Below are 60,948 nucleotides of genomic sequence, written 5' to 3'. Positions count from 1 at the left end.
CTAAAGATCTTTCTAAGATTTATTTTATTGAAGTATAGTTTATTTACAATGTTGTGTGAATTTCTGCTGTACAGCAAAGTGATTCAGTTATACACATATATACATTCTTTTTCATATTTTTTCCATTATGGTTTATCACAGGATATTGGGTATAGTTCCCTGTGCTATATAGTAGGACCTTGTTGTTTATCCTTTCTATATAAATAATGGTTTACATCTGCTAAACCCTAACTTCCAATCCACCCCATCCCCCCGAACTTGGCAACTACAAGTCTATGTTCTCCACGTCTGTGAGTCTGTTTCTGTCTCATAGATAAGTTCATTTGTGTTGTATTTTAGACTCCACCTATGTGATATCATATGGTATTTGTCTTTCTCTTTCTGACTTACTTCACTGCTATGAACATTGGGGTGCATGTATCTTTTTCAATTAGAGTTTTGTCCAGATCTATGCCCAGGAGTGGGATTGCTGGATCACATGGCAACTCTATTTTTAGTGTTTTGAGGAACCTCCATACTGTTTTCCATAATGGCTGCACCAACTTACATTCCCACCAACAGTGTAGATGGGTTCCCTTCCCTCTACACTTTCTCCAGCACTTGTTATGTGTCGATTTTTTTTAATGATGGCCATTCTGACCAGTTTAAGGTAGTACCTCATTGTAGTTTTGATTTGCATTTCTCTAATAATTAGCGATGTTAAGCATCTATTCATGTGCCCGTTGGCCATTTGTATGTCTTCTTTGGAGAAATGTCTATTTAGGCCTTCTGCCCATTTTTCAATTGGGTTGTTATTTTTGTTGAGTTGTATGAGCTGTTTGTATATTTTGGAAATTAAGCCCTTGTCAGTCGCATCATTTGCAAATATTTTCTCCCAGTTCGTAGGTTGTCTTTTCATTTTATGGCTTCCTTTGCTGCACAAAAACTTGTAAGTTTGATTAGGTTTCATTTGTTTATTTTTGCTTTTATTTCTATTGCCTTGGGAGATTAACCTAAGAAAACATTGGTATGATTTATGTCAGAGAATGTTTTGTCTACGCTCTCTTTTAGGAGTCTGATGGTGTCATGTCTTATATCTAGGTCTCATTTTCCTAAAGATCTTTTAAAGTAAGAGCCCGTGAACTGGTGGACCACAATATACGTTCTGAGAAACTCTGTGCTAGGCATTCTCATTGTACAGGATGACTCTAACCTCTGAGCCTCTGCTAGAGTTAGCACCGACAGGGCTGGGAGGAAGCCAGTACAAATTATTGGGGCCCGGAGGTCCAGAAGCAGACCATGGGCCAGTCAACACTGCCTATCAATACCAATTCCATATAACAATTTTTAGCCTGTCTGCCTTTGCTGGGAAATCTGTAGTCACTCTCAACAGCTGTGAACCTAACACCCATAGAGAGTTTAATTGCTCTCATTTTCATTTACTTGACACCACAGACCAGAGTGTTCTTTGCCATAATCAGGGAATGGCAACACTCCCTTTACTATGTGGATATTACAATGTTAGAAATTAGAAGAGTTACCGTAACCGTAAAGAACCACTACAATGTAGCAACTGACGTTTTCATATTGTATTTTGCAGCTCTAAAACATTTGACCATTTTTAGGAGGATTTCATGATTTCAAGGGAAATTAGCATTTAAAACAGAATTAGGCATTCGTCCACACTCACTGAACTATACATGTTTACAGAGGGTAAACTTTACAGTTTATAACTCATACCTCAATAAACCTGTCTTTAAAACAATTAGGGAACTCTACATTTTAGTATATTCTCATGAGGAAGGTACTTGCTTGAAGACTTGTGAAATTCTTGGCCAGTTCTGGGTGATGAGGTTATCACTGCAGACAACCATGGTTCAAATCAAATGAAGCCCTCTGGGAGATGATGTGAAACCTAACTGTTTTCCTATGAGATTAGGAAGCCGGTGTGGTAGACGTGAAATCATGCCTTAGATTTTCTACAACAATCTGGTTGTACAGGCCATGCTCCCCAAGAACTGCTGTCCACCAATTACTGAGCATGGTGGGGTCCAAAGGCAGGCCAACTCCTGGAGACATGAAGCTCCTCAGAATCGTAACTTTGTATTGAGGGCCCTGTCAGTCTTGCTGGAACTTTCTTCGAACTGCATTGATGTCTGACACCTTCTTTAATTCCTTCCCTGCCTCACGACCTCTCAGCACTAAGGCTCTCCCAGCCTCCTCCCGCCTCCTCTCCTTTGCCCCTCATTGTCATTCCCTGCCCCAAATCTCTTGTATCAATATACCTAACACCATCTCAGAGACTGCTCCCCAGATGACCTGAACTAACGCACTGGGGGATTTATCGTCCCCCCTCCCTACTTTGGCTGAGGGTTGCTCCCAGGGACATTAGGCAGTGGACACTCCAGCCCGTAGCACAGGCCAAGAGAAAGCCCTCAGGCAGAGCTGCAGGTCTATGCGGGATACCATGGCATCAATAAGGATATGGGTCACCATCCTCACCTGGTAAAACAGCAGTTACAGTTCCTTATGCCTATGGTTTACGTTGTCTCAATAAAATAACTTTCCTTTTCAAAAATCTTCCTCGTCTATTTTGGAAGTATTTTGGAAGGCTGTGCCAAAAGAAAAAACTGCAAAGACAAAACCTCAGCTTTATTAAAATGTCACCCTCTGAATTTATCTTTTGACAATTTCCTTCCTAAGAAAGAATGTCCTTTAGCTATTTCAGGAATAAAAAACTTTGGGTTGTGAAACGAAAACCACTTGTTTTATGCACAGTTCTATGCTAAATTCACCTGACATCAAGGTCCTAGTGTGGTGTTCAAACTCATTCCTAAAACAGCCTGATGGATGTCACATGATGAAAAATCTGAGTTTACTTCAAGAGTCCTTAAATGCAGATATAGGAAAAGTAATCGGTTCAATGCATTTGGAAACACAAATTTAAGGAACAAATGATGTGCATGTCATATATATATATGCGAGTTTATATGTTCTAGTCCGTTTAAGTTGAGAATAAGTGTTCTATTTTAATTCTATTTAGTAGGCCACTTTCTCCAGAATGAATTCATCCAGAATGAATCTGTAGGGATAAGCAATGATCCTACAATAAAGATAAAATTGACAGAGCAATTAGAGTGCATGACACTGTTCTAAATATTATTTGACTTGACCAAGGGTACACATGCTAATAGTCTCAATTAGTCATTTGAAATGCTCCAACTAAAATTAGTCGCCAGCCAAATATGACAAAGGTTCTATTTAAAAATTAATTTAATGCTTGGCTAAAGCTTAATTACATATATAATTATCAAACAATAGTCCTTAATTTCCAAAAAGTTCCTCTTTTGAAAATCACAGAATCAGAAAGCATAAACTTTAAAACAAGTTCTCTGAGTATTTACAACATGGTATAAACATTACAGAAGACCATGGATATTAAACTGCTTGGGTGTAGCTGATCAGCAAGGCGTGTTCTTTATTGCATATCATAACTCACATATGTGAGATTTAAAATATAATGCTAGATTACTAAAATCCAAATGCATGTATTTTTTTAAGCTGGTCAGGGAGTAAAATCATGAATGAGACAGGAGAGTCAGCCCCAAACCATGCATTAGGTTGTGGATCTATTATTTCCAAAAATGAAACTTCTATGTTCTTTTCAAAAACCTATGTTGCATATATTTATTTAGAGCTCACATTAAACGTACAGTTGACTGTAATGTTAATTCAAGGAAGAAAAGTTCACCATTCACCAATGACTAAGTCCACACTCAACTCTCAATTTTAAGGCAGCACAGCTACGGTGATAGCAACTGCTAACCAAAAGGTGACGAATACTTAGTCACTTGCCAGCCCTTTTGTTGCAACAGTGTAGTAATTTCCCTAAGACAATTTGCTACTGAATAATTTTCTGCTGTTAAAAGGCTTACTCTGTAGAAAAACACCACAAATTTCCAGTGTGAAAGTAACTCCATGGTGGTATAAATATATATATATATATATGCATAATTATACAATATACACTGCACACATTGTTTACAGAGAACAATTAGCTGAGAGGGTTAATTTAAATGACCATATAAAATACTTCTGTAAACAAAGTATGACAGGCAGTAAGGAAACCATTCACAGACTTCCTAGAAATAATCTGAATTCATTTCATTCTGAAGAAATCGCATTTAAAGACACAGTATTGAATATTAATAATGTTCTTTGTATTAAAACAAGAGTCAATATTTTACAGTTTAAGAAACTTTACATATATACAAAATTTTTACATTGGGAATGGTATTAGAACAAATAGGCTTCTTTTCAGTCTCACAGATCTATTTTCCTTCGATCAAAGACTTAAATTCTTTCACATTGTGGTCACTTGCAACAGACATAGCGTGATCCAGAGCTCGAACACTTGCAAGGAGTTTTACTATCTGTTTTATGTTTTCCCTAAAGGAGAAAAAAGGAAACCACGGATCAGCAGGTTACAGCATGTGGAAAAAAAAATTGTCCATATTAAAAAAAAAAACCTGCCCATGTTTAAATACCCAGAAACAGAGGACCCATTTTCAAAACTAAAAACACCCCAAAGTCTCATTCAGATCCATGATTTTCATTAATACCGAGAAAGGAGAGAAAGCACTCTATTGCCTAACTTAACTACTTCAGAGCTCTGCCTTCCATTCCTTCCCAAACCAGAGTCCTAGCTCTCCTAGAGTACACCTGGAACACAAATTATATTCGTGGGTATTCATGACCAATCCATCAAGATCCAGAGTAATTTCCACTCCTCCAAAATTCACTAATAAAGTATAACCTGGCTTTTTTTTTTTTTTTTTTGCGGTACGCGGGCCTCTCACTGTTGTGGCCTCTCCCACTGCGGAGCACAGGCTCCGGACGCGCAGGCTCAGCGGCCATGGCTCACGGGCCTGGTCGCTCCGTGGTGCGTGGGATCCTCCCGGACCGGGGCACGAACCCGTGTGCCCTGCATCGACAGGCGGACTCTCAACCACTGCGCCACCAGGGAAGCCCAACCTGGCTTCTTTTATCACCCAGCTAGAAGTCATTCTCAGTAATCCTCAAATTTTAGCATACATCAGGCTTACCTAGAAGAGTGCTAAAACACAGATCACCAGGCCCCACCTTCAGAATTCTGTTCAGTAGGTCTGGAGCGGGGCCTGAGAATTTGCATTTCTAACAAAGCTCCCAGGAACTACTTTTAACATTTACAATAGTTTGAACCACTTGTGAGAAACAACATACAATGTGACATTATTAGCTGTCTCTTCTCTACAAAATTGTAGTAAGCACCTTTCAGGGAAGGATTATAATTTTTAAGATTTTGTGACTCACACTCATAAAGTGGAACCTGCTTTATTTATGTGCACTGCACACAGCAGGTGCTTAAACAGCTGCTGAAATTCTTTTCCCTAGAAAAGTAAATAGTGTTTGTTGATATTTACTCCCAAACAAAAACACTGTTACATACATAAATCAAATTTTAAAGTGAAGTGAATAGGATTTATCTCGTAAAAAACAACACATTGAGAAGAAATATTAGTGCCAATAAATAACAACCAACAGCAAAATGACATGTTAAGGATGAAATAAAAATATAAACCAGGGAATTCCCTGGTGGTCCAGAGGTTAGCACTCCAAGCTCTCACTGCCAAGGGCCTGGGTTCGATCACTGGTCGGGGAACTAAACCCCACAAGCCACACAGTGTGGCCACAAAAAAAACCCCCAAAATCACCTGGCAAAGATTTTTTTTAACCACTGAAGTATTTACTATCTACTTTGCCTTTAATTTTATTATAAAAGATAGCAAATTTTCTCTCAAGAAAATAAGGTTCTTTTTCCTGGAAGGGGAACAGGGGAAAAGAAAAAGATTTTGTTAGGGGGTATGACTAATGGTGTGATCAAAATGAAAAGAAAACTCTGACATTAGGAAGAATATATGAATTGAAACTTTAAAAAATAAAATTCGTCTTTGGGAATTCCTTGGTGGTCCAGTGGTTAGGACTCGGCGCTTTCACTGTGGTGGGCCTGGGTTCAATCCCTGGTCTGGGAACTAAGATCCCACAAGCCATGCAGTGTGGCCAAAAAAAAACCACGAAAAACAAAATAAAAATTCTTCCAAATGGTGGTACTAGTTGTTATTATTACTATTACTTACTTTTTATGCTAGAGATCTACCCCCAAATTCCATGAACACCCAAGACAATGTACTGAAAAAGGGGTAATGGTTTGTTTGTTCATTCCTTCCTTGAAACCTTGATAAAAAATATGTATAAGCTGCTTCCCATAAATCATAAGTGATGACTTAGTCTATGATATGGATATAGAAAAACTCAACATAGAGCACAAACATCTCAAAATTGAGATATAACCTTCAATATACTTTGGGTTTCAGTGGCTATCTTTTCTAGGGTTTATATCTGTAAAATGAACCTCCAAAGACCAAGATCCATGACATTCTAAGAGCCTGAGATTTCCCCAATTATTCAAGGGAGGAGACAGAAAAAGCAGTGATTCACTTACCAGAAATCTTCCCTTAATATCTTCATAAATAAAATATTGAAAAAAGATTAGGTAAAAGTTGCAAAAATGAAAAAAATAATGTGTATTTTTGGTAGGTTTATCAATACTAAGTCAATGTTTACAATTTAAAGTAAAATATAGGGCTTCCCTGGTGGCACAGTGATTAAGAGTCTGCCTGCCAACGCAGGGGACATGGGTTCAAGCCCTGGTCCGGGAAGATCCCACAGGCCGCAGAGCAACTAAGGCTGTGCGTGCGCCGCCACTACTAAGCCTACGCTCTAGAGCCTGCGAGCCACAACTACTGAAGCCCATGTGCCTCGAGCCTGTGCTCTGCAACAAGGGAAGCCACCACAATGAGAAGACTGCGCACCGCCACGAAGAGTAGCTGCCGCTCTCTGCAACTAGAGAAAGGCCACGCAACAACAAAGACCCAGAGCAGCCAAAACTAAATAAATTAATTTAAAAAAAAAGAAAGAAAAGAATCAAAATAAAAATTAAAGTAAAATATAACCATGTCTCTACTGAAAACATTTTAATAATACTAAACCTAACAACTAAAGACTCTAGATCACTGTTTCATTCAATAATTACAAATAATTACCTTGCATTTCTTTTTTCCACATCAGAGCACCCGATACTGTTTCTGTAAATTGTATCTGCTAAGTGTACAAGGTATCGACAGAAGTTTTCTAACTGAGAAATAGTTCTTTCTCCTTTCAGATTCATGAACCACTGCTTGGGGAAACAACTGATCACCTATGAAGAAGAAAGATGTAAACAGTTAAAACAAAAATAAATTAAAGCATCTAAAAGCTGAGTCTAGATAATGCGTATAACGTATTTAACTAGAAGACTTGCTATTGAGCAACATATAACTAATTACTCAGAAGGGATATTCTTTTAAACCTGATTTTCTACATAAACTACACAAATACACCTAGATATACCCTAATTTTAAACTTCAATATATAGACACTCAAAGCAAAAGATAATTTCTCCAATATTTAAGTAAATTAGGGACATAAAATTGATAACCAATTGCTTCATTTTCCAGTCTTCCAGAAAGCCCTAAATGAACTGAACTGTCCTTTGATCAGCAGCTTTTGATGTAAAAACATGTATAGCATAAGTACCAAACTGCAGCCTCTCCCCATGCCAAACAGTTCAGTAAGTAGGCATCCTTGCTGGCAGTAGGAGCCGTGCTGGCCCAGAGGAGTGAAGAGAGCATCACACCGGAGGGGCAGCCTAGGGCAAGAGCCCAAGCAGGACGTGAACAGGGCATGGTGGCAACCTGGCATGGGGTACCAAAACCCGAGCAAGGGGAGACTGTTTCCCACCCGGGAGAAAGCAGCCAGTGGGTAGAGACAGCTCCCCACCAAAGAACCCAGGGATGCTTGGAGAAACAACTGGTTCCAGAGCTGGGCCAAGCAGGTACAAGATAAGCCTGGAACGTCGTGTGCCAGAAAGCAAGAAAGTGCTCCCCCCAAATTAGAGGACATGCCACAAGGTCACAGAGGTCAACTTGAAGGGACTCACACTAATGAAGTCTAGGACAATTCCTGACAAAGATGCAAAATCTGAATCTCTTCATGAGAGAATATCAGACAAACCCAAATTGAGGGACATTCTACAAAATAACTGGCTTATCATCTTCAGAAGGTATGAAGGTCAAGGAATCAAGCACTCTTCCAGATTAAAGGAGACTAAAGAGACATGACAATTAAATGCAAAGGATGATCTGGGAATGTCTTTTGCCAGTTCCTTTGGATATTATTGAGATAGCTGATAAAACGTGAAAAGGGGCCTAAGGATTAGGTGACAGTAATATATAAATGTTAATTTCCTGATGTTGATGGTCATATTGTAACCGTGTACAAGAAAATCCATGTGTATAGGAAACAGACACAAAACTATTTGAGGGTGAGGGAGTATCATGTCAGAGAATTACTCTGATGTGGTTAGGTCGAAAAACTGTACTGTACTTGCACATTTTCTTTAATCATATGACTGTTTAAAAAATAGTTTAAAAAATTATCAAAAGTGTATAACTCACGTATATGAAGTAAAAAAAAATTAACTAAAATTATTTCTTAAATGAGAGAAGAGACCATTTCTTTAGTAACACTTAAAATAGCATTCATTCAACTGTTAAAAAATTATCCCCCAATTAAAACTTTTATTAATACCTATAAAAATATCGATATAGATAGATGGATAGAAGGACAAATATACACATATATAACAGTACAACTTTTTATGTAAAAAATGCTAAGGGGAGATTGTCAACATTACACCAACTTTGATAATCAAAGGGGTTTTCATGAAATTCTCAAATCTCTTCAAACAAGGAAAACTTAATCCATCTTAACTCGTGTGCTTTAAAAACTACCATATGTGTCATTTAACTCACATTTTGGGCTTTTTTGATGCTGTCATCGCCATATTCTGAATTCTGAAAAGCCATGAGAATGTATCTATTTAATAAACCGTCTATTGATAATTCCTGAAGAGTTTTGTTTGAGAAAATGCCATACCATTGAAGAAAATTCCCTAAGAGCTAGAAAGAAGAAGAAAATTATTTTCCCCCAGTTTTATTGAGATATAATTGACATGTAACATTGTGTAAGTTTAAGGCATACAACAAAATGATTTAAATATATATTGTGAAATAATCACCATAAGTTAACATCCTTCCCCTCACACAGTTACAAATCTTTTTTCTATTCTCTTAGCAACTTTCAAATATACAATACACTATTGTTAATTACAGTCACCATGTTGTACATTACATCCCCAGAACTTATCTTATCTTACAACTGGAAGTGTGTACCTTTTGATCCCCCTTTATCCAATCTCCCCACAACTCCCCACCTGTGGCAACCACAAATCTCATTTCTATTACTAAAAGTTTGGTTTTTTGAGAAGGAAAAAAAATTGAGCGGCAATGTAAAGCAATTAAGTACAAAGTAAGTTACTTACACAATAAAACACCTTATGAAATACCCTGGACCATGTCTTGCCAAAGCACTAATAAGCAGTTTTGAAGGGTCTGAATATTTCCGATAATGACTGAGGTTAACTAAAGTTTAAACAGCCACATGGAGCTAGTGTTTACTATAGTGGACAATGCAGATACAGAACATTTCCCATCATAACAGAAAGTACTGGTGGGCAAATGATGAGTCTTAGGTAAATGTCCTCCCTTGAAAATCATGCCTAAACCAGTCCTGTGACCCTGCAAAAAGATGGAAATTCTTTTTTTGACTACCACATTGCATGTTTACCAGACTTTATGAACCTGGATATTGGAACTACTTAAGCTCAATACATATAAAATGGAAGCCCCCGCCCATTCCACCATAAAATTCTAAGTTCCCAGTATTTCTCATCTTAGGAAATGGCAACACTATCCAACAATTCAATCGAGCCAGAGCCTACATGAGCCTTATCATTCTCGACCTCGCCCTCAAGCTGTCGAACCCCACCTCTCCCCATTCTGTGCCTCTCTCTCAGTCCTTGCCGCCATGCCCCTGATCGAAGCTACCGTCATCTCTTTGTGGGCCCTGCAGTTATTCAACTGACTACGAGCAACAGCGCTGGTCTAAGTTCTCCTCCAGCAGGGCTCGGTGAGAGAACTAAAACCTACAGAAAATGATCTGAGTGACTCCTTACATAATTTTCCCAAGGATGGTACAAGCTAGTACCATTCTAGCTGCATACGCAATGGAGGCCTTAGGGCATCAGGTATTAATTCTTCCACAGAAACCCAGCTGAGAAGAGCTGCTCAAGAGTTTGACTGGCCTGAGTTAGACTCCCATCTCTGCCACTTAACAAAGGGATGAGTCTGGGCAGGTTATTCTGTGCCTCACTGTCCCATCAGCAGAGTCAAGCTCATAGGGCTGCTGTGAGGATTCAATGAGATAATGTGTGCTACAGTGCTTGGCACACAGTAAATATGTAATAAGTACTAATTTCCATTTTCATTATTACTATCCTCACCTACTTCATTTCATTATCCCCACACAGAAGCCAGAATATGTTAAAAAGGGCAATATTTTCATGTCACTTCCCTACAAAAACCCTTCCACAACCCATATAAGAGCAAATGATTCTCAGCAAAGGTACAAAAGCAATTTAATTTTAAAAAGGATAGTCTTTTCAACAAACTGTGCTGGGACAAAGGAACTTCAAGGCCTCATGCCCTATATAAAAATTAACTCAAAATGGATCACAGACTTAAATGTAAAACCTAAAACTATGAAATGTCTAGGAAAAAAACTCTGTGGCCTTGTATTAGGCAAAGATTTCTTAGATGCAACACCTAAAGCACAACTCATAACAGGAAAAGATAATAAGTTGGACTTCATCAAAATGAAGAACTTCTGCACTCTGAAAGACTGTTAAGACACAGACTGGGGGGAAAAACTCTTTACAGATCACATATCTGATAAAGTACTTGTTTCAAGAATACAAAACTCAAAGCTCAATAATAAGAAAACCCAATTTTTAAAAATGGGCAAAAGATTTGAACAGATACTTCATCGAAGAACATATACAAATGGCAAGTAAGCACATGAAAACATGGCTGGGCTTCCCTGGTGGCACAGTGGCTAAGAATCCGCCTGTCAATGCAGGGGACATGAGTTCAAGCCCTGGTCCGGGAAGATCTCACATGCCGCGGAGCAACTAAGCCCGTGCGCCACAACTACTGAAGCCCGCGTGCCTAGAGCCCATGCTCTGCAACAAGAGAAGCCACTGCAATGAGAAGCCCGTGCACTGCAACGAAGAGTAGCCCCCGCTAGCCGCAAGCAGCAACGAAGACCTAACGCAGCCAAAAATAAATAAATAAAATAAATTTATTTATAAAAAAGAGGGGAAAAAAAGGAAACATGCTCAACATCATCAGTTGTTAGGAAAATGCAAATTAAAGCAATAACAAGACACAAATATACACCTAGGAGAATGACTTAAAAAAAATAAAAACCCTGAAGATACCAAGTGTGGTGAGTGGTGAGAAAGAAGAATAACTAGAACGCTAATATATTGTTGGTTTAGAAAACAGCTTTGCCTAGGTATTCACCCAAGTGATGAAAACTTATATACCCAGAAAAACCTGTGTGCAAACAGGTTTATTCATAATTACTCCAAACTGGAAACAATCCAGTGTCCCTCAATTGGGGAATGGATAAAAAAAAAAAACCAAAAAAAAAACCTGTGGGATATCCACCATACGATGGAATACTACTTGGCAATAAAAAGGAGTGAACACAAGACAACACTGATAAATCACGAATGCATTCTGTTAAGTGAATGAAGCCAGACTCAAAAGGCTAGTTAGTATGTAATTCTATTCCTAAGACATTCTTATAAAGAAAACTACAGGACAATAAAAAGGGGTGGCCAGGCTGTAGGGGTGGGCTTGACTACAAAGGGGCATGGGGAATTTGGGGGAGATGATGGAAGCATTATACATCTTGATTTAGGGAGTGATTACATGTCTACATGTAAATTAGAGCTCCCATATCATCTGAACTGCTCATCTCTTCCCTAACTCTAGCCACCCTGGCCTTTTCTCAGTTCTAGTATACCCTGCTCTCCCTTACCTCAGGGCCAACTAATAACCTAAATATCACTTCCTCAGGGTGGAAGGAAATCTTCTGTGACTCATCCATCAAGGTATTTGTGACCCTTGTCATATGCTCCCATACAACTTTGAATTTTTTTCAAAACTCATCACACCTGAGATTACTTATTTGCTACTGCCAATTGAGCTTGGTTATAAACGCCATGAAGGCTCTACTTCTATCTTAATTCAGTGCTATATTTCCGTAACTTAGAAGAGTATCTGGTACTCTCCTTGCTGTGGTTTAGTAAGGCATTTTGTTGGCTAGTTTGGACCTTACTGGAACTCAGAATACATTTTCACCTCTGCAAACATCAAACCTGAATAAACTTTTGGAATAAAATTAGTTTGTATGAAGTCAAACAAAATCTGAAGTCTTTTAGATAGCCTACAGACACGTACCTTAACTGAAGACCAAAACTGTCGTTGAAAAAACAAGTAAGGCCCAGAATTTTTATTTTCCAAGACACTAAGAAAAAAAGAGAAACACATCATGATCAAAGTTGTGTGTTAAATGCCATCTGATTCCTAGAAGACTTCTGTAAGCAAAAGGGGTGAACATAAGAAGTTAACTAATATTTCAAATTTTCAAACAACTGTATTCCAGAAAGTAACTTTAAAAGGTAATGGCAATTTACTGTGAGACACTAAGGGTTATGCTGCGTAAGGGAGCAATTTCCCCACTGAGCCACTCTCTTTGGGCTACACGTTTATACTATGTAGGTAAAGCTTGTATTTCAAGCTATGCTTAGTTTTCCGGAGTTTAAGAAGCCTTCTCTGAAAAATAATGGAGAATATTATCATCTTTAATGTTCTTAGGAGTTACTTACTTTTTGGGATACAAGGGCATGAATACATCATCATCTAAAGTTCTCCTCATTCTCAATAGAAGTGCTTTTAGGTACACCTAAAGAGTTAAAAATAGATCATGCATTTTAATAAGGGTTATGATAAAAGTTAAATTTTAGTAAATAAAAATAAGCAATATTCCAAATCATACAGAGTATTCAATTTTGAGTGAAGAGCATCTCAAATTTTTTAACTTTCCCCACTGAAGGTTCTAAGGTCTTTAATATTTACTACTTACTCTTCGTTCAGCCCTCATGAATTACCAAGCAATAAAGCCATTTAGAAATCTTCCAACCTCTTAATCTACTATATAGAGATTTAAGACCAGACCTATAATCTGGTTCCTCTCAAAATGAGGTCAGTGAAAATAAAACAATGATAAGGAGTACTTTCTCATATCTAAATAGCTCATAAGAATGTTCAGTGCAGGCAGTGGCAATCTGAAGTTCTGAAACTTTATAAAACAATACCTCGTTATTTTACATGCTATTTAAATGTTTCAGCATTTAAATTATCAATTGTTACCCTTTCCAGTAGTTTTTCTTTTCCCGAAAAAAATACAGGTCTTCAAGGGATGTCTGATTAGTCCCATTGAGAATGGGGGTGGGGTGGTGAGGAGGGTGAAAACAGTACAAACGAGAGGCTATCTATACTAATTACATCATCTTTCCCAATCGATATTTTGAAACTAAAAGCTACTGTCTCAAATTTTGTATATTTCAGGCTATAAAGGACAGATGCCTCAAGTGGGAGAGTCAGATTTTCTCGCTGGCTCAGAATATAACCACTCATTCTCTCAACTCTTGCTCATTTTCAAAGGGAAAGGAGAAGACAAAACAATAAATTAAAAAAAAATTTTTAAAACCTTTCATAGATAATAATTAAATTACCTGTGTATTTTTGTTTTCTGCATTCACTACTGAAGGATACCCATTTATTAATTTTAGAGTAATTCCAACCATTCTTGAAGTCTGTGTTGTAGAAAAGGGGTCCCACATATTTTCAGCTATCACTATTAAGGGGAAAAAAAAGCAGAATGTACTGAGATACAGAAGTAAACTGCTGCTGACTTGAATCTGATGTCAAGCAGTCCCCAACTCAGAAATGCCAATCATGACTTTTTTCTTCCTCTAGAGTGTAAGCGTCAGTCTTCTTCGTCCTCTTAACCGCGGGAGTGTTGAAGATTAGGCACACGTGGCGAGGGGACAGATTCCTATGGTTTTCTGCTTCTTGGTGAAAATGAAGATTCGGGAAAGCAGGATTTCTGTATCCTAGGAGATGCTGTGCCAGCATCAAGAATTTCCAACTGAACTTGAGCTTTATTTTTAATATCAATTTTTTAAATAGGTCCCTATGTCAACAATTCCTAATTTTTTTGTGAGAAATGGATGAAAGTAATGAAACTGCTCCCCAGAAAAATGCATATCCCCCCTGAAACTACACACTCAGTTTTGCTTCAGGCAGTCCTTAAGAGCCTGAAATTTGCCTGTGGATCAATTACTGCCCCCAATTCCAGGCCCTCCCCAAGGTGGTCTTTAAGTCCCAAGTTAAAAGATAGGTACCCTTTAGCCATCTCTGGGTCTGGTGGTAACTTTATTATTAATACTGTAATTTCTATGAGAAAATATGTTCTGATTAAAAACTCCTAAAAATAGATTTGAAAAACCCAATGTGTTTGAATGTTCAATTCAGTAATCTCTACCTGTTAGTTTAGGGAGAATCACCTTTTCCACAATGGTAGGTAACAGTGCAACATCTACATCATCTTTTTCTTGCTCTCGCTCTTCACAACCGTAAAACAGCAAAGATTCAAACCACAGCATATTCTCAAAGTCACGACATTTTGCCTAGAAAATATTTAAAAGGTTACCCAAACATTTAAAATAGTGGCTATTTCTGCTTCTAGCCATGAAAAGAGTAACAGGAACTGGATTTAGCCTTCAGTCATAAACTAAAAACTGGACAAATATATGAAACATCTATTTTCAGACAATGGACCACAGGCAGTATAGGACTATGACCCCTGAAAGAACGGAATCAAATGAGGTGAGCTCCTGGTCAGAAGAGGAGATCAGGGTAGGCAACTGCAAGCAGAGCAGTCCTGCTGAGTTAGGAGACAATCTAAGCTCAGGAAGGCTGGAACGCTAGTAGCTGTGGGGCAGAGGAAGGAGCTACACAGGAGAGCTCCCAGATGCACACAAGTGTCCCCGAGCCTCTGCTGGACACTGAGAAACACGTGCACAGGGTGGGACTCCACAAGGTCTGGCAAAGAGCAATCAGGAGCTGGGAGCTGAATGGTTCCCAGAGCTTAGATGTTTTTCCTCTTGTTTTCAGGGCTTCAACCTCAGTCTTCTTTTCGTTACAGTTCACATATTCAACCCAGCCCATCTCATTCATGCCCACGGCTCCATCCGTATGTTGGTAACTTCCAAAACCGTATCATAAGCATGACCACTACATGTAAACAGACAATTTGAGTTTCCTCCCTTATGTAACAGGCAAAGAGGTCCTATTGATTCCACCTCTAAAATCTTTCAGTTTATCTCATCCTCCTGATTTCCATCACCACTGACTTAGTTCAGGGTCCCATTTCTCATCTTCCTCATTGAGCTTTCCCATGATGTTCTATTTTTCTGGAATCAAAGAACCAAGTTCTTATTCATTCATGTTCATATCTCAGCGTCACTACATGTAATTTTAGTTGACTGAGAAAGACACTGTATAAAAATCGAAAAGCAAGAGACAGTTCTCTTGAGAAGGGACAGAACATAAAAGGAAAGATCGTAAGATTATGTCCAGTGGTAATGTGTCAATTATAGCCCTGTGGGTGACCTATCTCCCCTGAAAAACACTTTGCTGAGGCTTACATCTCTAGCTTTGAGATTACAATTGCCCAAGGCATCATGGTATATTGCTCTTTTTTTTCTTTTAGAAGAAAGTGTTGTTTTTGTTTTTTTAAAATTAATTAATTAAATTTATGGCTGCCCTGGGTCTTGCTGTGCGCGGGCTTTCTCTAGTTGCAGCAAGTGCGGGCTACTCTTCATTGTGGTGCACGGGTTTCTCATTGTGGTGGCTTCTCTTGTAGCGAAGCATGAGCTCTAGGTGCGCGGGCTTCAGTAGTTGTGGCTTGCGGGCTCTAGAGCTCAGGCTCAGCAGTTGTGGCGCATGGGCTTAGTAGCTCCGCGGCATGTGGGATCTTCCCGGACCAGGGCTCGAACCCGTCCTCCGCATTGGCAGGTGGATTCTTAACCACTGCGCCACCAGGGAAGTCCAGTATATTGCTTTTCAACAGTGATAGAAGCCACTCACCTCAAGAGGAGTCCAAGTGAGAAGCTGCAGCCTTATGAGGGGATTGAACAACTTTGGCAAGCAAAGGCCGATGTAAGCATCCTTGTAGGATGTGTAGTATTTTGAACGCCATGCTTCAAACTGGGATTTAATACAATCGATTGAACAGAAACTTTCAAGGACATCTTCAAATACCTTGCTGGACTCTTTTGAAATGCGATCTAAAAACAACAACAACAAAACCCCACAGAGAATCAAAACTTAGTATGCAGTAGAAAAAACACAGTTCAAATATTTTCAGTGTTTTCTTTGTAGCTTGAGTATCAATAAGATAGGCTCACTAGCAAAGGAATAATTGTTAACTGCAACTTAAAAGAAAAGCACCAGAGGTAAGTTTAGGTTCCAAACGTCTATCATGCAAACCACAGTGCAGGTAGTCTCCGTTCTGCATAGTTCCAATATGTACTATTATCTGTCACCACAGTCTAAATAACACCTGTCCCCAAAAACTCAGTTCAAATTTCAAGCACCATGGAAGAGTAACTGTGAGTAACTGCAGAAAGTACAAACTCTGTTATCTAGCTCTTCAGCCCACAAATCACCATGTAAATAACCGATGTGTAGTAGCATTATCAGTGACCAATCATATCTCTTCTTTCAAAGTCTGTTGGTGATTGCAATAACTGACATAGACGAGAATCAGCAATGGATGCTAGGATCTTTAAGTAAAAGGTTATTTAATGCTCCATATGACTTGGAACAGCAGACTCTTTATAATGAGGAGACCAAGTCATGACAACCTACTTCTCAAGATCCATCTCAGCACCACCAATAGTGGGCAACCTAACATTTGCCATCTGGTATCATGATGGTAACAGCATCTTGTGTGAAGTATTCTTGCCAAAAAAGCTTTAACCTGAATCTAATCAAGACTTAACTTCCAGTTTACAAGAAATATAGCGACTGGAAGAACAAGTTAAAACCATGAGGCAACAGACAAATTTAGAATGTAGGACGTTTTACAAGATAAGTGGCCTGGTCTCTTCAGGAAGTTAATGCCTTAAACAAATAAAGAAAGGGGTGTGTGTATGCGTATAAGCTATCATGATATTCACTAATTCTCCATAAAAAGATGTAACAACCAAGTGCGATGCAGGAACCTTGTGTGGATCCAGGTTTAGAAAATACAGAGTAACAGAAACAGTCCCAGGAATTCTGGGCGGGGTGGCGGGGGGGCTGTTACGGAGGAAAACTGAATGCAGACATGATACTAAAACTTCTAGGTAATTTTCGCAGGTGTGACAATAGTGTGGCAGTTAGGTAGAAAAGCATCTTTTTTTTTTTTTTTTAAAGAAGACATTAAAGATGTTAAAGTTTTTAGAGGGAAGTGCCATGATGTCCGTAAGTTAATTTCAAATGTTTCAGCAAAACACACACATATCCAAAGCAAACTTGGCTAAATGATGGTAAGAATTGCTGAGTTTGGGTGACAGGTGTATATGGGTGATCACTGTGCTATTCTTTCCAATTTTCCGTATGTTTGGAAATGTTCACTGTAAAAAGAGTGGGAGAAAAAAAGAAGCTTATCCAACTAAGTTCCAAAGGGCTCGCAGTCAATATAATTCCAAATAATCACAGCCAGTGGTGGGAAATAAAGACTTTTACTTGGGGATCCTTCTGGAGATGTCTTCATGTAACAGAACTAACTATTCCTCTTGATTGAATTATTCGGGGCTCCCAAAATCAGGAATTCCCTTCAGGGCTGAATGCCCTACTGCCAACCTTTACCTTTCTAGACCAGACAGGCTGCATTAGGGCTGCCCCTGGGATCCGAAACATTTTCTTGTCACTTTTAAAATTCTGTGATTCAAAGAGTGATACCATTTATAATGCAAGTACTAGATGAACCCCACAACAAAGTGTTACCACTAATTTTGAGAACTCATCAATAAAAATGGGTGTGAGTTTTAATAATTAAACCAAAGTGCCTAGTTCTAAAGCAGAGGCCACAAAACTTCAAATTATTTCATGGTAGAAACCACAGCCAAGGAGAAAGCACATTGACAATGAAGCTCATTTCCAAATAAATGTCTAACCTTTTTCCAGATTGAAATTTGTAATATCCGTAGATGTTTCTTCGTCATCACTGGACAGGCCTTCAAGGTGATCTGCCATCTTACCGGTTTGCTCTCTGGCTTGTCTACGACGAGTCCTAAATAACAAATATCAAGTTCCCAAACCAGATAAAAGAGACTCCTCCCTTCACAAACAAACCAACAGCAAGCATCTGTAGAATTACCTTCTCGCCTCCCGTTCTGCAATCCGACGTTTTGCGTGCTCTTGATACAGTGCCCGATCTCGTCCAAAGGAATCAAGATTTGGTGCCATCAGAGCTTTATCTGTAAAACAACAATGGTTAAAATTAAAAGCCTTCCTTCAACAATCTCGAGGAAAGAGTTTGCACAGAATAAGCCATAATGATAGACTGCTTTCCAACCTCAACAGCAGGATTCTGCAGTAACCGATAAACTGGATAGTTTTCTAGTTTAGAGCAAATCTCAATATTCATCTGTGTTCCCACGAAAAGGAAGAGAAAAATAAATGGAGAGTTCAACAACACTACACAAATGCAAATGGGCTTAATCCCTGTTCTTATGTCTAAGTAACAGAACTAGTTTATGCTATCATGATGACCAAATAAATTAAAAATCTAAATTACTTGTGTAAAGGGAAAAATAATACATTACTTTTTTAAGGACGAACTTAGGCATCACACGTTGAATGATGTGACAGCAGAGACACAAGTAGGAAGGATGAAAAAACAGCTTTGTTGCAGGAGTTTAATCATTTATTCTAGTTCAGTCTAATTTTTCTTTGCAGAAATTTATTCTCTATTACTATTTTAAGAACAAGGGCAGAATCAACATAAAGACTGAAAACCATATCTGATAGGACCAAGTTGTGCTTTCTCAAACCCTACTTTCAAAGCACAATTCCCTTATTTCTTTTTTCCCCTATTTTCCATCTCTCCTTTTTTAATTTCTAGGGCAATTTTCTAGCTTTAGCTTTCAACCTTCCTATTTAAATTTATATTTCACTTACCACATGTTTAGTTTCTGAGATACAGCTATTCTTCTTAGAACATTCCTTTTCTATAGCATCCTCTACTTGTGCTACGCGTAGGATCCCTTCCAACATCTCCCTGAGGACAGCAATTATGTTTCAAATTTTCTCCCGTCACCTGCATTGTCTTTGTTTCCTCAGTCCCTTTGGTTCTAACTGCTTGTGTTGATCACCATGATCATTAACTACCTCCTACGTAAGAATGAGACTGGAAGTTTCGTGGATGTAGCTGGGAGCTGTCTAACAGAGGCATCTCCATCAGATCCCTGGGTACAAGTCAACTTTCTGTTGGGGCCCCCAGATGTTATAGCGTCTCATGGTCTTTTCTCTGGACCCACTCTCTTTCTCCAGAGAAGAATCTTCGAATCTCTTGCCTAGGGTAGAAGGAAGAGTGGGGCAAACATCTGTCTGTGATGCTTCCTCATGTCTACATTTAAGTTCTACGCTATGGAGATATTCTGTATTACATGGGACAGTAACGAGAAGCACAAAACCCAAAGGGTGGTGGCGGGGGAGGGGGAGATCACGTGCAAAATGAAAGACGTCAATTTAAGGCTTTTCCATAGTTTTTTTCCTGATATCAAAGGTGTGTCACTGATAGCAACAACAGGAAAAATAAAACCAAAAATGAGCTGGTATCCACTTCAGTGTATCCTAACTACCCTAGATCCTACTACTTTTAAAAGTTGACTCTTACTGAATTTTTCATTCATATTCCAAAATAGCCTGGATATTAGGAAGTATGTTCCAGAGTTCAAATTACAAAAAAAGGTCAGTAAACAAAATGCCCCAGCTCTACCTCAACTGGAACTCCACTACACACCATAGATGAATTGGCTAAAGAGTCCCAAACTACAGAAATGATTCCTGCCTCTTTAAGAGCTACCCTTCATTAAAGAAATATTTTAAAGAAAATTCTCTACTATAATAAATACTTAAAATGTTATTATATTTACAGATTTTGTAAAATATATATTGAGGGAGATATAAGAGAGTAGATGACTCAAGAGATAGCCTCCTTCACTTCGGTCAGAATTATATGCAGTAACTGTGATAAGTGTTTACAAATCTAAACAAATGAATTTCTGGCTGTATTTTTGTTTCTTTAAAAAAAGATCAGAAAAAGAATCGATACTTCAGTACCCCATGCAATTTTTCTCAAATGTTTGGCAATTAATGAATACTCCCTCTAGGAAAATACTTTTCACTTTCTCATTACCTTTCACTTCTTTCCAGCTATCAATCTAATTAACATCCATCATTCAACCCTTACTTCAAATTCCATATAAGTAAATACCTCCAAATTATAAAGAACAGATTATAGGCAGGAAAAAGTATCTGATGAAATGCATGGCTCACCCAACCATTTAACTTAAAAGGAAATTACTTCCCGTCATAGGTACAATGATTACCTGTAATTTGCCCCAGAAATCTGGTTCTGTCTGGATCAAAAGTGATTTGGGCGGGATGCATTAGTTATTTAGGTGCCCCAGATGGTACTAATCCAATTTAAACGTGTATGGCAAAAACAGAAGGTCAAAGCCATTCATGTGGCTTACATCTGAGTCTGACTCATCTGACGGCCACGTTACCACCTCTTTACGATGCTCCAAAACCCATCCAGCACACAGAAGAATGCTTTCTCAGGGATTCAATGTCTCTCTAATTTAGAGGACACACTATATGACAAAGCATTGTTTTCAGAAAGAATAACAGGGCCCTCTGCACTTGGAACACCTGGGGTGGTTGTTTAATATGCAGATTACTGGACACCATCCAAGACCTGGCAAGAATCTCTGGGGACAGGACCAAGAAATCCGCATTTTAAATTAATATCATGGGTAATTCTGATGTACATTTCCATTTAAGAACTGCTGACATAGGGACCGAAGAGATGACAAAAGAAGCCATGAGAAATCCAACGTAGGAAAATTCCTATTACAGCACCCGAGAATATAGAGGGCAATGAAAAAGCAGAATTAAAATGTTTAAAACGTCTGGTTAAAGAATTTCAGCTCAACTATTTAATAAGAGGTTTCCAATTAATTTTGGTTTTCCGTAACACATATCATAATGAAAGGAATATAAATTAAATCTCCAAATTTTTACACTAAAATTTCAAAAAGTGTAGGCACCAACTGACTTACTAAAAAAAAACCCCACTATATGAGGCAAACTAGAAAATACAAAAAAATTTTAAATATAAAAAATTTTGCTTTATCTAAGGGGTGAAGCTCAAAACTCCCCTAATCTTGGAGTTGTATCATTTGTTATGTAATAAAGCCCCCTCTCCCATACAGAATTTCCCAGCCCCTAACTCAAAACCTTTGTTGTGATCAACAACAGCGTTTGTATTGGTGTTAAAATGGGGGGAAATCAGTTAGGGCCAAATAGGTACTGGTTTTAAGATAAAATACTGATGATGTCTTTACTATAAGGAATGAAAGAATGCCCAAAGAAGAATAAGATCGATAGAATGTTAGTACATGATTTGAGTTCCTTCGCAAAGCTATATTTTCTTAAACACAATCCAAGCACATGCTAATTTTAGATCTACCTGACACAAGAGCAAGGAAATTTGTTTCTTTAAAAAGAAAAAATGCTCTGAGACGTCTAATTTTCAATTAGGATGCACTAAGTAAACAAGGTTGTTTAATGAATAATAAAAACCTTCAAGATGGACTGACTTGAATGGCTTGAAAACTCCGAAGATTCATCTTTAATATCATCTTGTCGTCTTTGGACAAGGCGGGAAGCTCGCTGTTTGTACAGCTGATGTATTGCTGATTCAAGTTCATTAATCAGTGGCACCTGTAAAAATACAACACACTCCGTAACACCAAACTCCTCAGCTGCTTATATATTTGAGGGTTCCATATTATTTCCGGATTTCTGAAAAAGTACCCTCTGGACAGAATAATCATGAACTCTCAATGAAACACAAATAGTAATTCAGTTTTATGATTTCTGGGAAACACCACTTCTTCTTTTATTCCGTATATGGAGCTATAATGTCCAGTGCCTAGTTATTGGAGCAAAAGTTTGGTTAGGTTAAACACTTTAACATTAGTAAAGAGAGCGAGTAAAGAATTGTCAGAAATTTTAGTGCTTCTTTTAGAATAAAGTACTTGAAAGTCCTTTTTAAAAGTCCATTTTTAACTTTCTAGCAGCATGATCTCCCTTGCCAATTTCTGTAGTTTAAAATAAACCATTATTGCTGTGTAATACCAAAAGATGCAATGGCACCTTTGTGGCTTTATTACACATTTAAAACGTGAACTGCATTCATTTACATTAATATGGTGAATAAAATTTCTAGCTATCACTAACCTGTCTAAAATCAATCTATCTAAAACTCAGAAAGTTCTTCTCTTCCTATCAAATGTTTAAATTTCTCCATATTTGTAAGTAAAATAATAAAATTCTTTGCATAAATTGTCAGTTTACAAAGTCAACAAATTTTTCCAGGTTAATAGCCACAGCTAAGCATTCACTGGGTTCATATGGAATACAAAAAGCTTACGGAATGAGACCTAACTTAAAAGGAAAAACCAGAAAACGTTCTCTTTATAAATACCTATGCTATAACCAAATGCTATGAAACTTTCACAAACGCTAACAACCACTACACATACCTGAGGAAACCAGAAATTCTAGTTTCCTGATGGTTAGTGCAAATGAAAAAACACATTAGAGTTTGGGAACACTGGCACCAAGTGTTATAGCAGCGTCCTGAACTGAACAGACTGTAAATGGAAAATAAAAAAAGGCAGGTGGAATACAAAGATGTCTGTAATAAAAGCAATTTTATACACTTGCATGATCCCATTGCAAAAGCAGCCAATGTTCACAGAAAGGTCAAACTGATGGAGTTATTTTATTTTTTAATATGCCACACCATGGGCAACAATGTCCCCAAATCTGCACTGATTATCTTGGTGATATGAGCTGAGCCCACAGACTCTAAAATTAAGTGGAATCGATTTCTGAAGCAATTACTGTCATATTATTGTGACTTACACTTACCTACCCCCTCATTTTTTCAAACTGTGCAGGACTAAAGACAAATGTACCTATGCATTCCTTTAGTCCTGGAGATCATTAACACTCCTCTACTATAAGAGCTGCACGCCTGAGGTTGCATCAGACAGAACCTTAATTACTCAATTTATAGTTAAAATTCCGATAACGTGATTTTCCTGTTTAGGTAATTAAAATGCCTTTTAACAAAGCCCAGAGAAAATTCTACTGAGAATAAAAGCCCTAAAACACATTTTCGGCTCTCATTCATGTTTCTTAACAATACTAATTTATCTCAAGAGCGCACCATGACAATTTCTTTACCCACTCCAAACTGGAAATTGTTATTGACTATCATTATTTCAAGGCCAAATTTAAGACAAAGAACACAGAAGGAAGATGACGGCAGGAAAACAAAACAATGTAAAGTTAAAATAATCTGCAAAATAATTAAAAATCTAAGTTCAAAACCACTTGAACTTTTATAACAAAAGAGAAAAAAACAAAAGAATGTTTCTATTTTGATGGTCTTACCCTGAAACAATATTTTGATAGTATAACTGGAATGAATATTCAAATCTATCCAATTATTCCTCAGTATTTCCAAAATGACAACTTATGACATTATTAACTCAGCAGCACTCAATAAAATCAAATGCATATGAAACTGTCAAAAATGAAATACTCATCTTTAAAAGGGAATTATCTACTTCTCTTTTAATTAAACTGTAGTCACTATATAATAGATACGGTTTAAGATCTGCTCCATAAACATTTATCTAAGTGACTGTAAAAACGTATCAGCACAGTCTGAGGGATACTTCCCTAGGAACAGGGTAATCAAGGAGAGATAAAGTACACTACTAAGTGTTTTTAAAAGAGTAAGCAATTGAAAACTATATGAACTAGATATTCTACTAATCTCTTTAACTCAAGAATGGTACAATCTAGTTGATCATATTACTGTCGATATTTTTTAAGACTTCAGTTTGCAATTACAAGCGTGTAAGTTTACTCAAGTAAGTTCCAAAGCAAAGACCCAGATACTTCAAGAAAAAGCTCCACGGGGACAAATCTCACTTACAAAGTATGGTTTAAGACAGAGATCCTTTCTCTAGTCACAAAAGGTTATTAGACCTGCTCCCGGCACCATGTCCCCTGGGCTCATAAGGGCTTTATTAGTAGGAAGGACACAACTGCCAGGTCCGACATTTATGTCCACTTCTCCTCTTGACTCCAGCCCCTCTGCAGTCAAACCTATGTTTCTTTCTCACCCCTGTATTTGTCACCCTAAGCCACAGATCTGCCACAAGGGATGTCGTAGCTTAGAATGTAGCTGCTTCTCCAGAAATCAGGTGATAAGGACAAGAACATGAATCCTTCAGAGAAGACTTGGTGGATCTGACCAGACTGGCTGGAACCATTAAGATCCATTTGGAAGACTCAGTTTGGCACTGTTCTTTAGCCAGCCTTTGGCCTTAAGATACTGAAGTAATCAACGGAGATAATAAAAAGTTAAAATACTGTATGCTTACCGATTCTATGCTAATTCATATGGCCAAGAATAACAGAAAATGTGCCTTCTAATCCTGTATCACTTGCAAGTTTATAGAGACAGGATATTCAAAAGCACCACGATTTTACTTTTTTTTTTAAAGAAAAGGCTGTGAAGTCCACAAATGCCTATAAACCAATGCATCAAACAATAACATTTATCTTAAAGAAAAATCAATTAAAAGGCTGTTTGAGAAGAGGATTCTGCGGGCAGCTAACAAAAAATGCAAACAAATGGTACAGTAGGATGCAAATAATTGTGCCAACTGACTGTCATACTAAAAAAAATGAACTTGGAAGAAATGAGACCTTAACAGAAATTATGGCCAATGAATGGTTTCTGAAATGGATAAAGCACAGGCTTATTTAGATGAAAGCTATTAGCAGTAATGGCAATCAACTTTATCTAGGGTAAAAAAAAGCTAATAAAATATTGCAACTTTAGGCATATTTGGAATTACTTGTAGAAACAGTTTAAAGGCAAGTTTAGATCTGAACCATAAAAAAGAAAATTTCATGAGTCCCTTATATTTTAATAATTCAGGACAGGCCAATAATAATCTACCATTAAATTAAGGCAGGATTTGCCAAAGTCTTATTTAAATATGCTTTGAATTATCTTTTTTTGTTTTCTACAAGGCACTAGATTACCCCAAGATAGAAGGTTGTTAATGAAGTGGAGAAAATGAAGCATGACTTTTCATCACTTCTAAAGTTGAATTCAGTGGATATTTTCTGAGAAATATAGAAATCTAGACCTCCTTAATTTTGCCTTATTCAAAGAGATTAATATTTTTGCATTCTTACCTTTTCACTGAAACACTCAAGCAAGTCTTGGACATACCCTCGCATTTCTTGCAAAAATTTATACCGTTCACCAATACCCCCAGAAGACCCTTCTAATCTTTCAATAGCCCTGGTGGAGTCCACTCGGCTTTGCAGATGTTTCTCATGCTGCTGTCGATTTGTTTTGTGCAGTTCTTTCATGGAGTCCAACCTTAAGAACAGAAAAGGATAAATATAACACATTTACATCTGAAAGTCTATGCTGTCAGGACTCTTGCAATATTTATAATAATGCATTTAGTTCCACTATTAGAATATAAAAATGCTTGGAGTGGATCTTTTCATCTGTACTGCTCTTTTCCTCAAAGAAACAGCAGTTTACAGACTTCATATAAAGTTATTTGGTGGGCTAACCAAAATCTCACTGTTTTGTTTTTCCCCCCATATCTTGACTACACTTTTTCAGAGTCCAAGAGGTGCAAATTCAGAACTGTCTTCAACAAGATCACGGAGTGGTATTTTTAAAAACTTTTCGAGGCTTCCACAGAAGTAATCCAAGAAGGTAGCAGAACAAAGTATGAAGTCATCTTCTGTTTAGCTTTTGAAGACAGGCCAGTGAATCTTCTTTGCCGATATTCTGCATCTGCTACCCCAGACTACATGTTGCCTGAGGGAACGGAAAGCTAGAGGACAGGTCTTTAAGAAGTTGATCTGCCCTACCTGTCTTTAAGCTGTTTCTTTACCAAATCAATAGTAACGGGAGTCATCTCATTACTGGGAGTTTTGAAAGGGACTGTATTATCTGTTTTTTGAGATTTGGCATCGGATGATCCGTAGGCTGTGTAACTATAAGGAATGCCATAGGATGAACCGTAAGGCATTGTCTGGTAAGTGTTCTGGTAGTACATGTTCACTTCAGTGGGCTGACTTGCTTGAACCTAGAAAAGAAATGGGATGTATATTAAAACTAGTAGCTGAAACTATGAAAAGAAAAATCCCATGCCTTTAGTGTTAAACAAACAAACAAAAAAACCCACTAACAATAAAAACTATACCCATTTTCCAAATAGTATGTAACTAAAATAAGTAATTGCAGAGCTCCTCAAAATCAGATAAAAGTAGGGCTGGATTCATTTCTAATCCTATGCGATTGATGGATTCATTTCTAGTAACTTTCGGGAAAATAACAAAGAAGTTTAGAGTTAGGGACATTAAATTGTGTCAAAACACTAGCAACAAAAAAAATTTTATGTGGTATTTCCACTGTACTACTTACTTCTATAAAATAAATTGTTACAACTATTGAGGAAGATATTTTTCATCTACAATAAGATTTTTGCATTCCTGAGAAATCCATCTTCTACAAAATAATTTTTAAAGTCAGAAAAAAATGAGCTCTATAGGAAAGAAACACCTTATCTATACAGTGGTTTCCAAACTTTAGGAGCAACAGAATCACCCAGAGGACTTGTTAAACAGATGGCCCGGCCCCACCCCCAGGGCTTCTCATTCATTAGGTCTCACTCGGGAGGGTGAGAATTTGCATTTCTAACAAGCTTCCATATGATGCTGATGCTGCAGGCTGAAGGACCAGTTAGAGAAACAGTTACCTAAGAAACCAGAAATTCTTCCATCATTTGGATGGTAAAAGGCAAAATATAATATAGCTTCTTCTAACAGCTTACTGGATACATAACTTTATATAATTTTCCTCATTACGTTACTTGAATGAATGACAAAGGATCAATTCCATGTGCAATATGTTTTTACTTTAACAAAATAAGCTAAAAATTTTGTTAATTTCTTTTTTTTAATTTTTGAAGTTTAATTCTTCGGTTCTTACCTGAGGGATATTAATTCCTTTTCTTATCTGCTCCTGTTCCCATCGGCTGAGCTCTTCATCTTGTTCTCCAGTTACTAAAGCATCATCATCACTCCCCTCAATACCTACAGCCATAAGCAGCAAAGTAAATAATTCCAAAAAAACAGCGAGGGAAGAGATGCTACCCTGATATTTCACAAAAATCAAGCAAAACTATTGGCATTAACTCAATCTTACTAAAGTTAAAATGTCTATTATGATCTCTCCCGCATTTGATACTTCTGCTTTTGCTTGTTTTAACACACAGCATACCTTAAGCAAAAGGCAGTATCAATGTAACAATTAAAACCTCAGATAGGTTTCCTAACCTCTGGAAACCTAATGCCTCCTAAGAATGAAGAGCTAATTACATGTATTTATGTATGTTACGTGCTTAGCACAATACTGGTCACACAGTGCTCAACAAACACTAGCTACCAAAATCATGCTACACTTTTCAAAAAATTCCAATGAGACACTTACACCCAAGCAAGAACAGTTCTCTAACATTAAACATAGTCAAATAAGTACAGGTACTTTTTAGTTGATTGTAGTATCAAATTGTATTTAATAGCAATGAAACAGGCTTACTGTCCCATTAAATCAAGTTACCTATTTCCTCTGCAATTTTCTGTCTTTGTGATTTTTCTTTCACAGAAAAGACTATACGGCGTTTCTCATCATCATCTTCGTCGTCACTGGCATCATTCTCATCTTCTCTAACAAGGCGGCCTTTACCAGGCTCACTATCATGAGGAGTGAAATCTCCCAATTCCCGGGCCATCTGACGCTTTTTCCTTGCAGCGTGTATAAAAGCTGCATCTGGAATTTCTCCTGGAAACAAATGGTGAGGATTATAAACTATGCAATATTAGGGAATAAAGTTCCCATTTTCTTGAAAATATGAAAGATAAGTGAATCTCATCAAGACAACCTTGTCACAGTGATGTTCTAATGTTATCTGCTGGCATCCCCGCCCCCCCTTCCCAAACTGCACCTGCAAAACAACTGATTTATTTTTAGTTTAGTGTAAATGAAAGTAAAAGTCGCTAGGGAAACTAAAAAATATGTATAATGGCGATATGTACTGGAAGGGGGGGAAGGGAAAATCCACCAAAGCAGTTTTATTTTAATGGTATATTCTTTCATTTTTAAGAAGTAAACGAAAGCAATAAAATCACATTTATTACTAAACCAGAAAACAAATAAAAACAAAAAAGGTATCTACAATCTTCCACGCTAAAAAACACTATTAGATTTATAGTATGTTTCTCTTGCAAATTGTTTTCAGTTGACCTGTAAGCACACTGAATATATAATTCTGTATCTAATTTTTTCTTCATATTAAAACATAAGCTTTTTCCCATGTTGTTTTGCATAAACATAATTTTTAGTGGTTTACAACATTCACTCAATAAAGCATAATCTACTACATAATCAAATTAATTGACATTTTCACCTACAGTAAAAATTAATGCCTTGCTACTCTTCAAATTGTTATTTAAACAGCTATGTAATATCCCATCATGTAAATGCACCTTAACTTACTAAGCCATTCCTCTCCTGCTAGACATTTTCTAAATGTTGCTCATTGCAAATAACGTTGCAATAAGAACATTATTTCCTTGGATAAATTTCTCGCTATGGAATTACAGGGTCAAAGACTAAGAACATCTGAAATCTACTGATTCATATTGTCCAACTGCTTCCCATAAAGACTGTACCAATTAGAATGCTACTAGAACTATATACATAACTTTTCACAACTTTACAAACCCAGAGTAAGCATTTTTATTTTTTTTTAATTTATTATTATTTTTTGGCCACCCTGCACAGCCTGTGGGATATTAGTTCCCCGACCAGGGATTGAACCCCAGCCCACAGCAGTGAAAGCGCTAGGGAATTCCCACAGAATAAGTATTTTTAGATTTTATAATGAGTTAAATGGTTACTCTTCATAATTTAAATTTGGCTACTAAGCATTTATCTATTCAAAAGCTGATTAGCCAGTGAATATATCTACAAATTATTTCCATAAAAAAGTTAAAGAAAAAAAAAGTGTGAACATAAAACTAGCAGCAATTGCTTTTGGTAGCAGTTCTTAAAAAAGTTAAAATCTTAATCTGAAATACATAAAAAAAGGACTTTAGTACCATTTACTTGAAGCCCTACATTTGCTTTGATGATAAAACGGCCTGTCTGACAATGAACTTGGAAAGTTGGGAAGTTTCTCGTTTTCTTACTTTCTGTATTTGCAAAATGAAACAACCTGGCTTCAAAGAGGGATGTCATAAGAAACACCACTTTGCTAACTCCTTCCTTAACGACCACCTTTACAGACAGCTCATTCTTGAGGGCTTACTTCAGTTCTAAGGAGAATTTGCAAGTACACACCTGGACGGAGAACATTCAAAGAAGATAAAGCATTTGAAAAGGCTCCGGCAGCCTTTGGCTTTTCTTCCTCCTTCTCGCTTTCCATATCCATTTCATCTTCCCCGTGTTCACTGATGATAACTCCATCTTCTTGACTGGTGTCCTTAACATGACCTGTTTTGTCCAAAGGAGGTTCGCCTACATTTTTGAAAAAAGTAATAAAATATATCTAAAACAAGATCCATAAATTAAGGAGTCACTTCTAATGCAATTATGGGCTCAATTCATTAAAGCCTGAACTATCTTAATGGTTTATAAAAAACTAAAACCACTGATGTGTGAAAATGAATAATCACAATAAACACAATTGGGAGGTAACAACAATACAGGGGACACAGGGATGCATGAGGCCTGCCCAATAGCTACCTTTAATTTTTTTTTTTTTTTTTTTTTTTTTGCGGTACGCGGGCCTCTCACTGTTGTGGCCTCTCCCGTTTTGGAGCACAGGCTCCAGACGCGCAGGCTCAGTGGCCGTGGCTCCCAGCCGCTCCGCGGCACGTGGGATCCTCCCGGACCGGGGCACGAACCAGCGTCCCCTGCATCGGCAGGCAGACTCTCAACCACTGCACCACCAGGGAAGCTCGCTACCTTTAATTTTACCAAAATTTTACTAGTTTATCAAAACTAACTGTTTCTCCCTCTAAACTCTCATAGGTAACTGTTCAAACCTCTTGGAAGCATTATTTCACTTTACATGTCAGTATTTCGTTAAACTCTAAGCCCACTTGAGGCAGCTTTCTATCAAGAACAAAGATTACAGACCAGATAAACCTTTCTGTAATGAACACTTTATGGGGTATCGTTTTAGTTCACAGCCATTTGTCACCCATCATCTGAAGGGTTGAGACCCAAAAGTCACATTTACACTGTGTAAGCCCCTGACCCCATTGCCATGACTGAATGTTTAAGAGTGGATGTGTGACTAAACTTGATTTTTCTGGCAATCTGGAATTGGGACACAGAGACAAGTCAGAGACTAGGTGGCACTAAAAACCATATGCAAACTAGGAAGGGAGTTGTGGAGTAGCCGTACTTGGCCGCGTGGACAGAGGAGAGAGCTCTCTAGTTCTCAGGCCATTCCCGAGGCCAGTTTCAAGACTGTTACAGTGGTTTACTTCACACCAAATGGTTTACTTTACTTATAACTAAATAGTCCTATTACACCCTTCCCAGGCAAAACTCAGAAAATCAGTGTTTTTCACCTTGAAGCACTGAACCTGGCAATGCACACAAGAGGCACCATGAATATAATGGAAGAGTAAAACAACAGTTCATTCTAAATATGAAAGATAAACTTCTGTTGTTTCCCTGGCATGCTCCCCTCCCTCCCCAAAACTGCTTCAAAAGTTCTTAATTCTTCTCAAACCATATTCTACTTCCCTAAAGAAGAGTGCTGGGGATAATGACTCCCCCCGCCCCCCAGCTTTACTGAGAAGATTTAGGTCATTCTGCTTTAAGGCTCTTTAGTTTTTTAAATTTACCATCCTACCTCGTTAGCCACAGACTCCCTCTGAAGTGACTTCTAAGGCTATGAGATTTTAAAACTCAGTTTAATCAGATGTATAAAGATAGATGTAGTCAAGAACTACCCATTTCCTTCTGCTCTCAATCTACACTACATCAATGGCTTTTATAGACAAAACAGAACTACAAGAAGGTTCACTAGATCAGATATGCCCAGATAAAGATTTCTGCAGACTTCAAAAGATTCAGTGTTTCAGTAAGTTGATAAGTATTTGCTTGTGATTGAACAAATACAAGTCCAAAACATGGCTGACAGGTGAATTTTTGTTACTTGGTCATATATTATCCTTCCAGACAGCTTTATAAAAAGAGATGCTAACTAACCTTTTCTAGGCTCCTCTTGTGCCTCAATTTCTTTGACTACTACTTTAAGAAACTTGCTGTCACAAATATTCTCTCTACTTTGAATGATTTTTTTTTTAGGTTTGCAGCTGTTTTATTTATAAGTATACATTTAACACAAGGAAATAAACACTGATATATGGAAGTCTAGTTAATAGTAGTGTAACTATGTATCATTTGGATGATTACATGATTTTAAACAACAAACTACACTGAAAAATTAATGCGATAAAATTCTTGGTCATAATATTATTAAGAATATATAAACTGAAATTATGATTGCTCCAAATTTGAAAATGGAAGTGAACTCATTTGGACAGATTCAGAGTTTAACATAATCTGAAAGGAGGTGGGGGTCAGGCTCTCCCTCTCCTCTCTTCCGTCTACAAAGACACACAGGCTTCTCTTTAGCAAAAGAACTTCTACTTGATCCCAATTGTTTCTCTACCGTCCTTTCCTTCTCCCTCTGCCAAACTTCCCAAAGCAGCAGCGCAGACCTGCTACCCACCCCTTCCTCACCAATTTGCATGCCTCAACCCTGGCAAACAGCCTTTGATTTCTCCCATTCCAAGCTCACCAACTAACCCAAAGGCTGCAGCCACAGCTAATTCATACAGTGTCACTGAGCAATTTAGTAAAAGATGTTCCTTCCTTCAAACAGGCACAGAGCTTGGCAAGTAAACTAGCCTCTTTTGCCAGATGCCCGCCTCCGGAAAAAAACACAGCAACCCTGCCAATAGCCCTTCCTCAGCCCTTATTTTTCCTGACCTTTCTGATACTATTTCACACAACTGACAATCATCATCTTGAAACTTTCCTATCTTTTCTCCTTTGGACTTTATGATTCTTTTTATCTCTTCAGTAAACCCTCTTCTCTATGTATATGCTTATTACAGGTAGAAGTCTTTGGTCCTCAGGAATTTTTCCTTTATGCTACTCCCTCATCAACTCCATTTACTCTGGTTTTAATTATCACCTCAATGAGCACCATATCTAAATCTACATCTCCAACTCTTCACTGGCCATTTCCACTCAAATTCAAGTTTAAAGGTAAACTCATTATTTTAGGAATATCACAAAAGTAGACTGATACTACCCTTGTTTTCAAGTTAATGCACCTCTGCCTGTCTAAGGAGGGCTGGGGTAGGAAAAGCCTGGGATTGTGATTTGATGAATGAGAAGAGCTACAGAGCGCCATCACTTCAGGGATGACGATCTATATAACACAGAGGCTCCACCTTTGGGGAGGACATTAATTGAGTTATTGGGTGAGTAGGAAATCTGTTATATGAAAGTAGAGGATAGAAGAGGTCACAGAAGGTGGCTTCAAAAACCTTGTGCTTGCTTCAATTTCTTAACCCAACAGTAAATGGTCCTTTCTCAGCTCTCACTTTTCCTGACCTTCCTTGTTCGATTTCATCGTACACAGTTGGTTCTCAAGAGATCTGGAAAAAATGAAGCAGCTTCCTAGAGTCAAAAATAATCAGTTCCCCTAAAAACCCTCCTCCTCCCACCTGCATTCCCTATTTCTGTATATCATACATAATTATTATCTCAGTCACCTGGCACAAAAGCTCAAATCTGACTATTTCTTTTAAATCCAACAGCTGACTCATACATTAGGTCTACCAATTCTTCCCTTGCAATACTTCTCATATCATCTTTTACTATTTCTTTTCCCACACCCACAGCAAACATTTTAAACTCATCCACAATTTCCCACTGAGTCAGGAAAAGCCTCCGTCTTGCTCAACTGAGACCTTTTTAAACCCACTACTAATGGATTAAAGCTGGCCCTTGCTTTTAAACTGCTTTAGGCCTCCAATCTCTCCCTGTGCCAATCCATGCTGCATGCTAACACCAGGTTAAGATTTCAAAAGGCATTCATCATGTCGGCATCTTGCAGCCCACTGAAACAGCAACCCTAAATCCCTTACTAGATTGTAAACATCCTTCACATTCTGTTAGCAACGTACCTTTCACCCTAAACCTCCGCTTCCTCCACAAATCGTCTACTTTGGCCTGTCAGGCATACTTGCTCTTTTCCAAAACAGCCTAGGTCACATTAATCTTTAATATCCCCATAGCTCCCCTAGCCTTTGGTATTTAAATTATCAAAAAGCCAGCTTCAAATTCCACTTTATCTAGGAAGCATTCCTTCACCCACCTCTAAAAAAAAATGTAGTTAACCTTCACCGGACACTTTGCCAAATACTGGGTCCAGTTATACATTTAAGTGATGCTGTCTCCAAAATAAGATTGCAAATTTGAGATATAAGGACATACTTTTCCACATTAAGCATATAGTGGAGAACTGGGAAATAATAATTCTATCTTTAATTCCATAAAATAAAAATATTTCCCTAAAGCACTTGCAGTCATATTAGCATATTATAATGGAACCACTTTCCTAAGGACAAATAACTGCTTAAAAATTTTAACTTAGATTGTGAGAGAACATGAGAGATGTCTGTACAACGCAGGCAGGGGCCACACACTGAGGAGTCTTCATCTGTGTAGCTGATAAGGTTGCTGAATGGGAGTATTATCAACATTAGACTTAGGGCATTCCTAAAAGTTCTCTAAGAATTAAGCCAACTGTGTAAATAACACCAAAGGAATCGAAAGCTTGTCTCTACAAAATACAAGTACGGGAATTTGCACAGTACTCCTTCAAATAGGAATAAACCTGTATCTCAGGTTTAAGTGCGAAACCTCCCTTCTCTGTTCAACAGCAGTTGGAACACTAGTAGGAAAATTGGGAGACAATTTAGTCATTGCAGCAGAAACATTCCTGTGGTTCTGTCTTTTTAAAAAATGCATTTACAATGCAATTGTGTTATAATTAAACAGAAGAACTGTATCATTACTCAGATTGTACCCCTGACAACGACAAAGTCAACTGAACAAGTTCACTATATATACTGTGTTATAATTAAACAAAAGAACTGTATCGTTACTCAATTTGTACCCTTGACAACGACAAAGTCAACTGAACAAGTTCACTATATATATTACCAAATCCATCCAAACCCTGTGAGAAACAGTTTCATTTTGTCATTTCAAAAGAATCATATTCGTTTGGTACTTACTGTCAGCTGATGAGTTGATTTCTGTCTTAATCTTCGATTTTTCAAGATCTTCTTTATATTCTTTCTTAAGCAATTTTACTATCTTTTTGCTATAACTTGATTTCTTCACTTTGAAAACTTCTTCACTTTCTTAGAAAAAGAAATTAAACGAAGTCTGTAGTAACCATTTTCAGACAGTGTTTTCCATTCTAACTTTCAAATTCTTCCAAATATATGCTCATACACGCCAAATCATTACATAACTTGAAATTATTTCAAATCTGTAATAGGTTCTCAAAAACTGAGTCAACTTCATAAGTTAATCTGGAATAATGCCAATTTGAGACTTTTTAAAAGGCAAAACGCATGTAACTGCAAAAAATGTTCCTGTGTCCTACTGTCTTCCTTGAATCATCTATTGCAGGAGGAAGAAAAAGTCATTGAAAAAGCACCTGATTATCATATTATTAAGGTATCCGAAACAAAACATCCAAAATCAAAAGGTGCTAGTTTACAGAGCTGTCAAATCCGAGTAACTCTACATTCATCACAAACTGACATACTGTTATTTCAAGACTAAGCTGAGAGCTAATCACGTCTCAAAAATAAGTTTTGATGACGTATCCATCATCCTTGATTTGAAAACTTTAAAAGTCAAACGCAAACACTTTGCCAAGTTGTCCCTGTATCATTAAAAACAAAAATGTGGCTGTACTCCTCTCAAACTTAAGATAAAAAACAACAGGAAAGCCAAAGAGAAACTGCCTATTACTGGAAACAAGAAAGCATCCCGCATCGAGATGCTTCATAACATGGACTTACTTGGGTTATATAAACACATACTCAACAATTCGGGAGGTAAAACGGTTTAAGATTTAAGGCTCATTTACGATCAGAAATCTAAATCCACTGTAGCCTGGCCCCTCACACCAGACTGGATAAACTGCCCTGAAATACCATTACACTCTCTCTCTTCATTGTCCAAATGTCAATGCGAGGAAGGCCGCACATCTGTACCCCTGTTTACTTTTATGGATAAACTGAGGCTCCGCGATCGCAAGGGACTGGCCCCAGGTGGCTCAGAACCAGAGCTTCAACTCCGGGCGTCTGTTCCCAGACCGAGTACTCCTTACACACCCGGCCTTCCCGGTCAAGGATGTCTAACCAGGACGAGAACGGCAAAAGGGGTGGGCACGGTGACCTACAGAGGGCTCAGAGAACGTGCCAAGAGCAGTCTGGGGACCTGACTCGAGTTCTCCCTAAAACACACCCGCCAGTTAAAAGAAGCAGGACAGGGAACACTGAATTTCCACTTGAAAAACTCAGAATGACTGATCTGAGATCCAGGAATAGGAGATGCACGGGAGGACGATGAGAAGGAGGCGGTAGTTAAGAAAAGGCTGGTGGCGGCGCGGGAACACGTCCCCAGCCAGAGCAGAAGGCCGGAGGCGGGGACAGTGTGCAGCGGGTCGGGCGGGAAGAGGCTCCGTTGCCGGGGGCTGAAGCTGGGAGCCCAGGGAATGCGGGGACTCGAGGTGGATGCGCGGGGTAGGGGTGTCGGGATCTGGGAGGTCGAAGCGCGAAGGTTACCTTCGTCCTCATCCTGGAAGCTGAGCAGGCTGGCCCGGGGCACCTCTTTGTTCTCTCGTGGCCTCTTGCGCGGCTTCAGCCCGTTGCCGGGCTCCGCGCCTCCCGGGAAGCAGCCCCCGGCTTCAATCCCGGGGCCCGAGGTCAGCGCGGAAGGCGGAGGCAGCCCCGGGCCCAGCAGCGACTCCCCCCCGGGGGCCCTGTCGCCGCCGCCGGGGCCCGGCTCTTCGCCGGTGCCCGGCGGCGGCAGCAACGGCGGCGGCTCCTGCTCCTCATCGCGTTCTCGCTCCTCCTCCTCCGAGTCATTCCGCTTACGCACGTTCACTCGCCGGGCCTTTCGGAACATTCCCGCGGCCCGCACGTCTGTCTCCCACCGGCACTCACACCGCGGCCCCGGCAGCGCAGAACTCGCGAAGGCGCACGCGCGCTCCCCCCAAGCTTCAGCCGAGTCGCGTCTTCCCTCCAGCGACAGTGCACCCCTGAGCGCGCTTGCGCTCCCGCTCTCAGTACTTGGGGAGAACTCCGCGCCTCTCGCGAGAACATCAGCTTTTTGCACTGTCCTCTGTCGGCGTGGAGGATTATCGGCATGGAACTCTGAGACGTCGGTGCTATCCGACGGGTCACAAAGAGGATCATAGAGATTAGAGGACAGAGTAAACCCTGCTGTCCCTCAGCCCAGGGAGCTGCAGTGCGCCTTCTGCACTTACGTAGTCACGCGAGGAAACGTCCCGCCAAGCGCAGGGAGGGGCAAATAGAGAAGGAGGAGGAGGGGGAGGAGGGGAGGGAGGAGGGGAGGGAGGAGGGGAGGGAGGAGGGGAGGGAGGAGTGGCGGAGCCAGAAGAGGAAGCCAGGTTTGGCGAGGGAAAGTGCAATCCAGAGGGTGGGATGTTACTCTCGAGACTGCATTGAGGTGTGGTATGATAATTATAACTAACTCTACTGAGTAGCACTTCGTATTTCTACAGCTTTATGGCTATCGAGCACTTTCAAAAACACTGAATCTCATTTAGGATAAAATGTTCCTTGGCCTGATATTTTAGCCACCTTCCCTCTGTTACAACGAAAGCAAAAGTGTTTTTGGTGTTTTCGAAAGAATGCCAGGTTTGCTAGCAGTTCCGAAACCTGGCTGATTTCAGAAACAAACGGAAGGAAAAATCGACTTGAGGGTTGGAGATGGTTGTGACACATTTCAGACTTGTGTCACACAGTAACAATCTTAACTGCCAAGGGCGGAACCGGGTATTTGACTTTGAAGTGGAACTCACCTGCTTTCTCATTGTGCCACCAAATGTAGGGCCTTGTCCTTCACCTATGTGCATATATGCGAATTTTCTTGTCTCAAAATTCAAAAGGTAACAAGGGGCATTCATTCATATAGTGAAAAAAGCCCACCCATCTCTAGAAGCCTTCCAGTTCACCAGCAATGTTAAAAGTTTCTTATGACCCTCCAGAGATATTCTATGAACATAAAAGAAAAGATGTATATTTTATGAATTAGCCTTTTTACACAATGTGCAAACAGTGCATTTTTAGTCTAACATAAATTGGAGATCAGTTCATATCTGTTCATAAAACGTCTCTTCTAATACCCACCTGCATAGTGATCCATGGTTAGACTGTACCATAATCTATTTAACCAGTCCCATTAAAAAATTGGTATTACTGTTATTTCCAGTCTTGCTGTAATAATCAATGCTGCAATGAAAAGCTTCGAAAAATGGTCACTAGTAGGATGAACTAGTAGTGGAATTGCTAAATCCAAAGATGTGCGTTTGTAATTTGGCTAATTCGAAGTTCTTTATAGCAGCTGTGCCAGTCTGTACTCCTACCAAAGTGCCTACTTGCCTACACCATCCTGTCAAAATTTCACTTGAGATTTAAGTTCCAAGTTGAAAAATATCCCAAGCTCAAGAATTTCTATATCATACATATCTTCTGGTTTTCTTTGATTGGATTTGAGATCTGCCCGCCCATCACTCACTTTTGGAAACTGGCAAGATGATCTAGGCTGAGAGCGTCCTCTGTAACATTTTCTTCCAGTTAATAGGGAACGTTAATAACATCTAGCTTCCATTCTACTCAAATTACTCTAAGTTCTTATATTCTGGCTATTCAGCATTGATTTAAGTTCTGATTCCAACAGTGTTTCATTGGTGAAATTGAACTCCAATTCCTATCACAAAAGATTCAAATTGTGCCTGGTCAGCCTCTAGACACCAGCTCCAGAGCCAAGAGACAGATTTGCAGTAACTTGATTAGGGTAGAGGTAACAAAGACAAGGTCCGGAGGACTTAAGGACTATGTTAATATTTTGGCTTAAAACCTCAAAAAGATCTTCCACTGTACAAGTGGTGATTGAATATGGGTAGAGAGGAGACCACTGGTCGTTTTAAAGCAAGCTAACAAATGAAAAGACAACATGTATTTATAACTTTGACAATCTACCTATTCAGATAATTGAAGGGCAAAGTTAAACTCTTAGAAGTTATCTTGCTGCCAAAGCAAGCCAGAGGTCCTTCTAGAGGTTATAGACCCTGTGGAAATTAAATTCCTGAAACTGAGTAGCTGCTTTAATTGCCTGTCATCCAGTATATTATATGAAACTAATTATTTTATAAAATGCTCTGTGCTTTGAGTATTAAACTGACTAATTCGTTTATTGAATACAGTATGTCATCACTATTTTTTTTTTTTTTTGGCCATGCTGCATGGCACGTGAGATCTTAGTTCCTGCACCAGGGGTTGAATCCGAGCCTCCTGCGGTGGAAGCTCAGAGTCTTAACCACTGGACCTCTAGGGAAGTCCCAAGTGTGTCATCACTATTTAATGTTGGAATGATTTTAGTATCTGGGAAGACAAAGACTGCTTCCTAAGAACTCTTACATCCATCATTTTGTTTGAATCAATCAGTTAGTTCAGTGCTTTTTTAAAGTTATCTTTCCAAGCAATAATTCTGATTAGTTGTTTTTTTTTTTTTTCCACCAAATTGTGACTATACATGGATTAACTGGCCCATAAATTCAGACAAAAAAGGCAAACCACTTTTGTTTTGTTTGCTGACTCAGACTCTATAGCCTGGAACGATAGTTACCAAATGCAGGTCTATGAACCTGTGAAGTTTTCCCTAGGCAGCTGCCAGATGAGAAGAGTAAGAACAGTCTGTTCATGTAGAGTAGCCAGATGTCCTCTCTTGGGAAAAAATGGTCCTTTATTCAGAGATTGTCTTTCTCTTTCCATGTTAAGATACTGAAATCTCTTTCCTTATATGAAATAATGATGATAGTATATGGTAGTGTGTTTTTTTTTTTTTTCCTGTATGCGGGCCTCTCACTGTTGTGGCCTCTCCCATTGAGGAGCACAGGCTCCGGACGCGCAGGCTCAGCAGCCATGGCTCACGGGCCCAGCCGCTCCGCGGCATGTGGGATTTTCCCGGACCGGGCCACGAACCTGCGTCCCCTGCATCGGCAGGCGGACTCTCAACCACTGCGCCACCAGGGAAGCCCTGTTTGTTTGTTTTTATACACTTATTTGGCAAACTAAAAAGTAGTGAAAGGTATGAGTCCTCCCAAATCATTTATTTTATCTAAAAATTTTATTTGGCAGGCAAATAAGTAGTCTAAATAATAGTCTAATCTAATAGTCTATGAATCCCTGATCTGCAGATTTTTCTTTTCTTCCTAAAACTATAACTCAATAATTCTGTTCTGGAAAAAAAAAAAAGCTGAAGAAATCATTTAATTATTTAATTAAATTATCTTAGCCCTTGCCTTGGCGCAGACAGCTGTGCATTAACTTAAAGTAAAATGTAAGTTTCATGGGGGAGGAGATTTTATGTTTTGTTCACTGCTAGCTTGAGAGTACCTACCATAGTGCCTGCCACACAGTAGGCAATAAATATTTGTTGACCGAATGGTACTAGACATTATCTGTGTATTTAATTAGTGATAAATGTTTTACCCTATGTTGATATAAATCAATATTTTCAACAGTTTACATCTCTTTATTCTCAAAACAAGATCACAAGACATTAGTTATAAGTTACTGGGTAGATTAGTTCTTAAAGTAGTTATAGATACCTCCCCCTCTGCCTTTGGGAACCGCCTCCTTTGGGAGAAAGGTTAAACCCCACCCAGCGAAGGCTGGAAGCCTGGTTACATTATATTGACTAGGCAAAGGATGGAGGCCTGATCCAAGGTAGGCCAAACAGATTCTCCCAAGATTTTGCACTTGAAACAGAGACAATGAGTCCCTGCTTGTGGCTGGACTTGCAGTGAACTCAGAAGCTGTAGGAAAGCCATGAATTACCATGTCAATTCAGGAGCTGAGAAAGCTAGTCTGTGTAGAAGGACAGAAGGATGAAGCAGATGTGCTAGAAAGCAGAAGAGGACAAAAAGAATAACATATGGGATTCTTGTGCGTTTCCCGGTTCCTATTCTCAACTCTTCTTAAAGCAGGACTGCACTCCTGTCTGTGGGTTCCCTTAGATACCCCCAGAATCCTTAGAATAAATGTTTTTTGTTTGTTTGTTTTGGTTTTTTTTGCGGTACGCAGGCCTCTCACTGTTGTGGCCTCTCCCGTTGCGGAGCATAGGCTCCGCTGCATGTGGAATCTTCCCGGACCGGGGCACGAACCTGTGTCCCCTGCATCGGCAGGCGGGCTCTCAACCACTGCGCCACCAGTGAAGCCCTGTCTTTTTGTTTTGTTTTGTTTTGTCGTTGATGATGTTTTGTTTGTGTGCATGTTTGCTTAAAGTAGTTCAAGTTTATTTCCATTAATTAAAAACTAAGGGGCTTCACTGGTGTCGCAGTGGTTGAGAGTCCGCCTGCCGATGCAGGGGATGCGGGTTCGTGCCCCGGTTCGCGAAGATCCCACATGCCGCGGAGCGGCTGGGCCCGTGAGCCATGGCCGCTGAGCCTGCGCGTCCGGAGCCAGTGCTCCGCAACGGGAGAGGCCACAACAGTGAGAGGCCCCAACAGTGAGAGGCCCGCGTACCGCAAAAATAAATAAATAATAAATAATAAAAAAAATGAAATAGATAAAATGTAAAACACCATATAGGTACACATAGTAAGGATAAGTATTTAAAAAAAAATCTTCTACTTAGACCGGGTAATGCTATTATCATCCATTCATTCAACAATACTTATTGAGCATCTGTTATGGTCTGGGCACTATGCTAGGCAATAGGAATCAATATGAACAAGGCAGATGTGTTGTTCTAATGAACAAGAAAGGTGTGTTCTTTCACCTTCTGGATCTTTAGTTAAGTGCTGAAGACAGATAATAAAACATGTAAAAAGCCAAAAATTTATTACAATTGCAGTTAATATTATGAAGTCAATAGGATATTATAATGCAAAAACCACAGATACAAAATCATAAATTTCAATTTGATTCATTTTTTCCTTTGTGCCAATGGTCATTTAATTATTTATTTTAAAAGATTTGTTTATTATTTATTTAGTTTACTTTTGGCTGAATCAGGTCTTAGCTGCGGCACACGGGATCTTCGTTGAGGTGCGTGGGCTCTTCGTTGTAGTGCTCGGCCTTCTCTCTAGTTGTGGTGCACGGGTTCCAAAGCGTGTGGGCTCTGCAGTTTGTGGCACCCGGGCTCTAGTTGAGGCTCGTGAGCTTAGTTGCCCTGCAGCATGTAGGATCTTATTTCCCCAACGAGGGATCGAACCCTCGTCCCTGCATTGGAAGGGGATTCTTTACTACTGAACCACCAGGGAAGTCCCTGGCCATTTAAATACCTTCATCATTAGTAAATATGGAAAGATTTCTGAGATTGTGCAGAGCATTTTCCTTCAAGATGATTACAATTAGTAGCTCCAGGATGTCTCTTTTAGTAAACTTTTCTTTGAATATTTCATGCAAAATGAGGAGCAGCTGAAATAATTTTATCTGTTTAGTATTTTATACCTTCTAGTGTTAAAATGTAAAAGAGGGGCTTCCCTGTGGCGCAGTGGTTGAGAGTCCGCCTGCCGATGCAGGAGATGCGGGTTCGTGCCCTGGTCCGGGAAGATCCCACATGCCACGGAGCGGCTGGGCCCGTGAGCCATGGCCGCTGAGCCTGCGCGTCCGGAGCCTGTGCTCCGCAACGGGACAGGCCACAACAGTGAGAGGCCCGCGTACCGCAAAAAAAAAAAAAAGACAACAAAGTTATAAGTATCTATTCTGGGTATAAAGACAAAAGAATGTTTCTTTTTTCTGTGTTATTTAGTTTTACTCTAGGGCAGCAAAACTATACAATAAATACACAGTAACATTATAGTATGATTACAGAGGGAAGCATCAAATCAAGCTTTGAATTTTATTTTATTTAATTTATTTAGTTTTTGCGGCACGTGGGCCTCTCACTGTTGTGGCCTCTCCCGTTGCGGAGCACAGGCTCCAGATGCGCAGGCTCAGTGGCCATGGCTCACGGGCCTAGCCGCTCTGCGGCATGTGGGATCTTCCTGGACCGGGGCACGAACCCGCGTCTCCTGCATCGGCAGGTGGACTCTCAACCACTGCGCCACCAGGGAAGCCCTGAGTTTTATTTTTAATATTTACTTATTCATCTTTTGGCTGCATTGGGTCTTTGTTGCTGTGCGCGGGCTTTCGCTAGTTGTGGCAAGTGGGGGGCTACTCTTCGTTGCGGTGCACGGGCTTCTCATTGCAGTGACTTCTCTTATTGCGGAGCACGGGCTCTAGGCATGCGGGCTCAGTAGTTGTGGTTCTCAGGCTCTAGAGCGCAGGCTCAGCAGTTGTGGCGCCTGGGCTTAGTTGCTCCGCGGCATGTGGGATCTTCCCAGATCAGGGCTCGAACTCATGTCCCCTGCATTGGCAGGCAGATTCTTAACCACTGTGCCACCAGGGAAGCCCAAGCTTTGAATTTTTGAAAAAACTAAGTTGACTTTAAAAAATAACCTTTGTCTGATTTTAAGAGTACTACCTGCATTACTACATTTTAGAAATTTAGAAAATGTAGAACAATACAAAGAAGAAAATAAGAATCACTTATAATCTTAACAGTTAATTTTTGGTGAATTTCTTTCCAGAATTGTTTTATGAACATTCACTCATTCATTCTTAGTGGCTTCAACATTCCAGTGCAATATCTACTTGGAGTTAGTTCTCTAACCTCCTGACTCTAGTCATCCTATCATAATCATTGCATCTTGGACCTCCTCCAAGTTACTAGTGAGTTACAGGGAGTCTTCCCCAGTGAAAGCTTCACTTCCATCCTTCTAGTTTGCTTACTCTACCTCCAGTCCAATGAACCCATCACTTTTCACTGCCCATCCTCTTGCTTCTGTCTTTGTTTCCCTCCTTATCCAGATTGGATTTCATGGGGCCCAGATTATAGTCACTCCCTTGCAACAACTTCAACTCCCTTTCCCCCTCCTGCTTTGTCGTACTCACCCAGCAAAACCCTAGTCATAGTTGAGCCAGACTGTGGCCTTCTCTTTATCTGTCCCTGAGTGGCTAATTTTTCTTAAATTAACTATAGACTTCAAATGGACACTAAATACATTATTTTTCTTAGTAATACATTATTTGAATATGCTTCTCAGTTTCAATCAGGCAGACGACGTAGTCAAATAATGTGTAAGTTTATACGGGATTTTAATAATATAATCAGTGAGCTCAAATACATAGATAGATAGAATTTTGTACTCTCCAAAGAGTCCATTTAATCACCTATGTCATCTGTGAGACATTTATAAATATCAGTCATTAACCTGGCTACCAAAAAAAAAACAAAAACCTGAACAAATTCTTCAAAATAGAGATTTTTATAGGGCACGTTTTCCAACCAGAGAAAAAGTTAAATGACAAACCAAATTCAAGAAGTTGAGCGACACTTTCTAATTAAAAAAAAAAAAAAAGCCTTAACTACTTTGGAATTAATAAACCATCTTCTAAATCTCTGAATCAATGAGGAAATAAAATATACATTATCTAAAACTCTAGAAATTAATAAAAATGTTATTTCCATATAAACATATATGGTACATAGCTAAAGGGGTACACAGAGAATAATGTATAACTTTAAGTTTATAATTACCAAAGTGAAAACAGAAATAAAGTATTCAGCCTCAGAAATGACAAAGGAAAGAAAAACCCAGCAAAGCAATTCAAGAATGTGTGGAGTAGGAATAGTCAAAGATAAAACAGTAATTAATAAATCAGAAAATAATAAAATAAATCCAAGGGCTTCCCTGGTGGCGCAGTGGTTGAGAGTCCGCCTGCCGATGCAGGGGACGCAGGTTCGTGCCCCGGTCCGGGAAGATCCCACATGCCGCGCAGCGGCTGGGCCCGTGAGCCATGCCCGCTGAGCCTGCGCGTCCGGAGCCTGTGCTCCGCAACGGGACAGGCCACAACAGTGAGAGGCCCGCGTACCGCACAAAAAAAATAAAAAATAAAAAAAGTAAATCCCCAAACATAGGAATTACAAGGAAAAACCCAAGCTTAATTAAGGAAGAATACAGAGCACACATACATATCCCCACAACTTTACATATAACCTGACACGAGGAAGAGCCGAATTAATTATGAGAAAATGTGCTACGGAACCCAGTGACAATACATTTGAAATTCTACAGAAAATGTGTATTCTAGCAAAATACAAATTTCACAACTGACTTAAGAAGAACCTAATAGCTCTTAGCAAACCAATAAGCAAAGAAGAAGCAGGAAAGTCTTTAAGAGGTAAATCGACTTTGAGTTAAAGATGTGGGAATAACCATAGGTTTTTATCATTTCCTTCTCCCATCACTCCAATGAAACAATGGCAAAGGCTTAAAATGTGTAAACATATGGCAATGAAGAGAACATGAGAGAGTCATCTGCACCTTAGGGATTTCAACAAATTTATCTATCTAGTATTTTTAATGTTCCCTTGGTCAGTTTGCTTTCCCATACCAGGAGATTATTATGTACCTGTTCTCAAAACCTTCATGCTATCCCCAACTAATAACTACATAATTCTTTACTGAAAAGAGAGAATCATCAGAGGGAACCACATCTACAAACCAACTTGCATCTGTACTCCTCTTCCTTGCCTCCACTCATGAAAATGAAAAACGTGGCCTTCTCCCTATCAAAGATGTGTTCATCAACTTGTGCTCAGAATTCTATCCCCTTAAAGCCTTCACTCTTTTGGCCTTCCTGTCTTCTGCCTCATCAACACTTTGTACTGTGTCATGCCCACCAGCATGCACACTATATTAGTAAGTCCATCCTAAAATTTCTTTTGACCACTCTTTCCAGCCACTGCTCTGTTTCTCTGGTCTCCTTCACAGCCAGACTTCTCCACACATATGTCTTCACTAACTCCAGCCCTTTTTCATGTCCCATTCATTCCTCAAACCTCTCCAATCTGACTTCTGTCCTTACAACTTCACTAACACTTCCATTATTGAGGTCACCAATGACTTACCTCTCGCAAAGCCAGAGGACCCTCCTATGTTTACCTTATTTGACCCATCAACAGCCTTCAATGGAACTGACCCCACTCTCCTACTGAAAACACTGTCCTGTCTATGGTGTGCTGGGGCTGGCTCGTCTAGCTTACAGAGCTGATCCTGATCTCCCAACTTCAAGTTCAGTGATGCCACATTGTAGCTTGAAATTGGCCACGGTAGGAGTATTTACACCATGGAAACCAGCAAATGCCTCAAATTGGACTTCTTTTTCCTTGAGAGCTGATTATTAAACATTTACCAGAACACCATTCCTTCAAAAACACCCCAGGCTCTTGTTATTTCCTTCCTCACTAACCTTGTCAACCCTTTATTGGCTCTCCTCTAAGTGATCCCTAAGTATTCAGGTGCTTTATTGTTTGATCCTGGGCCCTCTTTTGCACTCTCTTGTTAGGTGACCAAATTAAGTCCTGTGGCTTTAAATACTCTTATAGTAAGGATAATCTTAGGCCTGTGACCAGTACGGATCAGGTAGTAAGCTGAAGCTGAATTCAATTAAATGACAAATAAGTATTCTCCTTTTGAGAAATTGCTCCTGGCTTGATGTAAGCCCTAATAGAGACTGAATATTTAACCATGGGATGCCAAGTGACCGTATGATCTTAGCTGCCCCAAATAAACTGAAGTTATCTGATCTACTAAAAATATAATGATGGGCATGAAAAACAGCCCACTATACATGAGTGGAAGTCGTATATATGTGACTGGATGCTAGTGGTCTTGAAGACACAAGCAAGTTGAAAGAGTACTTACCTGTTCCCTGTGCTTTGTTGCTCTTACTCTTTTTTTTTTTTTTTTTTTGCGGTACGCGGCCCTCTCACTGTTGCGGCCTCTGTGCTCCGGACGCGCGGGCTCAGCGGCCATGGCTCACGGGCCCAGCCGCTCTGCGGCATGTGGGATCTTCCCGGACCGGGGCACGAACCTGTATCCCCTGTATCAGCAGGCGGACTCCCAACCACTGCGCCACCAGGGAAGCCCGCTCTTACTCTTGATGCATTGCTAACTGTCCCTTGAGCCATACCTATGACCAATTGATTAAGGAAGAAAAAATTCAAGTCTAGAACACACATGGTTCCACATGATGTGCTGGCACCATCTGAAGTGGGCTCAGTAGCATTATAGCCCCAATCGGGCGTAGGCATGAGGGAAATAGTTGGTTTGGTTGTCTGCTTTGCCTGGAAAGAACATGGGTAGAACTACAGATCTATTCTGACTCATTAGTAGTAATTAATGGCTTGGCTGGATCACCACTTCTCAACTGGGGTTCCTAGAGACAATTAGCCTTAATGTCCTAAGGTATCCATTTTACGTAATAAATTAACTTATCTTGTATGCATCTAGGCGTGTTCCATCTTGGGAGAATTGAAAGAATAGTCATTCAAATAATTTTTTATTTTATTTTATTTTTTTTTCATTTTAACATCTTTATTGGAGTATAATTGCTTTACAATGGTATGTTACTTTCAGCTTCACAACAAAATGAATCAGTTATACATATACATATGTTCCCATATCTCTTCCCGCTTGCGTCTCCCTCCCTCCCACCCTCCCTATCCCACCCCTCCAGACGGTCACAAAGCACCGAGCTGATCTCCCTGTGCTATGCGGCTGCTTCCCACTAGCTATCTACCTTACGTTTGGTAGTGTATATATGTCCATGCCTCTCTCTCGCTTTGTCACAGTTTACCCTTCCCCCTCCCCATAGCCTCAAGTCCATTCTCTAACAAGTCTGTGTCTTTATTCCTGTTTCACCCCTAGGTTTTTCATGACATTTTTTTTCTTAAATTCCATATACATGTGTTAGCATACGGTATTTGTCTCTTTCTTTCTGACTTACTTCACTCTGTATGACAGACTCTAGGTCTATCCACCTCATTACAAATAGCTCAATTTCGTTTCTTTTTATGGCTGAGTAATATTCCGTTGTATATATGTGCCACATCTTCTTTATCCATTCATCCAATGATGGACATTTAGGTTGTTTCCATCTCTGGGCTATTGTAAATAGAGCTGCAATGAACATTTTGGTACATGACTCTTTTTGAATTATGGTTTTCTCAGGGTATATGCCCAGTAGTGGGATTGCTGGGTCATATGGTAGTTCTATTTGTAGTTTTTTAAGGAACCTCCATACTGTTCTCCACAGTGGCTGTATCAATTTACATTCCCACCAACAGTGTAAGAGGGTTCCCTTTTCTCCACACCCTCTCCAGCATTTATTGTTTCTAGATTTTTTGATGATGGCCATTCTGACGGGTGTGAGATGATATCTCATTGTAGTTCTGATTTGCATTTCTCTAATGATTAGTGATGTTGAGCATCCTTTCATGTGTTTGTTGTCAATCTGTATATCTTCTTTGGAGAAATGTCTATTTAGGTCTTCTGCCCATTTTTGGATTGGGTTGTTTGTTTTTTTGTTATTAAGCTGCATGAGCTGCTTATAAAGTTTGGAGACTAATCCTTTGTCAGTTGCTTCATTTGCAAATATTTTCTCCCATTCTGAGGGTTGTCTTTTGGTCTTGTTTATGGTTTCCTTTGCTGCGCAAAAGCTTTTAAGTTTCATTAGGTCCCATTTGTTTATTTTTGTTTTTATTTCCATTTCTCTAGGAGGTGGGTCAAAAAGGACCTTGCTGTGATTTATGTCATAGAGTGTCCTGCCTATGTTTTCCTCTAAGAGTTTGATAGTTTCTGGCCTTCCATTTAGGTCTTTAATCCATTTTGAGCTTATTTTTGTGTATGGTGTTAGGGAGTGATCTAATCTCATACTTTTACATGTAGCTGTCCAGTTTTCCCAGCACCACTTATTGAAGATGCTGTCCTTTCTCCACTGTACATTCCTGCCTCCTTTATCAAAGATAAGGTGACCATATGTGTGTGGGTTTATCTCTGGGCTTTCTATCCTGTTCCATTGATCTATATTTCTGTTTTTGTGCCAGTACCATACTGTCTTGATTACTGTAGCTTTGTAGTATAGTCTGAAGTCAGGAAGCCTGATTCCTCCAGCTCCGTTTTTTGTTCTCAAGATTGCTTTGGCTATTCGGGGTCTTTTGTGTTTCCATACAAATTGTGAAATTTTTTGTTCTAGTTCTGGGAAAAATGCCAGTGGTAGTTTGATAGGGACTGCATTGAATCTGTAGATTGCTTTGGGTAGTAGAGTCATTTTCACAATGTTGATTCTTCCAATCCAAGAACATGGTATATCTCTCCATCTATTTGTATCATCTTTAATTTCTTTCATCAGTGTCTTATAATTTTCTGCATACAGGTCTTTTGTCTCCTTAGGTAGGTTTATTCCTAGATATTTTATTCTTTTTGTTGCAATGGTAAATGGGAGTGTTTTCTTGATTTCACTTTCAGATTTTTCATCCTTAGTGTATAGGAATGCCAGAGATTTCTGTGCATTAATTTTGTATCCTGCTACTTTACCAAATTCATTGATTAGCTCTAGTAGTTTTCTGGTAGCATCTTTAGGATTCTCTATGTATAGTATCATGTCATCTGCAAAGAGTGACAGCTTTACTTCTTCTTTTCCGATTTGGTTTCCTTTTATTTCCTTTTCTTCTCTGATCGCTGTGGCTAAAACTTCCAAAACTATGTTGAATAAGAGTGGGCAACCTTGTCTTGTTCCTGATCTTAGTGGAAATGCTTTCAGTTTTTCACCATTAAGGACGATGTTGGCTGTGGGTTTGTCATATATGGCCTTTATTATGTTGAGGCAAGTTCCCTCTATGCCTACTTTCTGCAGGGTTTTTATCATAAATGGGTGTTGAATTTTGTCAAAAGCTTTCTCTGTATCTATTGAGATGATCATATGGTTTTTCTCCTTCAATTTATTAATATGGTGTATCACGTTGATTGATTTGCGTATATTGAAGAATCCTTGCATTCCTGGAATAAACCCCACTTGTTCATGGTGTATGATCCGTTTAATGTGCTGTTGGATTCTGTTTGCTAGTATTTTGTTGAGGATTTTTGCATCTATGTTCATCAGTGATATTGGCCTGTAGTTTTCTTTCTTTGTGACATCCTTGTCTGGTTTTGGTATCAGGGTGATGGTGGCCTCGTAGAATGAGTTGGGGAGTGTTCCTCCCTCTGCTATATTTTGGAAGAGTTTGAGAAGGATAGGTGTTAGCTCTTCTCTAAATGTTTGATAGAATTCGCCTGTGAAGCCATCTGGTCCTGGGCTTTTGCTTGTTGGAAGATTTTTAATCACAGTTTCAATTTCAGTGCTTGTGATTGGTCTGTTCATATTTTCTATTTCTTCCTGATTCAGTCTTGGCAGGTTGTGCCTTTCTAAGAATTTGTCCATTTCTTCCACGTTGTCCATTTTATTGGCATGGAGTTGCTTGTAGTAATCTCTCATGATCTTTTGTATTTCTGCAGTGTCAGTTGTTACTTCTCCTTTTTCATTTCTAATTCTATTGATTTGAGTCTTCTCCCTTTTTTTCTTGATGAGTCTGGCTAATGGTTTATCAATTTTGTTTATCCTTTCAAAGAACCAGCTTTTAGTTTTATTGATCTTTGCTATCGTTTCCTTCATTTCTTTTTCATTTATTTCTGATCTGATTTTTATGATTTCTTTCCTTCTGCTAAATTTGGGGTTTTTTTGTTCTTCTTTCTCTAATTGCTTTAGGTGCAAGGTTAGGTTGTTTATTTGAGATGTTTCCTGTTTCTTAAGGTAGGATTGTATTGCTATAAACTTCCCTCTTAGAACTGCTTTTGCTGCATCCCATAGATTTTGAGTCATCGTGTCTCCATTGTCATTTGTTTCTACGTATTTTTTGATTTCCTCTTTGATTTCTTCAGTGATCACTTCGTTATTAAGTAGTGTATTGTTTAGCCTCCATGTGTTTGTATTTTTTACAGATCTTTTCCTGTAATTGATATCTAGTCTCATAGTGTTGTGGTCAGAAAAGATACTTGATACAATTTCAATTTTCTTAAATTTACCAAGGCTTGATTTGTGACCCAAGATATGATCTATCCTGGAGAATGTTCCATGAGCACTTGAGAAAAATGTGTATTTTGTTGTTTTTGGATGGAATGTCCTATACCTATCAATTAAGTCTATCTTGTTTAATGTATCATTTAAAGCTTGTGTTTCCTTATTTATTTTCATTTTGTATGATCTGTCCATTGGTGAAAGTGGGGTGTTAAAGTCCCCTACTATGAATGTGTTACTGTTGATTTCCCCTTTTATGGCTGTTAGTATTTGCCTTATGTATTGAGGTGCTCCTATGTTGGGTGCATAAATATTTACAATTGTTATATCTTCTTCTTGGATCGATCCCTTGATCATTATGTAGTGACCTTCTTTGTCTCTTCTAATAGTCTTTATTTTAAAGTCTATTTTGTCTGATATGAGAATTGCTACTCCAGCTTTCTTTTGGTTTCCATTTGCATGAAATACCTTTTTCCATCCCCTTACTTTCAGTCTGTATGTGTCTCTAGGTCTGAAGTGGGTCTCTTGTAGACAGCAAATATATGCGTCTTGTTTTTGTATCCATTCAGCCAATCTGTGTCTTTTGGTGGGAGCATTTAGTCCATTTACATTTAAGGTAATTATCGATATGTATGTTCCCATTCCCATTTTCTTAATTGTTTTGGGTTCGTTATTGTAGGTCTTTTCCTTCTTTTGTGTTTCTTGCCTAGAGAAGTTCCTTTAGCAGTTGTTGCAGAGCTGGTTTGGTGGTGCTGAACTCTCTCAGCTTTTGCTTGTCTGTAGAGGTTTTAATTTCTCCATCAAATCTGAATGAGATCCTTGCTGGGTAGAGTAATCTTGGTTGCAGGTTTTTCTCCTTCAACACTTTCAATATGTCCTGCCACTCCCTTCTGGCTTGCAGAGTTTCTGCTGAAAGATCAGCTGTTAACTTTATGGGGATTCCCTTGTGTGTTATTTGTTGTTTTTCCCTTGCTGCTTTTAATATGCTTTCTTTGTATTTAATTTTTGACAGTTTGATTAATATGTGTCTTGGTGTATTTCTCCTTGGATTTATCCTGTATGGGACTCTCTGTGCTTCCTGGACTTGATTAACTATTTCCTTTCCCATATTAGGGAAGTTTTCAACTATAATCTCTTCAAATATTTTCTCAGTCCCTTTCTTTTTCTCTTCTTCTTCTGGAACCCCTATAATTCGAATGTTGGTGCGTTTAATGTTGTCCCAGAGGTCTCTGAGACTGTCCTCAGTTCTTTTCATTCTTTTTTCTTTATTCTGCTCTCCAGTAGTTATTTCCACTATTTTATCTTCCAGGTCACTTATCCGTTCTTCTGCCTCAGTTATTCTGCTATTGATCCCATCTAGAGTATTTTTCATTTCACTTATTGTGTTGTTCATCATTGTTTGTTTCATCTTTAGTTCTTCTAGGTCCTTGTTAACTGTTTCTTGCATTTTGTCTATTCTATTTCCAAGATTTTGGATCATCTTTACTATCATTATTCTGAATTCTTTTTCAGGTAGACTGCCTGTTTCCTCTTCATTTGTTAGGTCTGGTGGGTTTTTATCTTGCTCCTTCATCTGCTGTGTGTTTTTCTGTCTTTTCATTTTGCTTATCTTACTGTGTTTGGGGTCTCCTTTTTGCAGGCTGAAGGTTCGTAGTTCCTGTTGTTTTTAGTGTCTGTCCCCAGTGCCTAAGGTTGGTTCAGTGGGTTGTGTAGGTTTCCTGGTGGAGGGTACTAGTGCCTGTGTTCTGGTGGATGAGGCTGGATCTTGTCTTTCTGGTGGGCAGGTCCACGTCTGGTGGTGTGTTTTGGGGTGTCTGTAAACTTATTATGATTTTGGGCAGCCTCTCTGCTAATGGGTGGGGTTGTGTTTCTGTCTTGCTAGTTGTTTGGCATAGGATGTCCAGCACTGTAGCTTGCTGGTTGTTGAGTGAAGCTGGGTGCTGGCGTTGAGATGGAGATCTCTGGGAGATTTTCGCCGTTTGATATTATGTGCAGCTGGGAGGCCTCTTGTGGGCCAGTGTCCTGAAGTTGGCTGTCCCACCTCAGAGGCACAGCACTAACTCCTGGCTGCAGCACCAAGAGCCTTTCATCCACACGGCTCCTTAATTTGGGATCATTCCTTGTCTATTCATGTATTCCACAGGTGCAGGGTACATCAAGTTGATTGTGGAGCTTTAATCCGCTGCTTCTGAGGCTGCTGGGAGAGATTTCCGTTTCTCTTCTTTGTTCTCACAGCTCCGAGGGGCTCAGCTTTGGATTTGGCCCCGCCTGTGCGTGTAGGTCGCCGGAGGGCGTCTGCTCTTCGCTCAGACAGGACCGGGTTAAAGGAGCCGCTGATTCGGAGGCTCTGGCTCACTCAGGCCGAGGGGAGGGAGGGTCACGGAGTGCGGGCCGGGCCTGCGGCGGCAGAGGCCGGCGTGACGTTGCGCCAGCCTGAGGCGCGCCGTGCGTTCTCCCGGGGGAGTTGTCCCTGGATCCCGGGACCCTGGCAGTGGCGGGCTGCACAGGCTCCCCGGAAGGGGGGTGTGGATAGTGACCTGTGTTCGCACACAGGCTTCTTGGTGGCGGCAGCAGCGGCCTTAGCGTCTCATGTCTGTCTCTGGGGTCCGCACTTTTAGCCGCGGCTCGCGCCCGTCTCTGGAGCTCCTTTAAGCAGCGTTCTTAATCCCCTCTCCTCGCGCACCAGGAAATAAAGAGGGAAGAAAAAGTCTCTTGCCCCTTCGGCAGGTCCAGACTTTTCCAGGACTCCCTCCCGGCTAGCCGCGGTGCACTAACGCCCTGCAGGCTGTGTTCACGCCGCCACCCCCAGTCCTCTCCCTGCGCTCCGACAGAAGCCCGAGCCTCAGCTCCCAGCCCCGCCTGCCCCGGCGGGTGAGCAGACAAGCCTCTCGGCTGGTGAGTGCCGGTCAGCACCGATCCTCTGTGCGGGAATCTCTCCGCTTTGCCCCCCGCAGCCCTGTTGCTGTGCTCTCCTCCGCGGCTCCAAAGCTCCCCCACTCCGCCACCCGCAGTCTCTGCCCGCGAAGGGGCTTCCTAGTGTGTGGACACTTTTCCTCCTTCACAGCGCCTTCCCGCTGGTGCAGGACCCGTCCCTATCCTTTTGTCTCTATTTATTTCTTTTGCCCTAACTAGGTACGTGGGGGGTTTCTTGCCTTTTGGGAGGTCTGAGGTCTTCTGCCAGCGTTCGGTAGATGCTCTGTAGGAGTTGTTCCGCGTGTAGATGTATTTCTGGTGTATCTGTGGGGAGGAAGGTGATCTCCGCGTCTTACTCTTCCGCCATCTTCCCAAATCATTTTCTATATGATTTACTTCTCTCACAAAACCCAGAGGAAGAAAGGCTGGGGTGAATGTTACAGGATGTGGAAGGAATAAGACAAGGAGATGTGGGGAAGAGTTACAAGGACAGACTCAGAATGGGCACAGGTAAGAGGACGTTTGTGTCTATGTGAATACTCCAAAGTGCCCCCACCAAAAAGGGTGCTCCCAATAATAAGGTGGATGAGATGACTCATTCTATAGATACCAGTCTACCTCTTTCCCTAGCTATTCCTGTGCTTACCCAATGGACTCATGAACAAAGTAGCCATTGTGTCAGGGATGAAGGTTCTGTATGGATTCAAATGGACTTCTGATCTGTTTGGCATCCAACCTGTCAACGGCAGAGACCAATCTTGATCCCCCAATATGGAACACTCCCTGGGAGGATGAGCCAGTTTCATTATACTAGACCCTTTCCCTCATGAAGGGGACAGTAGTTTGTTCTCACTAGATAAAATGGATGCTTATTCTACGGAGTTGCCTTTTCCTGTTTGTGCCAGTTAATTTTATGTGTCAACTTGACTGGGCCAAGTGATGCACAGACAGCTGATAAAACATTATTTCTGGGTGTGTCTGTGAGGGTGCCTGGTAGAGATAAGATCACCCTCACCAGTGCGGATGGGCATCATCCAATCCTTTGAGGGCCTGAATATAACCAAAAGTCAGAGAAAGAGAAATTTACTCTCTATGCTTGAGCTGAGACGTCTATCTTCTCCTGCCCCTTTTTTTGTCCATGCCACACAGCATGCAGGATCTTAGTTCCACAACCAGGAATCAAACCCGCACCCCATGCAGTGGAAGCACGGGAGTCTTAACCACTGGACCACCAGGAAAGTCCCATTCTCCTGTCTTTGATAGCTGTTGGTTTTTCCCCAATTCAGGATCCAATGAAGATGGCACATTATATTTAGTTGTCATGACTAGTTAGCCTCCTTCATTCTAGAACAGCTCATCCCTTTTTTTAAACTTTCATGACACTGATAGTTTTGCAAAGTCCAGGCCAGTTTTTTTGGTTTGCTTATTTGTTGTTTTTGCAGAATGTCCCTCAATTTGGATTTGGGTTAGATGCAGGTTTAACGTTTTAGGCAAGAATACTACTACATAGTTAATGTGTCCTTCTCAGTGTATCACATCAGGCAGTCCATGATGCCAATTTGTCCCATTAAGTTCAGTCACTCATTTAGGGACCTTTCTCCATCATACAGGTACCATTTGTGGTTTACAAATAATCTGCAGGATGATAATACTTTTAGACAATATTTCATCCAATCATTTTAGCATCCATTAATGATTCTTTTCAGAATTAATTATTATGGTGGTGTTTGCAAAATGGTGATTTTGTATCTCTATTATTCCTTCTATATGTATTTGTTGCCATTCTTCTGTAAAGTAGTACTTTCCCTTCCCCATTCCCACTTCTTTCTTTTTCTCCCTCCCTCCCTCCCTCCCTCCCTGCCTCCCTTCCTTCCTTCCTTCCTTCCTTTGTTTTGACAGTACTAACTCATGGAATTTTTTTCAAGTCAATATGCTAAAATCCACTCTGGTAATTGATCATATTGATGCTCAGATGGTCCCTTTGTGACCGGTGGAATTCTTTAAGCTGACTTCTATATTTTTTTATATGTCCCCATCAAGTTATTGAGCTTTTCTTACTTTCTGTCACATTAAGATGTTCCAGGCTCACCCTTAAATTTTTGCTGCCCTAGCCCTGTGGAATCAGTTATTTCTTCAAGGCCCTATTTTCTTTTTAAAAATTTTTATTTATTTATTTATTTAGGCTGTACAAGGTCTTAGTTGCGGCCTGCGGGATCTTTTAGTTGCGGCATGCAGACTTAGTTGCGGCATGCGGGATCTAGTTCTCCGACCAGGGATCGAACACGGGCTCCCTGCGTTGAAGTCCCGGGGTCCTATTTTCTTTGTTGTTGTTTTTTTGTTTGTTTTAATGCGGAATGGTTTTGAGGAACCAAAATGTAGGTATCGGTGTGCTTTTTGCTACAGGAGTGTCATTGCTTCTTGGCCCTCTCAGTGGATAAAGCTAAGAAATATGTCTTTAAAATGTCTTTTAAAACACTACATATCAGGGTTTTATTTATTGTTTTGTTGAGTGTGATGGGAAAAATGTTAACAGTGCAGACTGAACTTAAAAATGTATCATGTCTGTAGCCCTTACATTGTGACTAGTCCCCTAAATTGAGGAAAATTTCCTCCAGTATTTGAAACCAATTATTTGATTCAGCAAAGAAGTTGCTTACATCATTGACTGACAAGTGGCATTCCCACATACGTCTTTATTGTTTAACTTTCCTCTTACTCCTAACATAAGTGAAAATATCAACCAACACTTATGCCAGAATTATACTTGCTCATCAGTTACCGCCCTAGGGTGGCTTTGGATACAAGATTTTGGCAAAAATCAACTAACGCATTCTTTGAGAGTTAATTGCGTACAGAGTTTATAATAAAGAGCATTACACATTTTATTATCATTTGTAAATTGTGTGCTACACATCCTTTCTATCAATAAAATTTATAATAAACTTATGCACATTTATATCTACACACAGACTTTTGGTGGGAGAGCTGACGGTTAAACTTTCACTAGCACACCACTGATCAGAGGCGACAAATGGCTAGTCCCGGACTCCATGGGGACCACTGACACAGTTTGACCCACACAGTGGTATTTAAAGCAACAAACAAAAAAGCAGAATAATGTGCCAACGTTTACAAAGCACCTGGAGTTCCTAATTCCCTTGAAGGATCAGGTCTGGCCCTGCTGTATTCTCCCATGGCAGTGACACTCAGCCAGCTGGCACTGCTGTGGACCCTTCAGGTGGATGTGCATGCTCAGCTTGCCACAATCCCCACCGCTCCCTATTGTCCTCCCAACCCTGTGACTGAGCACCGGATGCCATGTTTCCCCATGTATATGCTTATTTGTCCTCTGTCAGCACAACCTGAACCGCATTTCAGTCTAGAAACCTGGCAACCTCAGGCTTGATTTATAACTTAATTAGCTTTCCTCCTCTATTGATTTAAGTCCCATTGATCCACAATTATTTCTTATAAGAATCACATGTTATGCACACATTAAGATGCTCATAATGTCTAACGTCAGTTAATTTTATACTTTATTAATAAAAATCTATTAAAATTCAATTTGTTACATTTTCAGTAACTAATGACAGTAAATATATTTATTATTAATCTTTTCACTTGTATCCCTCTTGCCATTCTTTCTCCCTCTTTTTTTCTTCTTTGTCTTTTTCCATCACTTTAATCTTACCTCTCAAACACAATGTCAGTAATGAGGTCATTACATTTTTCTATTAAAATTCGTATTTTGGTCTTAGTTTTGGTCTAATTTAAACACTGACATTATAGATGCATGCTAATTAGCCCTAATGGCCAAATCCCCCACCAATTACGCAAATGTAGACATTTCAGGTTATTTCAGTCACCCTGTGTTAAGGTTAAGAGAAAAATGTGATGAATGTGATATAAAGTCATCAATTCCAAGACAGCCTGTCATTTCATAATAGAACTATGTCTTATTATGATATCATAAATTCAGTAATGTTTCAAATTCTTTGCACTCTGAATTTAGACATTTATACCATAATTGCCACAGATTCTTTATATTCCACTTTAATGGTAAGTTGGGTCTCTGGGAGAGAAGATTTTCTTCGTACAAGGATGAGTCAGTTTAATTAATTAATTTTTAAATGTATTTATTTATTTATTTTTTGGCTGTGCCACATGGCTTGCAGGATCCTACTTCCCCAGCCAGGGATTGAACCAGGGCCCTCAGGTGTGAGACTGCAGCATCCTGACCTGGACCACCAGGGAATCCCCAAGTCAATTTAATTAAAAAAGAAATATGTTATGTTAGTTCCTTGTATCAATGCACATAAAACCATTTTGTGTTAACCCCATCATACAAAGTATCTTGACTTTCGTTAAGTTCTTTCGTTAATTATTAGTTATTATCTATTAGTAATCTGGGCATATTTACCCATGGGAGTAATGTTATAAGGGACTGTTACATTCCCAGGCTAGTCCCTAGTGTAGTCAAACATAGTTCTGGTATTAATCTAAGTTCTGATTTCTGGAGCAGGAGAAGGAGGTGGGGGATGAAGACAATGAGAGGAGAAAGGGGGAAGTGGTACAGCGGGGCCGACGATAGTAGGCAAGACAAGAGAGGGACATGAAGGGCTAGAAGAGGAAAACTTTCCCTGGGTTTAGGCCTTGCTCTAAGGAAAAAACCCAATGCACTTGGCTTTTGTGACTTCCAATTTTGATTTCTGTATCCCTTCCTCAGGACCCTAGTGCCCTCGTTCAGTCCTAAGGTCCCACCCTATCGTCCAAGCTTCAAACCTCCCTCACTAAGCACACTCACAAGATTCCCCTTTCTCAATGTGAATATTCTTAACAAGATACTTGGAAAATACCAGTCTAAGAGAACCTAATCATTCTGTGGCACTCACAGTCTCAAAATGCTAAAGTCTATCATTCTCTACTTAGGGGAATTCCAACCTATCTAACAAAATGAAGCAAAAAAAAAAAAAAAAACTTAAGGCAATGTTTTGAAGGAAGCCGCCTTTCCTGGGGGTCATCCCCTCTGCTGAGCTCCACTAAGCAGTTCCTGGGGTGCACTGGTCTCTCCATTTCTGATCTGACATTTCTCCACCTGCCCCCAGGAGCAAGGACCTAGCCTCTAGCTGGCCCTCAAGGCTCGTTTCTGGACTGAATCAAGTAGGTTTTTTGGTTTTTTTATTTTGTTTTACCATGGATGGGCATGGGCAGAGCAGAGAGGGCCGGCAGAATGGGGGCTGGGGGTGAAGTGAAGTTGAGGATAGGAATACCCGTGACCTTGTTCACAGATTCCTTGTTGAAATGATCCATAATGTGCCAAAGGTCCCAAAGGTTGGACACAGCTACAATGTTAGTAAATGAATGTGACAACATAGCTTTTGTTGCTTAGAACTGGGAAGGTTTTAAAGTAGGAAAAGTAGGGGAAGTTGCTGGCCATGCTGGCAGAGTTTGCAATACTGTATGATTTTAAGGATGACTCCCTGTTGAAAAGTGCCATATCTAAGAAGGAGACGGACATACAGGTTTGCCAGCCTTGGTGTAACAGCATGGGCTTCTCTCTGGGTTCTCTCTCCCCACCATCGTGGATGAGTAAACTCTGCTCTGGGGAGGGATGCTTGGCCTCGGTGCTGATACGAAGCCTCTTCAGACCACAAATAGCCAGGTACTCAGTGGGGAGAATGTTGGCACTGCACAGAGAAAGCTTCAGGTCCCGGACCAGCGTGAAGTTCAACAGGGGTCCCAGTGCAGATGTGTCTGTGAACCAGATGGTCAGATGGTCATTGTAGCTGGTTTGCTCGACTGCAAAAGGCAGGACGGTTTTACAGCTGCACATCAGGTTGGCCAAACTGTAGTCACAGTCCCGGATGTCTGCAGAGCAGCTGCACTTCCGAATGGTGTTTTCCTTCGTGAAAATTAGCGTGCTGTTCTTCTGAGCTCTCACGAAGCAGTCAAGTGCAAAGACGCCCAGTGCACCGATCACAAGGAGGCTGCACCCAGAGGGCGGTGCCATTCTTGTCTCAGGGTGGGCCAGCGAGCTTCCCCTTCATGAGCCGATTCATTGGAACTCACCTGAAAGAAAATGTGCAGCTCTGTGATCACAGCCTCTCATTAGAAACGTGCAGCTTCCGGAAAAGGAGCCCCCTAAATAACCCGTCTTAAACTTTCTCTCTTGCAGTTTCTAGCAAAGGCAGACAATGCTAGGAGCCCAAGTGCAGGCAATGCTCTTTTCTCAGAACCTCCTGGGAGGCCTCAGCCAATTCCATGAACTCTGCTCACCTGAGCTGTAAAACTCCCCGTGATGTCTGTTGGTAGTGAGACTAACATGCCAACAAGTAAGCAAGAGCAGATGCCGGACAGGAGACCTACCGCAGCCTGTCTGTGGGCAGGGATTTGGAGTGATCTAAGTGCGTACTTCCAAACTTCCTCCAAACTTCCCGTTGCCAGTACTGAATACCTGTCTACTCTCTAAACAGGCACATATCCCCACCCTCCCCTCAATATCTGACTTCCTGGAATTCAGGAGACAAACAGTTCCTTGTCGGAATCAGCTACCCACGTGCTACCTGTTAACACAGCATGAATACCGGTGAAACATTTAGTTAATGGTAAACTTCAATTTCTAACTAGACAAACATGCTCCCCTCGATCATATTAATCTGTTTGTAGGACCATTCATACTTTTCCTGGTCTCCTAGTCCAGTATTAGAATCCACTTTAACTGTGTTACTCGACAATGAAAAGATTAAACACACACCAGTTAATCACAATGATCCTGATTTATCTACTCCTTTCCCAGAACAAATTTTATAAATTGACTTTATTAAATAACTTACTATAGGGCTCCAAAAGGAAGCAATATATAAGCACTGTTAAATGACCTAAATAAGGTAGGAATGCTTGTTTAATTTAAAGAGCAACACTGATGTCCAATTTGGGGGGAAATGCCCTACAGTGCCTGGCATATAATAGACGTGTGGTCTTCTCTTATGGTGTGAGTGGAATAAGACATTATGAAATAGGGCACCAGATTTCAGTTTTGCAA

At 39.8% G+C, this 60,948-nt stretch overlaps 2 protein-coding genes across 3 annotated transcripts; both read right to left on the bottom strand.

Moving 5' to 3' along the window:
- Nucleotides 1-3,237: 3,237 nt before the first annotated feature.
- On the bottom strand, nucleotides 3,238-37,086 carry PAXBP1 (PAX3 and PAX7 binding protein 1). 2 transcript variants are annotated; one of them, XM_029214428.1, is made up of 18 exons: nucleotides 36,585-37,086; nucleotides 35,016-35,144; nucleotides 30,019-30,195; nucleotides 28,237-28,458; nucleotides 27,607-27,710; nucleotides 26,484-26,701; nucleotides 25,785-25,974; nucleotides 22,091-22,214; nucleotides 18,580-18,679; nucleotides 18,377-18,492; nucleotides 16,302-16,501; nucleotides 14,695-14,839; nucleotides 13,883-14,004; nucleotides 12,974-13,050; nucleotides 12,546-12,612; nucleotides 8,931-9,077; nucleotides 7,122-7,276; nucleotides 3,238-4,428 (listed from the first exon to the last, which is right to left on the bottom strand). In XM_029214428.1, the coding sequence occupies exons 1-18, from the start codon at nucleotides 36,925-36,927 to the stop codon at nucleotides 4,311-4,313; spliced, it is 2,754 nt and encodes a 917-aa protein (XP_029070261.1). In that variant the 5' UTR covers nucleotides 36,928-37,086; the 3' UTR covers nucleotides 3,238-4,310. The 2 variants fall into 2 exon arrangements, 1 of the variants encoding a protein (XP_029070261.1); XR_003792335.1 differs by lacking the exons at nucleotides 3,238-4,428; nucleotides 7,122-7,276; nucleotides 8,931-9,077; nucleotides 12,546-12,612 and having other exon boundaries at nucleotides 13,004-13,050; nucleotides 14,717-14,839.
- Nucleotides 37,087-59,256: 22,170 nt separating this feature from the next.
- Nucleotides 59,257-59,916, bottom strand: CUNH21orf62 (chromosome unknown C21orf62 homolog). Its single transcript, XM_029215484.1, has one exon. It carries the CDS (start codon nucleotides 59,914-59,916, stop codon nucleotides 59,257-59,259), a length of 660 nt encoding a protein of 219 aa, XP_029071317.1.
- Between the last annotated feature and the right edge of the window lie 1,032 nt (nucleotides 59,917-60,948).

This window comes from Monodon monoceros, unplaced genomic scaffold, assembly GCF_005190385.1.
Source record: "Monodon monoceros isolate NGI ecotype Baffin Bay Population unplaced genomic scaffold, NGI_Narwhal_1 Super_Scaffold_11, whole genome shotgun sequence".
NCBI classification, from domain to species: Eukaryota; Metazoa; Chordata; class Mammalia; order Artiodactyla; family Monodontidae; genus Monodon; species Monodon monoceros.
Note: the sequence above shows the minus strand (reverse complement) of the source record. Positions and strands in the feature narration are given on the sequence as shown.

Bases quoted from the DNA above. Each gene is read 5' to 3' on its own strand.
- PAXBP1 (XM_029214428.1), bottom strand. From the start codon at position 36,927: ATGTTCCGAAAGGCCCGGCGAGTGAACGTGCGTAAGCGGAATGACTCG. The intron at 18,493-18,579 runs GTAATTCTACAG...TTTGTTATTTAG, and splicing joins GCAGAACGGGAGGCGAGAAG to GACTCGTCGTAGACAAGCCA. The intron at 12,613-12,973 runs GTAAGTAACTCC...TTTTTTTCTTAG, and splicing joins ATGCCCTTGTATCCCAAAAA to TGTCTTGGAAAATAAAAATT.
- CUNH21orf62 (XM_029215484.1), bottom strand. From the start codon at position 59,916: ATGGCACCGCCCTCTGGGTGCAGCCTCCTTGTGATCGGTGCACTGGGC.